This window comes from Amphibalanus amphitrite, unplaced genomic scaffold (genome assembly GCF_019059575.1).
Source record: "Amphibalanus amphitrite isolate SeventyFive unplaced genomic scaffold, NRLGWU_Aamphi_draft 000004F_arrow, whole genome shotgun sequence".
NCBI lineage: Eukaryota > Metazoa > Arthropoda > Thecostraca > Balanomorpha > Balanidae > Amphibalanus > Amphibalanus amphitrite.
In genome coordinates, this window is record NW_024881501.1 from 128,763 (window position 1) to 200,851 (window position 72,089).

The 72,089-nt window shown below is 49.6% G+C and overlaps 1 protein-coding gene across 1 annotated transcript; it reads left to right on the top strand.

Annotated features, from left to right (window-relative positions):
• The first annotated feature begins 33,620 nt into the window (after positions 1-33,620).
• Positions 33,621-56,071, top strand: LOC122373958. The gene is made up of 2 exons (XM_043352462.1): positions 33,621-33,756; positions 54,743-56,071. The coding sequence occupies exon 2, from the start codon at positions 54,755-54,757 to the stop codon at positions 55,457-55,459; it is 705 nt and encodes a 234-aa protein (XP_043208397.1). The 5' UTR covers positions 33,621-33,756; positions 54,743-54,754; the 3' UTR covers positions 55,460-56,071.
• Positions 56,072-72,089: the final 16,018 nt, after the last annotated feature.

Here is a 72,089-nt window from a genome sequence, read left to right on the forward strand (position 1 = left end):
AAGTGCGGCACTCCCGCGCTCGGACGGCCGGGGGAGGAGGGGAGGGCACAGCGCGGACGGCCCAGCCGGCGCGGCGGGCCGTGTGTGGGGGAGGAGGTGGGAGGGGCCGCCGGGGTGTGGACGGCCGCGGGTGGCGCTCAGTCGCGGTAGTCGGCGGCCGGCGCGGCAGGCGGTGCGTGGGGAGGGGAGGGAGGGAGAGGCGCCGAGACGCGCCGCCCAGTCCTGAGAAGTCGCCGGCTCGGCCCGAGTCCCACGATATGACGGCTCGGGTAACTCGGGCGCGCGCATCTCGCTCGCACCATATCTCATTGGATCTCTGCGGTCTCAGATGTCCTCACTGCATTGTGCCACTCGTATCAGCCGATCTCGTACGTCTCGGACTGATCCAGTTCGGATCACATGCTTGGCTCGCGGGCCGCGGCGTACGCGGTGGTGTGGGCATTTGGGGGGAGGGGGAGGGGGGACATCTGAGCTTATACGGACCTGCTCTGAGCGCGGGCAATGTTCTAATGGAGGACGTCAATTGTCAGTTGTAGCATTTGAAATTATCTTTCAAAGTATTTGGAAACATACTGAGAGGAGTTAAGCCGTTTGGATATTTTTCGTTAGAGCAAGAGCTTTTACGCATGTGACGTTGTGGAATGCTCTCTACCGCCGCGCATTATTACCGAGGGCATTAGAGAGCAGCACGAGAGAGAGAGAGAGAGAGAGAGAGAGAGAGAGAGAGAGAGAGAGAGAGAGAGAGAGAGGGAGTGATTCGGACAACACGTCCTCCGCCGACGATGGCGTCAAACAAAGGATAATGTGAATGATCAGCAGTTCAAGTGCATGGATTACCTGCCAGCCAGCCGCTGACAGTGTGCCAAAAATAATACAAACTGCCAGCCGACGCGACGGCCTTGTGCAGAAAACAGTACAGTCAGGAAAAGGAGGCCCCTTGACAGGGTGGCCCACCCACTTTTCATGACGTTCCTACGCCCGTGATTAACTCCATATGGTTCAAGAAAGCTGGCACACTACCTTTAAGTTCCGTAAGAACTCAATAAAACATCATCTGGGACCACCACGATCGCCGCTTTCCGGGAGGGTCACGGCCCCTCGACTCTCCCTCAAACACCGTGCTCCTTCCTCCCTGGCCCTGTCCCACTGTCCGTCCGTCGCGTCGCCATGACTCCAGCGGACATTACCCCGTGTCCCAGCTGGGAGCCCCGCGGCCTGGCGCCGCCATACGACACCGTGCCACCGATACGGCGGCGGGCTGTTGACTTTGTTGGGTCTCCGCTGCCCGGTCCGCCGCGCCGCGGCGCCGGCGGGCCCGTGGACCGCGCGCGGACAAAGGGAGCGCTGTTCCCGGTTTTGGGCGGTATTCACTGGACGCTGCTATCGCAGTTTCCGAGCTGACGTCACACATGCGCCGTCGGTTCGCCGCCACACCACGGATACCCATCGACTGTCGCTGTTCCGGACCACGGGCTCTGACGTCACGTCATTGTGGCAGGATTGGAGATACGGATGTCTCCCACTGGCGGATCTAGGGGGGGGGCGGCAGGGGCTAAAGCCCCCCCCCCCCATTCGAAACTCGACAGGGGCGGCAATGTAAATTAGCCCCCTTCCCCCAAATGCACCGGGATTGGTCATTAAAATGATTGATTGCTGGTAAGTTCCAGCTTCCGATAGTGAAGTTCCTTTAGAAATTTCTTTCCGCTGTTAAGTTGGTAGCGATTTGGCATTTATTCAAATTGGCAGTTATTCAAGAATGGAAATATGGCGCCCTTCAGCGTCGGAGATTTATCCTAGGTAAACTTTTTTGGGACGCCCTGTACCTACAATTGTGACAGATTGCAGGTGTAACACGACCATCGACGCAAATACTTACTGCCAGTAAAATTGGAAGTGGGAAATATCTCTTAAAAAATGGGGATGAGAGTGCAAAATGATTTTCATTTGGATGTCAGTTCGCACCCAAATCGACAATTTTTGGGATACTGCTGTGACCTGGACTGGACGGTCAACCAATGACCAAGAACCCTAAAATCGGGTACCATCGGCTTCCTCTCGGTACTCACGGGCGACACGCCTTTTTTCCGCGAAGCTCTAGCTTGATCAGGGGCCGAACGGCAGGGGTGTCCAACCAAAAATCTTGGTCCAACCGACACTTCCCGGCCCGCGAAGGCTGCGCACCGACCCGGAGTGGGCTAACTGGTCAACAAAAGCAATTTGAAGTGTTTTTAAAGTAATATAAAGGCACGGGTCGGGTGGGCTACCATTTCTATATTTTTTATTATATTTTTAGGTTAAAAAAATATCGTTTCAGGGCTGTGACGAAAAATAAGTGGCCTAAATCCGATGAGAAAACAGGATTTGGGGGTACCCTAGGTTTGGCTCCTGGCATGAGTTGCCCCCCCCCCTCCAAAACGCAGGTCTGGATCCGCCAGTGATGTCTCCATGGAAACCCAAGCACGTGTGATAGCGCACGCTCAAGAAAGAATAGAGGAGCAGCTATACGAAAAATCAGGCTTCTAGCTCTAAAAATGTTGAGTGCAGAGCAGAAAAATTACCTGGGGTGGCAACCACCCCCTCCCCCCCCCCCCATGTGCGGGCGAGGGTTAATGACGCCACCACCGGGGTTCCATCCCCCCGTCCCCGGAATGCGGCGGCGGGCAGTGAGGGAGGGAAGGGACGGGGGGGGCTCAGAGGGATACTACCTGCCGCCGAGCCCCGCAGAGGCGCGCACAGTGTCATCGCGCCCCCGCGCAGGGATTAGTGCTGCGGTGACGGATAGCACCCGGTGATGGATGGGCTCGCGGTGGCGGCGGCGGCGGCGGCGGCGCGCCCACGGTAGTCGGCTCGGCGTCGGTGGAGCCGAGGGCCGGCAGGGAGGGGAACCCCCGCGGTGCGGTGGCGCTCGGCCGCCCGCTGATGACGGCCCGGCGGCACCCAGCCCCGTGCCGCGCCGCGCCGGCCCGTCTGGCCCGGTCCCGCGTGGCCGGAAATTTCCGAGGGCGTCGGCTCCCACCATATCCCGCAGCTGGGCCGGCTCCGTGTCAGGGCTGAGATTGATTTGCAGCGGCCGGTCCGGTGTCCGGTGCCCGCGCGGTGGCTGCCAGGGCTCACTGCCGCGCCGCTCCGTCGCTGGGCGCGGTGGCGTTGGCGGCGTCCGTCGGCGCGGCGGTCCGCCGGCCCCGGCTCGGTCGGCTCCGCGCCGAGCCCCGGCCGGCCACCAGGGACCCCGCCAGTGAGACGGCTCCTTTGATTGTCTCTGGGTCGGTGATGTGAGGTATCTGTCCAGCAGCAGCTTTCTTCGGGTTCTTGCTTTTGACGTGGCGAACAGTGCCAACATACGTGAGGTTTTCTTCGCTTTGCCCTAGAGGGCAGAGCTGCAAAACATGCACATCTTATGTTCTTTATTTAAAACGTTTTTAGATGGGTACTTACTAGTTCCAATGGCTCGACGAACTAAAACACCTAGGAAAGTGGGTGCCAACCCACGGCCACCACCCCACCTACCCCAACCAACCACCGGGCCCATATACAGGAAGCTGTGCAGGCCCGGAAGCCGGTTGGCAAATGACAAATGACAAATGTGGCCATCATCGCATTCATCCAGCCTGTCATGGATACTCAACAAATGCTTTTCCGTGTTTCACAGAGCAATGGTGATGGGCCTGAAACCCCGGTCTGGCTCATTCGAACGACCGTGAGGAGAAGTATAATTGGAAACCATAAATTGGAACTGACGCCAGCTATGAAGGGCTAAAACGATGGGTGGCCGGCGGCCGCTTTGCCCCGGGTGGCCGCTTTGCCCCACTCTCCCCTACCCGCGCATTGCGATATGGGACGGATATCGTGATAAACACGAGTGTGACGCCGCTCGCGGCGGCGCCCGTGTGTCTGCCAGTGTCGGACAGCAGCACTGAACTGGGACCGTCGGCAAAGTGTAAGTGATTTCCTGGTCTACCTATCTATTCTGCCTTCTCCAATTCACCCTCGTCTACCGTTTATCATCGTCTTTCGTACGTAATTTTTCATTTTTCAAATTTCATCGGTTTGCTCCGCTACAAATAAATGTCCCGGTCTCCAGCAGAGGCTCGGCAGGGTCGGCGATACTGTGAACAGCCCTCTGGCGACACTGGTCACCCCCCCCCCCCCATAGCCTCCCTCGAGCCCAGTCAACGCGCCTCTTGCCGCGGGATCGCTCTGAGCCATTCTTATAAAGAAAAGAACGGAGGGACGCTCCGTCATTTCTGAGATTAGACGCAATTTTGTTATCATAAAAGGAGGAAGACGGAAGACGGGACCCGTTCAAAGAACGAAGCCAGATTGACGCTACCCCCACCCAAAAGGACGCGTTTCCGTATCATAAAGAGACAAAGACGACTCTGGTGACGTAAGACTTTGCGTTGTTCGTGAAAAATAACGCATCAGAAATAGCGCTGCTCTTCAGCAGCGCTTTTTTACGGCATTGGTACGACGTTTAGCTGTTTGCGAGAGAAACTTGTGCGGAATGTGTTTTAGGCTACATGTTAATCGATATGTGAACTGTATGACATTGGCCGGGAGTTATTTCACATAAAAATTTGTCAATTTGACATGTAGGCCAACTACCAAGTACCTATAGACCGCCACCTTATCGTTCTGCAGCTATCGTTGTTTATCAGGCATACACATGAACAGGAAGGACTGAACACCTTGAGATGCAATATCCAGTAAGTGGTAGGTGTTTGCAACTGCCTCCCAGGCTCCCAGTCACCTGGCCTGTGTCCTGTGTCCTCTGGCGCCTCGACTGGTATCACGGTTGGAGGTCTGAGTCACGTGGCACTACGCACTTAAAGTTCTTGTTTGCACGCAGAGAAATTCGTATGCACTCCGCCACGCTCAAGCGCTCTCGCTGGACTGTCCTCTGTCGCCACGGTTACAGGACAATTTGCCGAACTGCATTTTGCCGAATGCCTATTCGCCGAATGTCAATATGTCGAATGCATTTTGCCGACGTGTTTTTTTGCCGACGTGTCAGAAGGGCGAAGTGCTAAAAGTCGAAATGCAATTTGCCGACATGCCTTTTTGCCGACATGCAATAAGTCGAAAATGACAATTTGCCGAAATGTCAATTTGCCGAAATGTCAATTTGTCGAAAAGTCAATTAGTCGAAATGTCAATTCGCCGAAATGCTATTTTGCCGAAATGCTAATTAGTCGAAATGTAAATTTGCCGAAATGTCAATTTGCCGAAATGTCAATTTGCCGAAAAGTCAATTAGTCGAAATGTCAATTCGCCGAAATGCTTATTTGCCGAAATGCTAATTAGTCGAAATGTAAATTTGCCGAAGTGCCAATTAGTCGAAATGTCAATTTACCGAAAAGTCAATTAGTCGAAATGTCAATTTGCCGAAATGCCAATTAGCCGAAATTAACCTAACCTAACGTGACCCTTAAGTATTAACTTTAGGACCGACTCACTTTTCAAAGGTAAAGAAACCCACTTTACACTTACAAGTTACATGTCACCAAAGTATAAGAAAAACATAACCAAACCTTACCTAACCTGACATACTGATTTTTGCCGACCCGTGGATAAGGAAGAAGATACTCACATGAATAGATTGCAGAAAATGATAAGTCAATTATTTTTAGGTTAAGTGGTTGTGCATCAGGCTTCAGGCCTTCGGCCTGAAGCCAGATACACAAAAATTTAACCCTCACCGGACCTATTGGTTTTCTACATACGCGCCGGCCGAGGTGGTAATTGCTGAAAGGCGATTTGCCAAATGTCATTTTACCGAATGCATTTCGCCGAATGTCATTTTGCCGATGTGCTTTTTGCCGACGTGTCAAAAAGTCGAAATGCCATTTGCTGACATGCCTTTTTGCCGAAATGCTGATCAGTCGTTTCGCCCCTGGCGGAGCTGGCGCGTCGCGGAAAAAACGAGCCTGTGCGCCGTTACGAGACGCAGAGATTGATACCCGATTTTAAGGTACTACGTCAACCGGTGACCTCTGAGGTCAGGTCAAATGCCCCAAGGTACGGTTCAGTTTTTGGCGAATAACTTCGCCAAAAATGGCCGCAATTTTGGCAGCATCGTGTTTGCCTTGCTTAGGCGCGTCAAATTATATAATTTTTGTTTGGGTCAGGTCAACTTAGGGTGTTGACCTCAGGCCACGGTCAGGTCAGCACCCCCAGGTCATGAAGTTGGTGGAAAGAGGTCATGTCGCATATCATTCGATTCTGCAGGTCTTCCTGAGTCCATTGGTGGCTTTCCCGACTCGCTAGCTCAATTTGATCGGGAGTTATTGACGAAAAACTAATATGACCTTGATGACGTCATGACATCACGCAAGGTCAACATTGCAAAAGTTACGCATCTTACCTTGCAAGGAAGGCGTCAAATCACGATTCTGTGTGCTTGAGATAGTTAGAGGTCGTTCCCGGCGCCAGAATAGCAGTTTTCATTTTTCTTCTTGACTTATAATGGTGAGGTCACGAAAATGACCTGACTTCAAATAACCTTTAGGAAAATCTGAGATATACAAGCTGTGAGACTCGTAATGGATATTAGGTCCTGCATGTTTCATTTCCCTGTGAAAGCTCCTCTGGCTGTGAGGGCGTTGCGAAGTTGCGACATCTGAAGACCGTGCAGAGGTTCACTTATGACGTCATAGGTCGGTGACCTGACCTGACCCGAAAATGCGGTTGGTGTAAAATGATCCGGATTGAATCAAAGGTCAGTTATGCCAAGTTTCAGCTCTCTATCGCCAGCGTGTTCGGAGCTATCGCGAAAAAAAACCTATGGGGGTGCGGCACCCGCACCCCCCTCGGCCGGCGAGGGTTAACCTAAAAATATTTGGCTTACCTTTGCCTGTAATCTCTCCTAAGGCATTGCCTTCGGCACTGCACTGCTTGGCCACGAGCAATTTGATGTTTATTTCCACATGGTATTGGTGCTTTTAAACTTGCCTGTGCCATGAATACCTAATTATTAGTTATGAAATCAGGAGGTCAAAGGATACCTATCATGTGATTTGCTTCTTACTTGGTGTTGGGGATTGCACCAAAATTAAATTGGTGATCGGTCCTAAGTAGATAAACACCACCTAACCTAACCTAACCTAACCTAACCTAACCTAGGTTTGCAGATTGACATTTCGGCGAAGTTATATTTCAACTAATTGACATTTCGGCAAACTGCCAATTCGGCAGATTGACATTTCGGCAAATTGACATTTCGGCAAATTGATATTTCGGCAAATTGACATTTCGGCAAATTGACATTTCGCCAAACTGACATTTCGGCAAATTGACATTTCGGCAAATTGACATTTCGGCAAATTGACATTTCGACTAATTGACATTTCGACTAATTGTCATTTCGACTAATCGACATTTCGGCAAATCGCATTTCGGCAAATTTACATTTCGACTAATAAGCATTTCGGCAAATTGGCATTTCGGCAAAAAGGCCTGTCGGCATATGGCATTTCGACTTTTAGCATTTCGACTTTTTGACACGTCGGCAAAAAGCACATCGGCAACATGGTGTGTCAAAAGTGGAAATAGCCGCCCGGCTTTAGTTCGCCAGCCTTGTCAATAGATGGCAGTACCACAATATGGGCAGCGGATCGTGCAATTGACGTCAAATTTTCGTTATCTGCTAAGAATTGAATGGCGGATCTTTTCATGCAAGAATCAAGTAAATCGGTCTACAACTTTTCTAGCAACAGAGATATGAAGTCAAACACCCTGCCAGAGCGGCGGCGCGGCGGCCGGCGGCGGCCGCTACGCGCCGCCTGGGAGACTGGCGGCGCTGAACGGTTCCGACTTGGCACTGCACTAAAACCTGTTAACTGCTTGGAATAGTTATTATAGCAAAATTTTCATTCAAGTGAGGAATAACCAAGGGCAGGAAGTATGTATGCTTGTGTGCGTACTGTGTAAGCCAAGAAACTGCATTAGCAGATACTCGCTAATATTAGATCCAGCCAAGTCCAAACGCATTCCAGGGGCTGTGTTTCTGATGGGTCAACAATATTTATCGTTCGAGGGCGGATACAGTTTTAACCATACAAAAAATATTTTTGCACAGCTCTATTCCTTGAATAATTCTCTTCAACGCCTCATTCCTAGTTAAGCGAATTAGCCCACCCTGGTTGAATAAATAAGGCGATTTCGCCACAAGGTCGCGGAAAACCGACCGAAAACGGCCGCGCTCAACGTTAATTTGGGCATGCAGACTTCTAAAAACTCGCATTGGGCGGGTAGGGTTTCCCAGGTATTGGCTCCAAAACACCGTATTCGGCTCCCGAATACGTCCAAGTGACCCGCCTTGTTCCTAGTTAAGCTCTAATTAGATCAAGTGACTCATAAGGAGCGAAAAAGCGACAAAAAGCATGACTTTCCCTATGGCGGCGGGCTGCCGGGTTGCCAGACGGCGCACCGGCTATTTCCACTTTTGACACACCATGAAATGACATTCGGCGAAATGCATTCGGCAAAATGACATTCGGTAAATCGCCTTTCGGCAATTTGTCCGGACACCGTCGCCACAGACCATTTGTTTCCCCCGCTCCCCCTCCCCCTCCTTAGCGTCAGTTCCTCAAAACCGTCAAAACAACACCTGCACCACCCGTCTCTCTCTCTCTCTCTCTCTCTCTCTCTCTCTCTCTCTCTCTCTCTCTCTCTCTCTCTCTCTCTACCTACTCCTTCCCTCTCTCCCTCCCTTTCATCCCGAGCCGCCGCGCGCGTTCGCCGCGCGCCGCGTCGTCCCCTAGCTGATAAGATGCCTTATCAGTATCCCCTCCCCTATTATCTCTACCGCCTGTCCCGAGCCGCCACGCTAACTCAGGGTGTCTGCGTTGTTCCCTTACCGCTGATACGACACCCTATCACTGAGTAGGACATAGGTATTACCACATTTATATGTAAAAACAATCTTTGGTGGGTTTCAGCCTCACAGGAAAGACTATAACATATTATACGTACATACCTCGCCTAGCTATATCATCCTTGATCGTAGCGATCGTAGCAGACAACAGCCCCCGGTCGGCCATGAAAATTCAAATATAGGACCCCAAGTCATTGCAGGTTCTCATTTTGTTATACCTATTTAGCGATCACACAATATTTTTCTCAGTCTAATTGCATTCTTTGTGACGAAATTTTTAAAGGGACTATCCCACCTTTAACATGGGGTTTGAGTTGAGATAGCCAAGTTTGCGGCGAGGTTCAGAAACCACTATCTATCTAGGTTGCAACCCCCGCGGCCTCTTGGTGTTGAAGAAATTCGTTCCCTTCATTTGAAAATGGGCCTTGTACAAGGCCCTATCTTCAACATGGAGCGACCGTTAGTGTGACGTCACCTCGTTTAGTCATTCTGATTTAAATGGGTTTGTTCGTTGAAAAATCGCTTAAAACTTGGTCTGAACTTTGTTGTGGTGCCTACAGAGTAAAAAGAATCAGCTTTATGACAGTAATGTGGCCTGGGGAAGGAGGTAATTTTGGGCTGTGACGTCACATATTTGAAAGTTTGTGTTTGGAATATGGGAAGCCTAAGATGTTTAATGAAAAATAAATGCCAGAACCGTGTTCCTGGTCATCCAATCTATAAAGTCGGGCACAATTTAACTGGTTTTAACAACATTTTAGAAGGTGGGATAGTCCCTTTAAGACAATACTGCAGTAAGTAATTCCTATTTCATTTACTAAAGCTCTTGATTACGGAGCGAGCGAAGCGAGCGGAGTCTCATACTGAATTAAGGGAAAATCCTGAGTATGAGCGGCCGGCCGGCCGGCCGTGGGGACGCTCTTCAAAAGCTAATATCTTAGGAACGGGACATCCGATTGACAAGCGGTCTTCTTTACTGAATGTCACTTGGACGTAAAAGTTCTGTGGTGTGATGGCCACCATGCGTTCTTGCCAACCACCGCACGTGGCGCGTGGTAAAGTTGGACATTTTTTAAGAACCCCCAAAATTGCAACCTCAATAACGGCACAACGGTTGGGCCGATTGAATTGAAACTCGGTACACAGGTCTCCATCAGATAATTCATCTGCATGTGTTAAGGTTGGGGTGCTACAGCACGTGCGCACGTGCAGAGGGGCGCTCCCAGATCTCGAGAACGGCTGGGCCGATTGCGCTCAAATTTGGTACACGGTTGGGGACCAGTTAGTAGGGTGCCGTGCAAAAGTCAGTTTGGACCCCGCTTGCACGTGCGCACGTGCAGTGTGCCGCTTCCAGATCTCGAGAACGGCTAGGCCGATTGCGCTGAAATCTGGCACATCGCTAAAGACCGGTTAGTAGGGTGCAGTGCACAAGTTAGTTGGAGGTACCCCCTCGCAATTTCGCACGTGCAAGGCCCATCCTCTCGCTCGCTCCGTTGGTCGCCCAAAAGGCGTTTTACTGGTCATTTAGACGAAAAACGCATCCTAGCAAAACAACGAAGGGGGAGGGGTAGAGGGACGGAACCTTTATAATAACCAATAATAACGGAATCGTTTAATTCATCGAGTTCTTTTTTTCCTTCCGTCCCTCCGTCCTTTTTCTTTATAAGAATGGCTTTGAGCTCACGCCACCCGCCACCCGGCGCCGATGTGCGCCGGTGGCTGTGACGTGACGGAGTCGCGCACCGCCGGCACGGTTCCGACGGCACCACCGCGCCGGCCGGCTGTCAAAGTGAGCGGCCACCTCCAGCGGGCCAGCGGGCTGCCAAGTGAGCCCCTGATCGCCGAGCTGGCTCAGTGGCAGTGCGCCGTTTCGCCGGCGCCCCGACGAGTGACGGCGTATGGTATACAAGACAAGGGCGGTGAACGAATCTGACATGGAAATGGAGACTGCCTGCAGCGACTCGAGAAGCCGCCGCGGACAGAGAGAACAATCAGGTCCTCCCCCCCCCGCGCCGCCGCCGGCCGGCCGGCGGGGGTTCCGTGTGACCAGGAGCCGGCACGGTCCCCCTCCCCTCCCCTCCGCCCCAGCCCATCGTCTCCGGTGTCACTGCGGCTATCACCGGCAGCACGCCCGAACGGGGCCTGGGGACGGAGTGGGGGGGGGGGGAGGGGAGGAGGTCTTTGCTGCCGGCCGCCGGGCCCTCGGCGGCCTTCCCGTACAAACGTCGAGCTGTAATTTCGGGTCGGTTTCTAATTGGCCTTGGTAAAGCGGGTTTCGATGCTGACAGGTATCGGCTGCCGCTATGTTACACCTTTTTGCGCTGTTCGATGGCCAATCGGCAAAACCCATTCCGCTGACCTGCACATAGGTGGCGCCAGTGAGAGGCATTCCGGCAAAACCTTCAGCATATGTATGGGCAATGTGGATCGCTGATCCCACTTCACAGTTCGTCAGTTGGTGAAACATTCGCTATTCGCTATAACTGATTGAATTCCGGCAAAACCTTAGACGGTTTGGATAAATGTTTCGTCATTCAGTAATATCCCTATTCCCTTGGTCGTTCGCCAAAAAATCCCCATGCATATTTCGGGATTCCTCACAACATTTCGTCAACGATAACAACAGGTACGTGAGACATGTATGTACCTCAAATAGGAATACAGATATGCACAGATAACTACAGCATAAGGCTGAGCTAGACACGATAAATCTGAGTAACGCCGCGCATGAGGTATGGAGCCAGGTCTGGGTCCACCAGAGGGTCGCGGCTCAGATCGACACCTTGTAGCCAGACTTGTAAACGATTCAAAAAAATTCAATCAATTCAATCACGACTCACTTGATGAAATGACCGATTCAATCATAACTCAATCAAACAGTCTGATTTTCCAAGCGATTCAATCACGACTCATGGACCTTGTGATTCAACTCAATCACGACTCATCCCATTATCAGTGATTCAGGGAATGACTCAACTCATGATTGAACTCAACGCGATTCAATCAAGATGTTATATAAAATATATACATATGCGATATCAATTTAAGACATTTTTGGAAACTGATACCAAACAGAAACCAACCAAATACACTAGGAAAATACCAAAAAACATAAAAAAGTACTAAATCTATACTGAACTCAACAAAGTTGTAGATATTTATATAAATACGGTGTAAAGATGATAATTTAAGCACAGAAAAGACAAGTTCTGTTACAAATGAAGCTACCAGAGGACTTATAAAATTCATCTGCTTGGCGCTTGCAAAAGGAAACATGCAAAATTGCACAGAACACTACATAGGCGTAGGAACAGGGGGGGCCGGGGGGGCCATGGCCCCCCCACTTTTTAGCCATTTTTTAAAGTAAAATCTTTATTTTTTATTTAAATACAAAACTAAGAGCAGGAAATGATTCAGCAAGGTGAGATGAGCACAAAACTGCAAAGAATTTCTTCATAGGGGTATTGGGGCTCCCACAAAGTGACATTGAAGTTTCGCTGGTCCCCCCACTTTTCGTGAGGTTCCTACGCCCATGGAACACTACCACATATTATCAGCATCATCGAAAAGGACCAAAATTTGCAAATCAATTGTGATACCCAAACTAAAATAGCTGGTGATCAGCCATTCAAAAAATATTGATTGATACTTTATGAAGCAGTGGTAAAGCCGGTAAAGCATTACACAGGACTAGACATTTTCGGCTTGCTACAAGTTTTCTTTACTATCAAGAATACGGAATATCGACACATACGAAGCTATTTAATAGTTACATCATATAAACTGAATGCTCTCATGATAAAACTACCTCAACCACCCATATCTTCAATGACAAAATAACAATTCCAAGCCCGCCCCACGACACCAAACTTCATACGCGGCGCGCGGCGGAGCTGAGTTGCAAGTTGTAAAGGCCTGGCTACCAGGACGCGTTTTCTGCGTGCGTTTTTTGCTTTTGCGAGTTTGCGTGATTTGCATAACACGGTTCTAGAAAGCAACGATATTATGTTTTGTTTTTGTTATATTTTTTTATAAAAAAAATAATTATTAAATTATTATAAAAGGTTTTATTAACGTTTATATAATATACGCAAAACATGCAAGCTCGCAAAAAACGCACGCAGAACACGCATAGTGTAGCCAGGCCTTAAGTACTGAAGTACGCATGCGCTAAGTGGGCAGCCATCTTTAATTTAGCAGCAGAACCATGGATTACTGAACTATATAAAATACATAGTTTCACAGATAACAGTAGTACAGTAGTACTACTGTTATCTGTGATAGTTTATATTTTTAGATTCAATTAAGCATATTTATGCATGCGTGTAAAACAGTTTTTTTATTCTGCCCAATTCATTAAAGAAAAAATATCCAACAGTAAAAATATAAATTGGTTTGGCAATAGACCGGTTTACATAGGGTTTGTTGCAAGCTTATATCTCCGTCCGTGATGTTGCAAAAGATGCCAATGGTGCTTAACAATTTACAAAATGATCCCCTCTAAATATTTGAAGACCACTGCATCGAAATTATCGCCAAATTAACGAGCTAGAGCCTCGTCAAAAATGCTATGTAAACCGGGTTAACATGTATTTAGCCCAGCACTAGGTAGTTGCAGCGTATATTGACGCAGCTGCGACATAAAAGCGTATTTTGCGTGGTTTGCATGTGGCAAATATTGCGAGCAGTCTGGCAAATCTCTAATCCGAATTTAGCATCGAATGCAAAACTGTTAGCGGTCCTCAAAACTAGAAGGTGAAGAACACCAAACGGATGAAGATTGTTTGTTGAGCTATGAAAACAATAGTTTTTGGGTGATGGTGGAGGTGATGGGAAGGTGGTTGTTTTTTAATACCTAGTAGGGTATGTATCTACTTTTTGCCATTGTATCTTTACTTTTGTGTAATTGGGAGCCACCACGGCAATAGGTGACAGATCCATCAATGCTCATAAGCCAAGGTATTCCAATTATTTACGTTGATAGGTAAACGCTGATTCTGCTGGGAAATGTAAAGTGAGGGAGAAGACCATGGCTTAGATCAAGCAATTTATGACCCTTAGCCCAAAATCAAATCAGTAACTAAGGTTACCAAATTATGATGTGAACATGCATTGTGTATTCATCAATATGTTTTGCTTGCTCACAAATGTCCTGATGAAACAGGGTATTGAAAATACAAAGATTAACATGATATCTAAAACATGTGTGTTGAGCAATGTGTGCCTGCTTACTGCTACTGTTAACTTGATTACTATACTGATTTTAGGGCGCTGGAAAGAAACTTTACATTCATTTTTTCATCTTCATGCATTGGCATTTATGTTTAATTTTGTGTTTGCAGTTTGATTAAAAACTTAAAACAAAATTTTTATGTTTTTTTTCAATAATGATAGCTGTGCGCATTTATAATACTGACAAAATACCTAAAAATTTTGCAGTGCATTGTGTGCGACTATGATGCAAATGCCACATATATTTCTACATAATATAGTACTAAATATGGTCATAACTTCAATGTCCAGCACATGGTGATTGAATCATTTTGTTAATTCAATCAACTTGAATCGATGAGTTGCCGATTCAATCACTTGCAGTTGCCATGTGTGACCGATTCAATCAGGATTCATATGGTGACAAAAGGTGATTCAACCGACTCAATCACAGTGAGTCGGCATTTTCAAGCGATTCATGAGAATCGATTCAATCAGAGTTGAATCGCTTACAAGTCTGCTTGTAGCACAAAACTTGCCCTCATTTCCTCATATATCTTTCTATACATTATAAGGCGAGTAGAGATTGAGCTGATGGATTTTGAGGGTGATGATTTAAACATTTGAAACTGCTATATTGGGCGAATCAGAGTATAAGTATTTGTAGTATGCTCATATTTTGTGATCAGAAACGATTCAAGGTATTTTTCAATTCATGAAAGTGATTAAGCCTAAGGCATTTGCGCTTCGTTTACAATTTCACGCTGGTTAGCTCATGGCTTTCATTACAAAAGGAAACACGGTAAAGGAGTGGTGACTGGAGACCCCTTCAAGCAGGAAAGCAAGGAATAAGAAGCGCTTCAACGGAGAAGACAAACAAGCGACAAGCGTGTTTTTCCTGACAAAAAAAAAAAAAAAATACAGACTCCAATCTGATGATAACCCTACCACACAGGGTTTTGTGACCGTTGTGACCTCAAACAGGAGCATTCCGGGGCATCCAAGTTGCATAGCCCGACTTCAAATGTTTGCCCTCTTCTCGTACAACAGATGAGCTGCAGTGACCTCGGCTTCAGTGCTGAAAATCTCGTCTCTTCGGATTTTTGTTTTGTTTGTTTGTTTTGTTGGGTTAGGCCCTTTCGGTCAAATGAGACCATTTCAGAGCCGGGAGGATGATAGGATATAGGGGGAGACATTGGTCTGGGCAGGCACCCTAGTGAGTCGCCGGGGCTGAGCCCGTCCAGAGGACAGGCCACCCATCCCCAAAGTACTCACTGCACCCGGCTACGGGGTGCGCTCCCTCGGGAGCAGCGGTGCCGCTCCAAGGGAGCAGCCCGCATGAGATAAAGTTGCCTGTCCAGCCCGGAGAGGCCGTCAATTTGAGGACGACTTGCTTTGGTAGTAACTATGCTTTCAAACGAATGTTAATCCGCGCCCCAGTGACGGTCTCAGCCAACTTCGCCCTAGTGAGGGGGGGGGGTGGCATATGTTACCCAGGGTATATTGAGTGAAGGGTAGGACGAACTTTGGTAGGAATTTCTAGTATAACTACTAGAAAACCTACTATATGTGGTCGGGACTAGCAAAAAGTTAGTTCAATCTAGAATATTTTTTTTTTAATAAATTTAGTCCGAACCTTTTGATGGGAAGGATTCACAAGGAAAGAGCCACCGCTAAGCGAAGCTTGTTGCGATGACCCTGCCCTCTACCCTCCGATCGCGCAATTCCGATTCTATGGCAGAATTTAGAGTCCAAAGTTTAACGTGCGCACAAAGCCGCACACGGCCGGTCCCCTCGCTGACTTCGCCTGGCTACGGCCTGCCACCAACCGCAGCCATACCTGTCAGGAGGCCCATAAATGTCGAGCGCCCGTCGCGCTTCGAACCCGGACTGTCATAACCGGGAACGCGTGCTCTCACCACGCGGAGTCCAACGCTCTAACCAACTGAGCTACGGGACCGGCTTATGGTAGCGCTTATATGGTAGCGCTTATGGTTGGCAGTCGTGACGCGCACGTGACAATCATTTCTTAAATTTCTTAAATAACAGGTTTTAAGGGCCGATTAGTGGGCAGATACATTCAATTAGCTATTAATAATTGATTATGCAAACATTCAAGAATCTACATCATTTAATTCTAGCCAAAATCACGCGGCGCTCCCAGGATTCGAACTCACGACCCTCGGATCTGTAGCCCGATACGCTACCGACTGCGCTACCGAGGACCGCGAACCGACGATCGGAGAGGCGGATCGCGGGTGCTGGCGTGCAGAGAAATCTTTACCCTGTACGCCGTAGAAGATCGGCTGGGTTTCGTGAAAAATGGTAGAGGAATTGTCGAAAGAAAATTCATCGATCTATCATTTGAGACTAGGAACCATTGCTTCCTTCAAAGGTTGACCGAGATATCGCTCGCGCGAAAACAGGCCATTTAACATGTAAACCCTATGGGCTGGTAGGAAATGTACGCCGTGGAGCAGCAGTGCTACCAACTAACTTCGGCGGGGGCCGTATGTTACCACCCACCTCTAACTCAAAAACTAAGAGGGCTAGAAAGACGCGGTAAAAAGCAGTCGCTAGCTCTCGATGCGTACGTGTTTGAAAGTATTCCAGTTATTTTTCATCTTAGAGCAATATTGGGGTCACCAGAGGCCATCAAAGGTCAAAATTTGCGTGTTGTCATTATATTTTTCAGAAAACATGCCATTATCTCAGGAACTATGATAGCTAGAAAAACGCTTGGAAAAGCAATCGATAGCTTTTGAACTCTTCTTTTGATAAGATTATCAGCAAAAATGACCTCAGGTCAATGGTTTAGCCTCCAGAGGGCAAAAACTCCAAAAAAAGCTGTTTTTACGAAAAGTGTTTTTCGACAATAACTTTTGACTAAAAAAAGCCACGACATTTCTATTGCCAGAATCGTGTTCCTCTCGCCGAGACGCGTCGAATGAACAATAATTTGACCTTAAAAGGTCAACTTGAAAAGTTGACCTCAAATCAAGGTCATGACCTGACCGGAAAAGGTCATGTTGCATATCAGTCGATGCGTCTCGGCATTAAAAACACAATGAGACCATCCCCAGCGTTCTTTCTCTTTCCAATCAAGAGTTATTGGCAAAAATCTGTTTGTAGCCTCAAATGACCTCGGATGACCTCTCTAGAGGCTATCAGCAAAAAAAGACACCCTGGTCGTCACGGGTGGTCCAAATCATTGTGATTCTGAAATATATGGACTGTTCCTATGCGTACACACGGATCTAGAGGCATTTTCGTTTTTTCTCCATTGATTTATAGTGGAAAGGTCACGCCACTGACCTGACCTTAGGTCACAGATATAAAAAATCCGAGAAATACAAATTTTAGGCGCCCATAACATCGTGCAATCCACCAAGTTTAAAACCTTATCTGACAATCACTGCAGGCTGGGCATTATTGCAAACTTTGTTTTAGGCTTGGTCAGTTAAAGTGACCATCCCACCTTAACATAAGTTTTGAGTTGAGATAGCTAAATTGGTTGCCATGGCCTGAAAATACCGGTTTGGGGACTCACAACATCGAAAAATGCTTTAATTCGGAGATATGGAATTTCAAACTTGCAGTTTTCGGATTCTAAGGGGCTAATGCATTGGGATGCCCCCTTAGAATTTGTGACGTCAGCGGAGATCTAACAATTTTTTAATCTTTTACTAAAACATTTCGTAGCACGCGGTGGTATATGTTGCTTTGCGCGCAACAAATGCCGCACTTTCAAATAAAGTCGCTAGGAACAGCGGAGATCCCGAAAAGTAAGCAAAAGTAAAAGTCTAATATCTTGAAAACCGGTGAATATTTTTCAATGAAATTTGGTAGATATTCGTTTTCGCTCTTTCTGAACCGAGCGACATCTCTTTCCTGCCAATCCATTAACTTTTTGAAGGTGGGACTGGGAGGGTCCCTTTAACTTGACCTGGTGACCTGACCTGACATGACCTGGGGTCAAAAATTTCACACATTGTCCAAAATTGATGTACAAAAAGCTACGCCGCGGTTTTTTATTCACACGCAAAAAACGCGACAGGGTGGTAACATATGCCCCCCCCCCCCCCCACTGGGGCGAAGGTTAACAACATTAAGAAAAGTGATGGAATTTTGGCACCGTCGAATTGGATACAGTACGAATCAGCGAGCCGAGGCACTATGGGTCATCACTAGAACTACAAGTTCACCGATACAGCTACAGGGTTCCTGGAACCATAGAAACATCAAGATGCCTTTTGGGACAACACTGAGAAAAATACCCTTCAAATAAAAGCGATTCAATGTAAAACTCTTCGGGTAGTAAAAATAGATCGAAATTAGAGTCACTACTTTTCGGCGAACAAGCCAGTGACACGCTGTAGGGCCGGTGACCATGTAAATAAATAACGATGGTTGCGATCGATTTTTAAGTGTTTTCCAGCCTTCCAGTTTGCAACGACCTCAAAACCTGGCTAGTTTTACTCTTTAATTTTGTTGACATAGATATAAAGACTAGATAGGACAGCCCCGTGTAAAACCCGCTCGCTAGATACGTAGGACGGCCCGGCGGCCAACCACAGTCGACATCATAGACTCGCTAATGCCCTCCCATGTTAAAAAGAGCATTTTTGACGGACTCGTACGTGTTTTTGAATGCGAGTTAGATGTCATAAAGGGTCTCAAATGAAATATCGGACCGTCTTCTTAATAGGATCCAGGGTTTTTAGTGGCTAACATGCCCCTGACAGCTTGTAGGACCCCTCCTAAGAGGACACTGCAGTGTCGGCTTGAAATGTTATGGCAATGTGGCAACTATGCCGGTCCCGTAGCTCAGTTGGTTAGAGCGTTGGACTCCGCGTGGTGAGAGCACGCGTTCCCGGTTATAACAGTCCGGGTTCGAAGCGCGACGGGCGCTCGACATTTATGGGCCTCCTGACAGGTATGGTTGCGGTTGGTGGCAGGCCGTAGCCAGGCGAAGTCAGCGAGGGGGCCGGCCGTGCGCGGCTTTGTGCGCACGTTAAACTTTGGACTCTAAATTCTGCCATAGAATCGGAATTGCGCGATCCGAGGGTAGAGGGCAGGGTCATCGCAACAAGCTTTGCTTAGCGGTGGCTCTGTCCTTGTGAATCCTTCCCATCAAAAGGTTCGGACTAAATTTATATTAAAAAAAAAAAAAATGGGGAAAATGATATTTTAGATGGGTCAGTGGGGATTTTCGCATGGAAGTGAGAAGAACGAACGAACAATTGATATCGTGAGCTGAGGTGACCTCTGTGATCTGACATGACCAATCGTGACCTGAATCGACCTCTGTGACCTTGCATGACCCATCGTGACCTGACCCGACCTATCGTAACCTAAGGGGTCCCAGTGACCTGTCATGACCAATGGTGACCTGAAGTGACCTGACCTGACCTACTGTGACCTGAGGGGGTCCTAGTGACCTGTCATGACCCTTTGTGACCTGACATGACCCAGCGTGACCTAATTTGACCTTTTCAGCTTCTAGACGTCCAATCGACTCGGGAAAAACATCAATCGATTTCAAATTTCATCATCATTTCCATGCGTAGCGATAGCAAGCAAAGACACTAGTGGATACTACTTGGATACTACGGCATAATGCATTTCACATCAAACGTCTCCCGTTCAGTCTCGTCTTCCTGCTGCCGCCCCCCTCCCCATCGACCCCACCAGCAACCGTGTCTCACAGCCTCGAGCATAGTCGACCAAAGTGCCCGTCAGTCTTCTTGTTTCCTAGTACCGTCTCTTCCTAAGTTCTAGCCCACTGACCGTCTCCTGCCGTGCGGCGTCCGGCGTCGACTCACTTTCAACGACTGCATCCTATCGGCACAGGGACAGCCGGCGACCGCACCTACAATCGCCCCTTGGATTGAATGGCTACAATCCTTCGGAAAGGGGATAAGTACACAAATAACCCGCTCAGTTTTCGCCGTCTTATAACGAACCAGCCTTGCGTCAAATCATTTTTTTTACGGAGATTTACATAAAATGCCTACTTTAACATTTTTGGCCTTAAAAGTATTGCGTAGGTCTGTAGTACAGGGTGTTCGGAAATTGATTGCGCACTGTCCATATTCACGTATCTCGCACGTGCTCCCGCCAAACCGGTTAGGGAGGTTCGCGACCCCGACCCCGGGCACCCCAGCGTGTCAGGTGATCACGTGACCCAGCAGGTGACCTGACCCCAGCCGCAGTGAGTGGCCACAGGTCGCTTTCCGAGAGGTAGTCTTCGCGCCCGGACCCCATATCGAGAATGGTGAGGGAGCACACTTTGAGGACGCGCTACCGCGCGGTTGGAATGGTTGAAGCCAGGATGACGGTAGGCGATGTTGCCCGACAAGTGGGCGTATCTCGCCGGACCCTTCATTACTGACTGGTTCTCGACCGCAGCGGTGCAGCACAGGAGAATCGCAAGGACCGTGGGAGAAAAACTGTGCTGAGCAGAGTGGCCAAAATCGTGCTCGCTAAGGCCGTGCTGAAAAAAACGCCAATCGACGCGGAAACTGGCTAAAAAGCTGACTGAGAAGGGTCAAGCGGTGTCGAAGACCACTGTTCACAACTACATGGCCAAGTGCCTGGGTCTCAAAGCGCTCAATCTGCGCCGGCAGCCAAAACTGGCCGAAGCCCAGAAGCGGAAGCGTCTGGTATTTGCCCGGGAGCGGAAGAACTGGACCATCCAGGACTGGCGACGCGTCTTTTTCAGCGATGAGTCGGTGTTCGAGCTCATGCACCCGCCGAATCGCCAGAAAGAGCGCGTCTGAGCGCACAGCAGCGCTGAAGTGCCTGCCATCGACACGGTGAAGCAGCCGCTGAAAATCATGGTCTGAGCCATGATGATTCATTAGGGCCTAACAGAGCTCCACATCGTCCCCTGCGGTCAGACCGTGACGACCCAGTACTACGTGAAGGAGTTCTGAAGAAGTCTGCAGCGTCCGCGATAAGCGGAAGAGGCAGACGGGGGCGCCAACACAGGTCGAGCTGCTCCCAGGGGGATGTCGTCCCGGTTCTCCCCATGTATTATTCGCCAATCAGCTTAACACTACCAGTGACGTCACTGGTGGATCGCCAATCGGGGGCCGTCCGGCCGGCCGGGCCCGTAGAAGGCCAAACGCAGACGTTTTCAGAAAAGCGTAAGCCGTATAGACTATAGATACAGTCGCGGATGGAGTTTTGCTGTGATTCGGCTCTCCAAGAGTGCGCCAGCGGACCAGGACCCGGATACAGGTCATAATGAACCGGCATCTGATAAAATCCGCTCACGGCTTAGCAGCCGACTTCGACCCTTCGCCCTCGTAAAACACAAGAGCTTGCCGGTCATCAATCCACCTGCATCTCCTCATCTGCTTACTGCCTATATCGACCAGTTACTGCAGCCGTTTCGGAGCGGCTCACGGCCGATAACACGCCGGGCGTGCGCTAGCCGCCGGTGCTAAGCGCTAACCATTGAGTGCGCGTTGCCGACTGCCGCCCCGATGGTGCTGGCCCCCGGCACCGACACCGGCGCGGCGCTGCTGACCCATGGGGGGGGGGGCTGCTAATTAGTTGAGCCGGAATTGGGATAGAAGCCGGTATGGGATTGGGATAAAAACTCAGCGAGACTAAGGGATTGTGTTGTGCCTTCGGTTGGCCCCCAAAAATCACCGGTGTAGTGCCCTCAGGGCCGCCGGTTATGAAGCCTTTGGAGGCACTGGTGTGGGCCCTCACAGGTAGGTACCGGTATGAGGCCCTCAGGGGCATTGGTGGGGGCCCCAGAGGTGCCACTGTGGGCCCTCTGAGGTGCTAGTGTGTGGCCCTCAGAGGCGCCGGTGAAGGTCCTCACAGTTGCCATTGTGGGCCCTCAGAGACAGTGGAGTGTGGGGTCATCACAGTCGGGTGTGGGACCCTTAAAGCTGCTGGCTCGAACCCTTTATAAACCGACAGGGGCCCTCAGAGACCGACAAGGGGCCCTCAAGAGGTCTGCGGTGTCTTCAGGAGCCCTGTGGAGTCCTCAGAGACCAGCAAGGTACTCTCAGACGCCGGTGGGGGCCCTCAGAGTTGTCGGTGTGGGGCCCTCAAAAGTCACCGGTGAGTGACCGTCCGATGCGAAGGTCCCGTCTTAGGCCGTCAGAGGCTCCGGCGTTGAGCCCTCAGAGCCGCCGATATATCAGTAGGTGGAACTATGGTCATGAGTACCCAAATATAGGAACGTTCCCATTTTTGGGAACAGAGTTCCCAAATATGGGAACGGGCGTTCCCATTTATGAGAACGGAAGGTAATTTTTCGGCCGTTCGCCCACTAAAACTCATTAGTGCATCACGTCTCAAAAAAGTGCACGCTAATTTAAGTATCTACTAAGTCTCTATAAAATTATCTTTAATATGACCGTTGAACAAGGAAATTGACCGTCGAATGATATTTTTAATGATTTTTTGAAATGACGGAATGGTGAAAACATGGGTTATACTACATTTAACATGCAATTTTAAGGAAAATGAAGCGTTTTTTACATTTTTAGGTCAAGTATAATAATTTTCGCCTGGTTATGAAGTTTCATATTAGCGACACCAGATGCTGACATATGCAAGCGAACACGCGGACAGTCCCGAGGTAATATTGTTGACTTTTGGTGTCGGGGCGCACGACCGCGTGGAACGTCAGTGATTTTACCGAACTACTGTTGTAAACTCAGTTTCAGTGGTTTAAAATTATTCAGCTGTGTTTTATCAGCCCGGAAAGACATTTTATTTGGATGCTAGCTGTTTAGCGTTGTTTTATAAGGAGCGTCATGAGCGTGGTTTTTGTCTTCCGTGTTTCTAAGCATGATCGTTTTGGGGGAATTTCTCTTATATAGGTCGCTCTGTGTGGCTTATTTATAATTTTTATGCTGATTTCGATCATTCCTCGTGCCCATCCTACCAGGCCTTTTGCCACTTACACTCATTAAGAAAGGAAAAAAATAGATTTTCATTGGGACTAGTTGTTTTGAGGGTGTAACATATTCAGCGTTCCCATTTTTGGATACTTTCTTGTGCTCGTCAACTATCGGTGATAAACAGACAGGTGCTTGACATGTCTCCACCCTCGGCGCGGACGGTGGATATAGGTATGGAAGACCTTGTTGAACGTCGCTGAACGTTGTGAATTACGTAATCCTGCAGAGGGGGGCGTGCCCGCTGCGAGATCGACGGGAATAAAAGCGCAGAAGACCGGGCGAAACATGCGACGTTCTTGCCGGAAAGGTCATCTGATGATTGTTGCGTTAACAATAATTTGCGGCGTTGGACGTGATGCTTGTTAATGAAAAGAGCCCCTGAAAGGCGTCGGTGAAATCGTTCCCAATTTTGGGTACGCCGTTCCCATAATAAGGAACGCTTGCAGCGCCAGTGTACGAGAGCGTTCCCAAATTTGGGCTCGCGGCCCGGATGATGGACTGCTTTAGAAATAGGAGAACGATTTGAAACTACGATGGGCCTTACAATATCAAACTCTTTCCCAACAATATTGAGACAAATATCAGGCGGTTCACGATCGTTTTATATTTTTTGGACGTCATTTAACGGTTCTTTTTCTTGTTTTAAATAATGCCTACATGGCGTTCCCATATTTGGGTTTATCGTTCCCAAACATGGGAACGCAAATGCGTTCCCGAAAATGGGTACGCTTGACCATAGTTCCGCCTACTGATATGGCCTTAAGAAGCACTGGTTTGGGGGTGCCGGTTGAACTGAGAGGTGGCAGTGTGGGGCCCTCAGCTGGGCACCGGTTTGGGGCTTTCACAGCCGCCGGTGAGGGCCCTCGCAGGCGCCGTTGTGGGGGCCTTCAACCATTGGGTTAAGGGGCCATCACAGGCGTGTGTGGAACCCTTAGAACTGCTGGTCCCTGATAGGCCGGTAAGGGCCCTGCCCCTCAGAGGCCGGCAAGTAGCCCTCAGAGGTCGCCAATGGGCCCTGAGAGGCCGGCAAGGGGCCCTCAAATGCCTACAAGGAACAATAAAAAGCCGGTGTGTGGCTTTTATGGAGAGAAGTGTGGCTATTCGGAGCACATAAGGTGTTCTTTCGAACCCTGTGGGGCCCTTCTGAGTCGAAAATGCCAGCGTGGACCCTCAGCCGCCAATTGGCGTCTCAGGGCCCCTCGGGCCCGAGAGGCCCCCTGATCCGATGGGGGCACGTGCCCTCTCCCCCCCCCCCTCCGGGTGCAGATAGAGAATGCAATTGGCGGTGCGGGACACAACAATTGCAATCGTTCCTTCTCCCGTCGCGAGATCGCCCATCCGACCCATATCCCAAGATTGTCAGCCCTGGGGCTCGGGTCGGCAATGCATCGGCAAGGAAATCAGCCTTAGGTGGGTAAAAAAGTTATTAAGAGTCATTAGTTGTCGTTACGTTCAGTAATAACAACGATAAAGTGCCAAATGTACCAGACGTACGGCTTGGAGCCGGGCGCCGCGCGGTCTCCACCAGTGACGTCACGCTAATGCTTAGCGACCGGTCCATTGGAAATCGCGGGATGATTCTACCTCTCTTATACGGCCTTGGCTGCTCCCGAAGATGTCCGAGGCGATCTTCCAGCAAGACGGTGCTTCAGCTCATCGCGACGCCAGCACTAAACGGTGGTGCTGGGACAACTTCCCAGGGCTTTGGGACAAGGGTGTATGGCTGGGCAACAGCCCTGACCCGTCTCCTATCGAGAATTATCGGGCTATCGTGCAGAGCGAGCTCGACACTTAATGATTAAGAAAAACTTAAAGTACACTTAAGCAAGCTAAATAGTATAATATTCGACGCGCCTTGACGTGCTGAGTTCACTGGTGGTTTTCTTTTTGCTCTATCTTAATTAGATCAAAAGTTATAAGCGAAAAACTTTTGACCTGTTTTTAGGGAAATTTTTACATTTATATCCCCCAAAACCCCCCTAAATATTGACCTAGAGCAACCAAATTTGCACAGGGGCGAGAACTCCAGGGGGCCCACCAATCTACCAAATTTGGTGTTTCTAGGTGCCATCCCAGCCAGCATTATTACCTTGGCCCCATATGGGGCCAAGTTGGGCCACTTGGTGGGGCCCACATAAATTTGTCCCTGGGAAAATGGTGGGACCCACCTGGGCTGCCCACACGGGCTGCCCACGCAGTGCCCATGTTTACCCCACCATACAGGAACACCGCGTGAATGCTTGCAAAAATATATGTTCACCAAAATTCCTGGGTATGCACTCCTATATGGTGCAGACAATCTCATTTCCAAGCACTATGCATGTCAAAAAATACGTGGGCAGCCCATGTGGGGCCCACATGCAGCCCATCTCTATAGCCCATGGCCCACCTAGCCCACCATGCACATCAACTACCTATGTGGGGCCCATATGGGCATGTTGGCTGGGATAGGAGCCAATCGCGAGTGGGGGTCGCATCGACCCCACCCCACCCCCTGCCAGGCCGTGTTATGAAAAATGCCCTGCCAGGGCGAGGGTTAAGAGGCTAAGAAATAGATAGGCAAAAAGTTGGTATTTTCCTCATGTTTCCAGTGGCGGATCCAGGGGGGGGGCAAAATGGGCATTTGCCCCCCCCAAACGGCATAATTTTAACATTACGCCTATGGACGATGCATGGAAAGAATCGATAAATTGTTATGGTTTGCCCCATAGGCGGCGGAACGGTTTGAGACAAGGGGGGGGGCACCATGGCTCAAGGAGCCAAACCTAAGGTACCCCCAAATCCTGTTTTCTCATCGGATTTAGACCACTTATTTTTCGTCACAGCCCTGACACGATGATTTTTTGATTTTTTTATTTTTTTTTTTACTAAACGAAAATGGCAGTTCACCCCCGTATGCAGGGGTGTAATTTTATATCTCTTTGTGGGGGCATATGCACCCACAATCCTGAATTATGCCCCCACAATGACGAAAATGCACCCACAAGTCTTTTACAAGGCTGCAAGCGTCCTTTCGAGAGCACGATGCCCTTCGCATGCTCTAACGGCGTCCTCCTGACCGTCTCGCGTTCATGGATAATATAGCGTTTTTAATCACTCGGCGCCCTTCTGGGAGAATGGCGCACTTTTGACAGCACCGCGCCATTCTCATGGTCTAACGGCGCCCTCCTGACCATCTCGCGTCCTTAGGTCTCTGTTCACCGTGCATCCCTCGACTGTTCGGCGCCCTTCTGGCCTCTCAGCGCCCCTGAACCACATATCGACACCTTTTTTTAAACCCCATATTTGTTCTCCGGTGAATTTCAGATAAGTTGGTTAGAGACCTTCAAAAAAGGTACAATCACTAGATTTTTCTCAAGTTTGTCTGTCTTGGCAGATAAAGCAATACCAGAACAGGCCTACGAACACACATATTTGATCAGGATCGGACGATTGGACACTTTTAAAAGGAGATCTTTCGTGCCTCCCGGAAATTCACGGGAGAGCAGATGTGGGGTTTAAAAAAAGGTGTCGATATAGCGTTTTCAATCACTCGGCACCCTTTTACGAGAATGGCGCCCTTTTCATGATCTCAAGGCGCCCTCGTAACCATCTGGCGCCCCCACGTCCCCACCAACGTAGCACTACTGACTGTGCGGCGCCCTTCTGGCCTCTTAGCGCCCCTGGACCACATAGCGTTTTCGGCGTTTTCAATCACTCGGCGCCCTCCTAAGAGAATGGCGCCCTTTTCATCGTCTCACGGCGCCCTCGTAAGTCGTAACCGTCTGTTGCCTTCACATTTGGTGCCCCTCCTACTGGATGGCGCCTCTCTACATCTTTTTTACGTCCTTCCGGTCAGTTTCCACTTTTAAGCGTGTATTTGCTTAGTCAGACACGTCACTTGAAGCGCCATTCGGCTAGCAATGTTATCAAATTCGGTGTTAATTTAGGCTCCCACATAAAGAATATCTATCGCGCCCCAAAACGGCCTGGCGCCGGGCGCCCCTACAGCTGGGCACCCACAATCATTTTAGGAAAATTACACCCCTGCCCGTATGTGTGGTTAACATTAAGCTGATCCTCAAGTACCTATGTGTTTGTCTCTTCCTTATTGTCATTTGATAAATTCCATTTCTCCTACATGTATAATTCCCAAGAAGCCATCGCAGTACTAATCAGTGGCGAATCCCAGGGTGGAGGTCACATGGGTCATGACTAGGGCCTGGGTCACCACATGCCTGCCGGGAGCATCACAGGCCTGACAGCCGACAGTGGCACCACAGACCCGCCAGGGATGCCACAGGCCTAGCAGGGGCACAACGGGCCTGTCAGTGGCACCACAGGCCTGTCAGGAGCACCATCGGCCTAGCAAAAGCACTACAGGTCTTCCAGGGGCACCACAGACCTGCCAGGGGCACTATCGGCTTCGCAGGGAACCACCGGCCTCGCAAGGGCACCATGGGCCTGTCAAGGGTATTACAAGCCTGTCGTTGGCAATTTAGGATTGTCAGAGGCACCACAAACCTGTCAAGAGCACCTGCGTTCTAACAGGGGCACCACAAACCTGCCAAGGCCCAGGGACACCACAGGCCTAGCAAGGACACCACAGGCCTGTCAGGGGCACCACGGGCCTGTCAGGGCCCATGGGCACCTAAGTCATGTCAGGGCCCACCGTATAGGCTTGTCAGGGGGCAGGGTAGGTAGGTACCACAGTCTTTCCAGCCTCCAGGGGCACCAGCGGCCTAGCAGGGGCACCAGTCATCACATGACCAGAGGTGGAACTTTTTGTTTTTCATTGGGGTTGTAGTTTGCCGGAGCCCAGGGTATACCCCCACCAAAACCCGAAAAGTCCCCGGATTCGGCCCACTATTTTTCGGGAGGGGCCCACATTTTCATTTACAAAAAAATAAAAAAATAAAATAAAAGTGGTCCATCTCCAGGGAGAGACGGCTGACCCTGTCGTCCCTCCATTGGCTATGTGCCTGGTTGTAGGTACTCGGGTATCGCCAGTCGCCACCATGGTCGTGGCCATAGGCGGCGGAACGGGGAGGGCACCGGGGCACCGTGCCCCCTTTGATTTTGGCATTTTAACATTAGCCCTATGGGCGTTGCATGGAAAGAATGGGACCAAAAGTCGACAGTGCCCCCCTTAATTGAGGGTGTTCCGCCGCTAGGTACTGGTCGTGGCGATTCGGAAACGGTAGGTAAACGCCCAAAGTCACAGTCCCTATGAATACTTGTTTCTTTCCACATTTGACACAAACATTACTCAGTATTGGAGCAGGGCTCTTTCCCTACGAGTAACATTTTAAGCCACTCGTGGCAATTGACAACGAAGACCTAAACAGGAATACGTTATTTTTAGACTAAAAAACTTAAAACGAGTCCATCTTTGTATATTAATGCCACTGTCGTCTGGAATACGTCTATTACGGAAACGGGTGGTAGAAACCGGAATAGTGACTGATCAGACATGAGATATTTTGCAAACGAGGACAACATACCGAACACAATGCCGCAAAGGAACATAACACTGGATCTAAATAATCTCAACCTGAGGAAATTAAATAATAAATGCCACAGCCTTTTCATATCACCGAATACTTCAATTAACTAGATGATCTTCTTTTTTCAACGAGCAAATGTATTATGCATTGTTTGGCGAATCGTAAACAAAACGCATACTCTTCACAGCCACGATGGCTAGGAATACATAACGGCTTGTTTGTCTGCCCCTGAGACACTGAACGTACACCGATTTTCAGCTAAATCGAAAGACCCCGCCGTTTACCGTTAAAATGTTAGTTGGCCGTTAATTCGTTAACGGTGCAAAATACCACCCCAAAGAGGTACATTTTCGGAATAAGCGCATCGAGGAGGCCCTGTACACCGATTTTCAGCCAAATCGAAAGACCCCGTCGTTTCCCGTTAAAATGTTAATTGGCCGTTTACTCGTTAACGGTGCAAACTACCACCCCAAAGAGGTACATTTTCGGAATCAGCGCATCGAGGAGGCCCTGTATACCGATTTTCAGCTAAATCGAAAGACCCCGCCGTTTCCCATTAAAATGTTAATTGGTCGTTAACTCGTTAACGGTGCAAAATACCACCACAAAGAGGTACATTTTCGGAATCAGCGCATCGAGGAGGCCCTGTATACCGATTTTCAGCCAAATCGAAAGACGCCGCCGTTTCCCGTTAAAATGTTAATTGGTCGTTAACTCGTTAACGGTGCAAAATACTACCTCAAAGAAGTACATTTTCAGAATCAGCGCATCAAACAGGCCCTGTATACCAATTTTCAGCTAAATCGAAAGACCCCGCCGTTTCCGGTTAAAGGAAATAGTTCACTTTTAACATGGGGTTTTGAGCTGGAATAGCAGTTTCGTAGCTTGAGCTGAGACTAGCACAAATCAGGAGCTTTTACGGCTCAACGATCACCCTAGACGAAGAAATTCCATTTCTCGTTCCGAAAAGAGTGCCTTGTAGAGGTATGCGTGCCTTGCACAGGAATGCAGCCACGTCATCGTCAGCCAATCAGCGTGCTGCTTACAGCCAATGCAGTATTCGTAGGTTTGAGCTACGCAATATGATTGGTCAATGCGTAATAAGCTTCCGCGTCAAACATTATTTTACATAGAATATAGTTCGCCCTATATTAAAATAAAGAAAATAATTGTTTTTTACAAAAAGGTTTTATTTTATTTCATGATTATTTTGAGTATAAAAAATCATAAATCAATAGCAAAATACTGATTTCAGGAAAGTGGACTGTTTCCTTTAAAATGTTAATTAGCCGTTAACTCGTTAACGGTGCAAAATACTGCCCCAAAGAGGTACATTTCCGGAATCAGCGCATCGAGGAGGCCCTGTATACCGATTTTCAGCTAAATCGAAAGACCCCGCCGTTTCCCATTAAAATGTTAATTGGTCGTTAACTCGGTTACGGTGCAAAATACCACCCCAAAGAGGTACATTTTCGGAATCAGCGCATCGAGGAGGCCCTGTACACCGATTTTCAGCTAAATCGAAAGACCCCACCGTTTCCCCTTTAAAATGTTAATTGGTCATTAACTCGTTAACGGTGCAAAATACCACCCCAAAGAGGCATATTTTCGGAATCAGCGCATCGAGGAGGCCCTGGATACCGATTTTCAGCCAAATCGAAAGACCCCTAATATGCTGCTGTGAGGCTGATATTCGTTGCTGCTGAATTGACAGACGTCGCCAAAACCTTGCATTTGTATCAGATGCGTCATGTTGGCTTACATGTGACTTAGTTTGCATCGTTTGCATTCTGTTCGCGAACCTGTCAGTAAGATTATCAGCACTAATTATCGCACAGGATTGGTTTTTACTTTTTATGGTCGTCAACGTTGGGTTTAAGTGTCGTCATTTTAGCCAAGTATTCGTGCTGATTGGTGGTATTGTGCCAACTGACAAAATTGCGAACAGAGTGATATTTCACTTAAGAAATGTATTTGATATTATGATTATGGTGATTGAATGCTACATAGGGTGGAGGCTTAGGTTAGGTTAATTTATTTCTGAAGCTTACTGTTTTGTGTCAAACTTTTCATCTATGCTTATCTATTTGATAAGCACAGCCCACAGGTATGAAATATTTAGTGAGAAAACCCAAAAGTACAGTGGCGGATCAGGATCCAGGGGGGGGGGGGCAAAATGGGCATTTGCCCCTCCCAAACCGCATAATTTTAATATTACGCCTATGGACGAGGCATGGAAAGAATCGATAAATTGTTATGGTTTGCCCCCCCCCAAACTCTGAGCTGGATCCGCCACTGCAAAAGTATGATGAATGTTATGATTTTTTTTGCTTCACACTTTTATGTTACATGTTAAGATTTTTTGGAACACTTTCAATATGATTCACTTAGTATGCTTAAGAAGTGTGAAGTGATTAACTTTCATATTATGCTCTGCTCACTGTCTCAGTGGAATAACATGTTCTTAACAGAGCACTATCAATGTTTTTAGCATTTGGAATTCAAAAAGATGTCCTAATTTATTGATATCTTCACTTTCTTGATATATCTCAATTATCTGCTTCTGTAGGGATACATATTTTGTTCATTTTCATGTGTTTCAGGCTGATTCTTAATTTTCCAATGTTGGGGTTGTAGTTTTGCCATTGGGGTTGTACTTTTAAAAATTGGGGTTGTAGCTACAACCACCACGGTATATAAAGTTCCGCATGTGCACATGACTAACCAAAAATAAAGAAAAAAAACTAAAAATAGGGCACCACCAAAATTAAGTGGCCGAAATCCGTTGAGGTTTTGATTTTGGGCATAGGTAGGGGCACCACTTCGATTCATGACCCTTCCCTTGGAGTTTTCCCGAATCCGCCCCTGGTACGAATACATCAAATTTAAGGGGGGCACCTTGCTATTGGTGGCCCCCTTGCAGAATTCAAGGGGGCACGGTGCCCCGGTGCCCCCCCCCGTTCCGCCGCCTATGGTTTGCACTTTGCCCCCCCAAAAAACTCTGAGCTGGATCCGCCTCTGCATGTTTCCAAGTTGGTTTGGTTTCGGTATTTCTCCACGGTTTTGGTTGGTATTTGGTTTGGTATCGGTATTCCGATTTTCCGTAATTGACATCACTAACACAGATGTCGCAGTTTAGGTATATGCGGTTTGTATGCATAGATGTCTCAACTATAGCGACACATGCATTAGCGTCGCCACGGGGGGGGGGGGGGGGGCAAGCGGGGCAGCTTGCCCCCCCAACCTCGGACCGGGCACCCCCTGAGATCGATACAGATCCGATGAGATTTAGGAGTCGGGAAAAATGGGGGTACCTTTCTGAGAATGCCTGTGAGGTCAGGCTCGATTGGAGCGTGCAGTTCAAACCAGAGTGGGAGTCGCAGTGGCCAAAATCTTCAAGACTCCGACTCCAGACTCGGAAATATCAATGCTGTGATTCATTCCCTGTTCCTAGTTGGTTCCTTATTACATTTTATAGCTGATTTTCATAAGTTTTGGACTGGAGTGCTGGCACATAATTTTCGTTCAAAGCGTGACACGAAATCTTCGGGACCTTTCTCAACTCTCGTCAAATGTCTGCGACAGGCCCGCAGGGCTCATGAGCTTACTTTTCACACAGGCTCCTAAGGAGCTCTACTGAGCTGTAAAGAGCTCTACTAAGCTCTAAAAAGCTTTCAGAAAGCCCAAACCCGCCTCTGAGAGTCCCACTTGTGTCCATGTTCTCTGAGGGCCCATACAGGGATCTTTGAGGATCTTATACATACGTAGAACTCACGGATACGGGCCACACGGGTATTTGAGGATGCCTTCGAAAATTTCTGAGAACCTTAACTGGTCTCTGATAGTTCAGCCGAACTTTTGAGGCGACAGACTTTGCTAACCCCAAGCCGGCATCTGAGGGGGGTCACAACTCACGTGTCCCTCTGAGGGTCGCAATACATGTTTCTTATGTCCCTACGTAGCGTCCTTAGGGATTCGACACAGACCCCGATGGTCCACTCCACACGTTATCCGAGGGCTCCAGGCTCACCCTGGGCTTAGTCTCTTAGCGCCTGCCGCCCACACTGGCTTCCGAGGGCCCCACCTTGGGCGCTCAGAAAGCCCTAAAGCACCACATACACGTAAATATTTGGGGTGACCCACGCCGATCTCCGGGATCCTAAGCAGGCTTCTGAGAGTCCAAACTGACCGTGAGTGGCCTGAAATGGCTTGGAAGTACCAAGCCTATCTCTAAGGGATCCCTTGCCGCTATGCCGTGCGTAACTTTTGGTTCCGTGAAACATTTTTTGTTCGCGTTTGCAGCGCTTCCCTTCACACGAAAAACGAGAAACTTTTTGTTCACACTCGAGTGAACAAAACACTTCCTCTCACGGGAGCAAAGATGAATTACTTCCGATTCACACTTCCGACATTCACTCTCCGCCGAATGCCCAATTTAGCTACGATCGGCGGCTGGGGATAAGTCCTATGCATTTCACGTAAAACCTCTGCGTGAATGGAGGTTTTAGCAGGCTAATCCAATTAAATGGAGCGTTTTTTCACCTTGTTTTCTGGGTGATGATCATGAGCGACGAGCGTCTGCACAGGGGCCCTCTGCAGTGCGTCGGCAATTGCAGCCACTGTAATTCTACCAGTCGTTTTTGTCCAGAAATTTCAAAATTTCGATTTTTTTTCAGTAAAAAAATATACGTCATAGCTAGAAGGAAAACTTTATCACCATCGGATTTCTCGTACCATTGCGCGTCGAATGATATGTAAAACGAGTGAGTTGACGACTGTGGAAAGGCAAGATTTAACACAAAAGTTGATTTTGCCCCCCCCAACCGAAAATCTCTGGCGACGCCTATGGACACATGCATTGCAAATGGTAGCAGACAGCAGTATAGTTTCCCCTACCAAAGTGGTGGTTTTCTACCACAGATGCTCGTCGAGGTCGGAATTTCCAAATACACTGTTGCCATGCGGTGCGTTTACGCCGCGGAGAGGACGCCATCGCTGATTGGCTGCCGGCCCCGGCCGCCGGCTGTGATTGGTCGGCCCGCGAGTTGCCAGAGCGGCCGGCCGGCTGGCGCGCGCGGACGCCGGACGGTTCCAGACGTGGTCGGAGCGCGGAGGAGGGCGGACTGCGGAGCGTCGGCGCGGGATGTCGGAGCGGTCTGCGGCGCCGCGCTATCTGCAGTGATTGTGCCTGCTGACCGGCCGGCCGGCCCGGGTCCAAGATGTCTGCGCGGCTGCCGGGACGCCAACACGGGTGAGTGCACGTTTGGGGGGGGGGGGTGCACGGGCTGCTCCAGCTCGTGGGGGTGGGGTGGGGTGCGCCTTGCAGAGATTACCGCGTGTTTTACTGTAATGAGTGGACCGAATGTCATACAGAAAGGAACGGGATGGATACCCCTTCGTCGTCTGGTTGCCATGGCAACGGCTGGCCGGAAGCGGCCGCTTCTATCTTCGGCTACCGGTGCACCGTGTTTTAACGCTGGCCAAAAACTGGCCAGGACGTGAAATATCAACTATTTTTAAACGTATTCATTTGGCCACTATCGTGTTCAGAAATGATCAGAGCATCTTTAACGATGGAAACTTTTATTCTCTTTACTTTTGAAAACGTTGAAAATGTACAACAAAGTCGGACAACTTTCAAAAGCTAAACTTCGGCAAACAAACGCAGAAACAGTCACCTTGCTTCACGTCAACATCTTCGAGCTTTGGATTGACAAAACTATATAATTTGGGTACCAAACGATAGCGCGAACTTTTGGCTTTGTAATGAGTCATAATTTATGCAATTATAATGCACATAGGTGTTACATTTATTGATTTCCGTCAGCCCTTACATTGACACACTTTTTTGAAAAAATGTCAATGTTCTTATAGAGCTACAAAAAATTGTACGCTAGTGTACGGTCTCAGACTACCACCACACTGTGGGTCAAGGAGTTGTCTACATGTCCTCAAAATTTCAGCTGCGCCTGAGTGCGCCGGTGTTGGGGGTGAACACTTTTTTGAATGAGTCATGGCTGCTCCTGCTGAGCCATGGGACGGGCCCTAGCGTGCGTTAAGGGAAAATGCTAGTACTCCTCGTTCATTCTCTCGTCTGTTGTGACGAGTTGGTGGCCCATGGAAGGTCACCGACCTGTGTGCGACCTGCCGTACCCTGGGGCGTAATCAGCTGACGGCACGACCCCCACGACACGTGCCAGTTGCATTTCCATGTGTCGCGAGAAGAAAACAAAGGGTCTCCGGAACCAGAGACCGGACAATGTCGGTGAATGACAGTTGTTCATTCAAAAACTGTAGCATTCCTATGAAATATACATTAGACCTCTGTACACCTCTGTACTGTACACCTCTGGTGTACAGAGGTCTATGATACATTTCTTAAATATCAACAGCATTATCGGTGTAATTAATTATGTATAGTACCTGGTCTATAACAGGAAATTTCCACCCCATGGCTATTGCAGCAAATTCATAGTTTTAAACATATTTTAATCCCTGATGGAGCGCAATTAAATATTCATTGTGCCCACTGCCCAGTTTGCGATGGGACTGTGAACTGAAAGGTGACTGTATGAGACATGCCACAGCACGCATCGCTGATCACGATGATCGGCTTTTGATCGTCCATCACCTGTTTGCGTTCGGCAGGGTTATCATCGGCCTCTTCAGTCAGTATTAATACGTTCAATGTAGGTGGTATGGTATCATTAGTGCTGTCCACCTTTATAAAAAGTATCCGTTTGTTGCAGTAAGCGTCAGTTAGTATGGCAATGAAGTGCTTTTACGTGCACGTTGCATGGTAGGTACATAACGCACCATACAGTAGGAATTGGTAAGAAGTTTTAGGATACATTCTACCATTTCACGACATGCATTGGAGGATCCAGTGAAGGGCATAGTGGGTATTTGCCCTCCCCATAGCTGAATCGTGTGGGAAAAACTATCCTTTTGCCGCTCCCAAAGCTTTTGGTGATGATAAATACCTATAATACGGCGTCGATGCCTATCTGGACGAAAAGCGGGTCTTTCCGTCACAACCATTCTAAGGGATGGAGCTGACCGCTCGCTGCTCATTATTTAGGTCGGTATGCTGATAACAGATGGAACTCCCTGAGCTGCACGCATGCATATTGCAGACGTAGTGAAGCGTTGTAAAGTCACCGGCGCGGCGGTGGGTCGGGGTCACCGAATGGGTCGGAAACTTTTGCCCTCTCCAAACGGATTAGCTGGATCCGCTCGTGAGTCATGTGACGTAAAACATACAAGACTCTGGAGGACTTACTTAAGTGGAGACCGGGTTAACATCAAGTTGATATAAAAATATACGTTTAAAAATGTTTTTGAAATAAATATAAAGATTGTAGGTCCTATATGAATAAGTCCTATACCTATAAGAGCATTCAAGGTCACCTGGGATCATCAACGCTAATTAACAAGGTCATGTCCTCAAACTTGACTTGCCTCGTCGATGAGCCTTGCTCAGACTTGCGATTACTCTAAATTTACAGATACCTAAATGTGCGTGCATTCATAGCTAGAACATGACAATATTTTTTATATATTTCGTGACACTTGTGACGTCATAAACAAGTACATAAGCATCTGGTCCGACACATTTTGCACTCTAAATGATCGTTAGTCACCAACGTTTCGTTTGAGCCCAAAAACACGTTTGTATCTCATATAGTTTCTTAGTTACGAGCCCTGGCCAGTTTTGGTCCTGAGTTAAAACATAGTGCGGTGGCAGCGCGGGCTTGGTGCGGGGTGCGCGAGCCGGCCCCTTCCGGTCGCTTGTCGGGCTCTATTTATCTTTAGTTTTTTTTTTTTTTTAATGGTGTCCATCTCAAGAGTTGTGCAGTCTGCGGAACTAATGCAAAGTAGAGTCGATGCGGTTAAGATAGCGGCGCTTAGTAAGGAATGCAATCTAGACTTTTGGGCAAACTAACTAATTGTTGGGCAAACTAGACTTTTGGAATCAAAATATGGAGGCATCAATAATTTGATTCTGGTGGGAGGAGCCATGACCAAATATGGGCATGGAATCAATTTTTTGATTCATTTGTGTACACTTTTGACTTCAAATGCATCGTTACGGTTGTTACGGTATCGTTACGGGTAATTTACCGCCCATGACGGTGAGATTTTTCTTTAAAAAAGTAGAAAAATGTGGTAGGTTTGCAATAAATGTTGCCTCAAAACTAAGAAATTGTGCCTTTGGCCATGTGAATGGGAAAAAGACAGAGCCACTGTCCATTACGTAAAAGCTGTTTTGAGGAAATCACACTGTATGTTATTTTCGTATCATGAATCACATAGGTACTAAACAATCATTATTTGTGTAAAATGGCAAAATTAATTTTTTAAGCCCCTTATTATCATTGTTGTAGTGCTTTTATATTAATTATATGGTTTTACCTGTTGCATCAGTTTTTGTATTCTTGACATTTAAAAATTGTGAATTGTTATCAAATGTAGTGAAGCTTAAGTACAACAATGCTATAGGTAAGTGTTGTGGTGCTGAGGATACCAGTGATACCACTAAATGAGACTAATAGCAAGATAAATGCTGTATTCTTGCAAGTCATTGTTACCTATCTGTTAACATTACCTGTGAATCAAAATAATGATTAGCCAGCTGATGTGGAATAAATATTATGATTATCTGTTTAAAGTGAATCAATTCCTTGATTGCCTTTCACTACATATGGAATTTAAATTGTTATGATAGGAGCAATATTATTTTGCTTAGGAGATAGTTCCAGCATTTCTGTTCAAGATCAGGCATGCTCCTTCTTGAAACACTCTTATTTTTATGTGATTGGTAAGTTAGAAATGGTCTGCATTTATCCCCAAATATGGTCATAAGGAATCAATCTTTTGATGCCTCCATATTTTGATTCCAAAGGTCTAGTTTGCCCAACTGATCTATCACAACTGATAAGACAGGTTTAGGCATACCTAAAACTTTTCCGATGTGTTTTTTTCTTTTCTGCCGGTTTGGCAGGGCTCCAAGTACGTTTTTTGACTAAGCACACGGATTAGCCAGTGAAGCAGGCGCAAACTGAACCTGAGAAAATCGAGCGTCGCCTAATTATACCATGTGAATGACCGGTTCCCGATTAGTTAAAGGGACCTTTAAAAAAGTTATAAATTGGCATGAAAGTGATGCCGCTCGGTTCAGAAAGAGTGAAAACGAATAGGTATCTACCGAATTTCACCGAAAAATATTCACCGGTTTTCAAGACTTTTACTTTTGTTTACTTTTTCGGATCCTGTTCCTAGCGACTTTATGTGGAAGCAATAGTTTGTCAGCTGAAAGAGCGGGACTTGTTTCGCGCGAAGACGTGCATAAAGTTGCATTATATTCACATTCAGACTCGCGTGCACATTCGCGGACCCCTCAGATTTGGCTCAAACCTGCTCAGCTGATAGAATTTGAGCTCCTGATTGCGAAAATCATGTTTTTATTTCACGCCGTCAAGTGGTTCTCAAAATATTCACATTTGTTTTACTGCTAACATATTCTGGACCGTAACCCTTATTGAAAAAATCGGACACCACCAAATTTTTGGAAAACTCCGAATTTAATGTAAACTGATCCCAAAAAAACTAATTTGTATTTAACGCCGTCTCATAGTTTTCTCAGGATGAGCATCTTAATATCGTTCAAGGTCATGCACCCTTTCTCACCTTTTTACGCTATTTGACACGTGACAGCTTTATATTTATGATGGACATTCGCACTACCTCCAACAAAAACAATATACTGAAATCCAAGGGGCGTTGCTGTACCCACGGTATATTGAATTAGGGGGTAGGACCAAGTTTAGTAGGCATGATCTCAGGAATTATCTTGTTTTATATGGCGGTTTTTTATTATCACAATATTATTTTTGATGTCATGAAGTTTGTATATCTCGGTTTTACGAAAAATAGTAGGGCAACAAAGATAATTTTCGCGAAAAAATAATTTTAGTTGGAAACATCCATTCTGGTATGCAAACTTCAGTATAAAGCCCATTATGGTGACCGTCTAGTGTGCTTCCAAGGCTGAGTACCTGATATCAACAGGAGTTGTTTACTATTTTACCTTACGTTGCTAGGTGGTTGCTAGGGAGCTAAGGATACTCTCTTGCGCGATCATTTGCACTTATTTTTCCTCATTATATCGACATGTTGCTGTTTCTGAGATCTAACTCATGGTAAGAAAAAAAACAGTTTTCTTAAAATGTGTTTTTAAGTGCCGTAGTATTAACACAGCTCTGCAATTCTGCTTAAATAGCTGCAAAATCCTGACTTCCCGGGAAATTGTTGGTGGTGATGGGGATCGAGCCCGTCGATGAAAAGTAAGTCAATATTCAAAGGCTTCAAAACGTTATTTCTTGTTGTTCAGTGAAATAGCAATGCAAATACCGATGATAGTGCCAGTGTTGAGCCTTCCAATGAAGCATTGCAATTAGTAGTAAGGTTATTATCACCTAAGATATCTTCCATCAAATATTAGAATTCTGCCATTGTCTTGCTGTAGAACAGGGTTACTTTCAGTCTCTTGGGAACACGATTTGCCGGTCTCAGATCGAAAAACATTTCAAAAAGCGGTAATAGACAATGAAATTTCCCACCTGATAGCATCTCGGGTTTTTATATATCCTATCTAGAATTTTCATAAATTAGACGTAAAAATGGCCAATTTCGTCAGATTCCGAATTTTTGCCATTGGGTCTAATGTAAAGCATGGCTACTTTCAGTCTCTTGGGAACACGATTTCCGTACCTCAGATTGAAAAATACTTCAAAAGTCGCAGATAGTAGACGATTTAATCTTCAAGATAGCATCTCTCTTTTTTCTGTATCTGGTCATGTATATTCATAAAACCCTCTCAAATACAGTCAATTTAGCATTAAAGTCTATGGATTTAGAAGAATTTTCATATCCGACTAGATTTGGGCTACCATGTCTGTTGACCGGGGGCTGGCTGTACCAAAGTGTAAAAAACAGCCTTAAAACCTCTTTCATACAGCTAACAGTTAAAGATAGTGTGCCACCTTCCAATGATTTCCCATTTTATTTTTCCTAGGATAAGAAGCTTCTGTTTTTACCTAATATCGCAAAAAAATCAAAAATGGGCCTGGAATAGTGTTTTTTTTCGCCTAAAAGTTTATCGGTTTTTCGATATGTATAACAACTGTAGTGGGCTGACCTGCAAACAGGCGTCGGCAGCAATCGCGAATGCGGCGCAATGTGACAATAAACAAAGGTCATTATAGAGTTACGACGTACGGGAATGAGTTATCAGCTGTCTAATCGTAGACAAGACAATGTCGAACTTAAACTGTAAGCCTGTATTGGTATTGTTTCTTTAATTTGGCTGTCGAATATTAATTTATGGTTTGAAATATGATTTTATGTAAAATAATTGATATGAAACAGCCGTCTGTTAAGTTATGAACCCATCTCACCACACGAAAGTGGCAGAAATGACAATGATCAGCTGACGCATTTTTCTTGGCCGAAGTCAGAGCGCGCGGCCCGACGCACCACCACCGCACCACAAAGTATGAGCAGAAGCCACCTAACGGGCGTGATCGAAACCGCAGATGATGATGAACGGGTTTATCGAAACTTGATTGGATGAGCCCAAGGCTATATAACCAGGTAGGCTACTCCGGTTTCCAAAACTGGCAATAGGCCCGATCGGCCCGCCACCTACCGGCCGGAGCGTGGAACTACTGTGACGTCACAAAGACCCTAGCGGCCCCCTTGCGCCTGCCGTAAATGCATTACGCCGGGCGGGCGGCAGGCTTTTTAACGTATTTTTGGAAAAAGTAATAGGTTTAGTGAAAAATGGTTCTGAGATGTTTCGAAGAAAAATGTCTCGTCTTTTCGATGATGCATTTGGATTAGGGACAATCAGGCGGACATTATGATACGTTCGGTAAATGGACTCGCCGTCGCACTACATACTAGCGATGTGCAGTGCGTCTGTAGTTAACCCGCGCCCTGGTGGGGTCTGTTTATAACGCGACCTGGTGGGGGGGGGGCTATTTTTTGCCCCCCCTCGTATCTCCGAAACTACTGGACGGATCCGCAAAATTCAAACGGCGTTCAAAAGGCCTGTCAAATTTGTCGACGGAAACCAAATTTCATTGACCTCGGGGTCACCGATGACGTCACAGGTCAGGTCAAAGATGAAATGTTTCACCGTTCACGGGTCTTCTAGGGAATGCGCTATAACACCGAGGAAAACGCATTTTGTCGAGAATCAGCGATAGGGCGTCAGTTGCCTAGTAGATATGTTGCTATTAGAGGTCACTGACAATACCAGGTCACGTCACAGGTCAGGTCACCAAGGGTCACAGGTCAGGTCACATGAGCCAAACTTTACTAAGGTTGTGTGATGCATGTTTTATGGCCAATTTTTCATTTCCAACTCAATGGTGTTGGTTATAAGACTATCAGAAACGGCTTAGGTCACTTTCTGGTGAGGTTCAGGTCAAGGTCAGGTCAAGGTCAGGCCAAAAAAGGTCAAATTTTAAAGTTGATAGTTTTGCATAAAATGGGTATTGATTCGATGCAGCTCGTCATGGGGAGTCTAATGGTGGTCTTTGTTTTGCGCTACGGGGTCTAGAATTGCTAAAAATTGAGTTTGAAAATTTGACGTCATCAATTTTGAACAGTTTTTTCGCTATAACTTAGCCAAAAAAAGAGGTATCAATCTCAATTTTGGTATGTGGATGGAAGGCGGTAAGGACTATCACATATATTCCGGTTTTTGCGAAATTCAAAAAACTTTTTGGATTTTTCGATCATTATATCCAAAAAATCTATTTTTTTATTTTTAGGGGTCAAAATCCAAAAATTTCAAAAATCCGAGATAGCAGTTTTGTAGCCCTGTCAATTCTACAGCTTTTATGTTCTTATCATTTTTCTGTATTTGCAAAGCTATAGGCCTGACAGCTCTTCCCGCGAAACCCTTTTTTGGGTCGAAAACGGCAGAACATGACGTCACTCTGACGTCATTTCAGGCCAACTTATCATAGCCTTTGGAAAATTTTTGGTCACCATGTGTAAAATTGATGTCCGGGAGGGTACTCAATTTTGGTGACGATCGGCGCAGCGGTTCTGGAGATATATCGAAAAGTCTGGAGGGGGGGGGGGGCAAAAAATAGCCCCCCCTCCCACCAGGTCGCGGGTTAAGCTGCAGTGCTCTTTGCCCCTTGTCGTGGTTCTTTTTCCTTGATGACGCTTTTAATAAGGATTTTTTTCAAATGTTTTGAATGGACGGGTGAAGGGTTGAGAATTGAGATGTCATGGGTAGCTTGTCGATAGGGCACTTCCCAATTGAAAAGAAATCCGGACTTCTGAGAGCTTTAAAAGCCAAAATGCCCACACGTTCAGACGAGGCTTGACAACTGGCTAAACCTAGCCTAATGACAGCTGGCTGCGGCTGCCAACACCAGCTGCAGTCAATCCCGTCAGTAATCTATATCGATTCGCTTCAGCTCGCGCTTATTGAAAATTCAGCGCCGTGTCCATCAGCTCGAAGTTCCTCACTGAAGAACAATAACTAGCCGGCCAACTGAGCTAGACGTCTAATACAAAGACCAAAAGAAGATCACTTCAATAGCCCCAAGGGACTTCTCGATTTCTTCACAAGACCCAATAGGCTACCCAACACGTAACAAGAAACATATACCTACAACAATTTCAACTGAAAACAATAAGACAGGGTCGAGCGTGACGGAGAAAATAATTTATTATGTAAAAACGCAGTAATCGAACGATGACAATGATGTACGCATCTGTCCGGACTGGCGCCGGATTGCAGAAGGATATCTGGCGAGACGCAGTCGTAAATGCGCTTGTCATGCCAAGCTCGATTCAGACGCGGTGACTGGTTGTTGTCATGCCACCTTGCCGCTCTTTTGCGCTAGAATGCGTGGACGGGAGTGGGACACTGGCGACTGTCGGGTCCTCTGCGCTGCTCTGAGCGGACGGGACACCGACGTCTGTCAGTTCTTGTGCGCTACACTGCGCGGACTGGACGTCGGCGTCCGTCGGGTTTACTGCGCTGCCCCGGTGGCACATCGTTACATCAGCGTCTGTCGTCTGTCAGTTCTTGAAGCGCGGGCCGGACATCGGCGTCTGCCGGTTCTTCTGCGCTGCGCTGCGCGAACGGGACACCGGTGTCTGTCAGGTCTTCTACACTGCGCGGACTGGGTACTGGTTCTTTTGGATATGTAGGAATTGCAGGATCTGAAAGGGACACAAGCACATATATCACAAACAAGGCAGAAGGAATCAGTGGCGGATCCAAGGGGGGTCATATGGGTCATGCCCCCCCTTGGGGCCCTTGTGGTGCCCCGCGGAGGCACCACAGGCCTGCCAGGGCCACCACCGGCCTATCAATTCCCAGGGGCACCACAGGCCCGCCAGGGGCACCAACGGTCTCGCAGGGGCCAGGGGCACCCCCGGCCTCACAGGGGAACCACCGGCCTCGCAGGGGCACCACCGGCTTCGCAGGGCCCAGGGGCACCTTGGGCTTATCAGGGGCACCACAGTCCTGCCAGGGCCCAGGGGCACCAGCGGCCTAGCAGGGGCACCGCAGACCTGTCAGGGGCACCACAGGCCTAGCAAGGGCACCGCGGGCCTGTCAGGGGCACCACGTGCCTATCAGGGGCACCTCAGGCTTGTCAGGGCCCAGGGGCACCACAGTTCTTTCAAGGGCACCACAGGCCTGTCAGGGGCACCAGAGGCCAGCCAGGGGCACCACCGGCCTCGCAGGGGCACCTTGGGCCCGTCAGGGGCACCATGTGCCTGTCAGGGACACTTCAGGCTTTGCAGGGGCACCACAGTTCTGTCAGGGCCCAGGGGGCAGGGAAAAAAATAAAAAACGAAAAAAACTAAAAATAGGGCCCCACCAAAATTAAGTGGCCAAAATCCATCGAGTTTTTAATTTTGGGTATAGGTAGGGGCCCCACTTTGATTCATGACCCCCCTGGAGTTTTTCTGGATCCGCCCCTGGAAGGAATATGATGGCTTGTTTAGTGGATGGGGCAATATGTGAGTGAAGGGTTGAAATAATACCTACACAAAGTAGGGCGACAGTTCCAAATGCAAAATAAATGTAAACTGTGATTCAAATTTATAACAAAAGAAGCAGGGGAAAAATCAGGTGTCCGCACCGACAGTGGCATTTATATGATTCACGACTTTCAGGTTTAAATCTATTGTTGCATGGGTAAGAAAGACAAAACCAGAGTAAAATAGATATGGTGCATGCTGCATACTTTTATTTTTTCACTGTTCAAGCTTCCTATGGATTTCAATTAAAAATGAGCTAGTTATGAGCAAACATGTGCAGTGTAAATTGGTGCTAAGAAAGTTCACTGATCCTTATGCAAGGTAGCATTACTATTTTCATTATGGTAACTTATAAAGCATAATCAACAAAGTTATTAACAATTTCTTTTTTTTGTACCGCAACAAGCACTCATGCATCAGGAGTCCAGGACAGGCTCAGGAACCAGGGCTGTGGAGAAGTCGCTTAGCACACCAAGCTGATGCTCGGAAAGCATCAGTATCTTTGTTTTAATAGCATCAAAGAAAGTATAAAATTATTCAGCCAATTATTTAAAGGGACCCTCCCACCTTCAAAAAAGTTAATGAATTGGCATGAAAGCATGATGTCCCTTGGTTCAGAAAGAGCGAAAACGAATATCTACCAAATTTCACCGAAACATATTCACTGGTTTTCAAGATATTAGGCTTTTACTTTTGTTTACTTTTTGGGATCTCCCCTGTTACTAGCGACTTTATTTGGAAGCAATAATTTGGCAGCCTTTAAGTGCGGCAGACGTTGCGCGCAAAGCAGCGTATACCACCACGTGTTAACGATGGTTTAAGTCTAAGATTTAAAAATCGTTAGATCTCCGCTGACGTCACAAATTCTAAGGGGGCATTCCAATGCACTAGCCCCTTAGAATCCGAAAACTGCAAGTTTGAAATTCCATATCTTCGAATTAAAGCATTTTTCGATGTTGTGGGTGCCCAAACCGGTATTTGCAGGCCATGGCCACCAATTTGGCTATCTCAACTCAAAACTAATGTTAAGGTGGGAGTGTCCCTTTAAATGGCCTGGCATGAGTTATATTTGTTTTGTTGACATATTCCTTAAAAAAAGAACAGTAAGCTGACACATGCCAATGTGAACTACGAATCAGAATAGTTTTATATCTTGTCTTGAACACCTATCAAGAATAACCAGCAAGCACATTTTCTTTGAGAATATAACAAAATAAACACCCTTCCAGTTAGACACCGCAGTACAGATTGATATGGATGGAATTTTTCTTAAGATATAAGCATAACAAATATAGGTGGACTGATACCCACCTGTTTTACCCAAATTGAAAGGTATAGCAGGACATTTACATGTCAATATTATGGTGATGATCGCCTTGACGATGTCTTCCACAGAAGCCTAGTCAATTTTCAAAAGAACTTCGTAATAACTTCAAATATTTTCAAAATATCACGGTAGGTAATACAACATACAACCCGCAACCAAACCGCAACAACAGCTAAACAAGTTTGCGCCGATATTGTATCATGCGCCATTCAGACCTTTTCTAGGGGGACTGTCTTCTGTGTAAATCAGGGAAACGATAAATGACGTCACCAGGGGTACGGTTATCGTTCATCCCAAAATTTGTAAAACTTTAAGTGAAATATTTAGTTTTGTGCACATGTGTCTCTTGTAAAGAAAATTTAATTTTCATAAAAAGCCCCAAGTTTGCATCAAACTCAAAGATATTTTTCAAACGAGGTCAAAAAGTAACCACGGGCTACTATAGTGGTGTGTGCAGCAGGGGATAGTATGACGTGGCAAGGCTGACAGCCAATCAGCGAGCCAGTTGGCCTATTGCCACTTTTGAATATTCCCTTTAACACAGGAATGAACCCCCCTGGATGAGCCTATCGGTAATAGCGATTTTAGTGTGTGCATTTATTGTTCATTGTGGTGTGAAATGTGGTTGGGGTACGACCGACAACCCGTCGGGCCGAATTTCGCACTGGGGTACTCAAAATTCGAAGAATTTAAGACGTTTCCATGAGTTTTGAAGGTATGGATAAGTTCTAAAAATCCGGTTCTCCTTATCCGGGTCATTAAAGGGACTATCCCACCTTCTAAAATGTTGTTAAAACCAGTTAAATTGTGCCCGACTTTATAGATTGGATGACCAGGAACACGGTTCTGGCATTTATTTTCATTAAACATCTTAGACTTCCCATATTCCAAACACAAACTTTCAAATATGTGACGTCACAGCCCAAAATTACCTCCTTCCCCAGGCCACATTACTGTCATAAAGCTGATTCTTTTTACTCTGTAGGCACCACAACAAAGTTCAGACCAAGTTTTAAGCGATTTTTCAACGAACAAACCCATTTAAATCAGAATGACTAAACGAGGTGACATCACACTAACGGTCGCTCCATGTTGAAGATAGGGCCTTGTACAAGGCCCATTTTCAAATGAAGGGAACGAATTTCTTCAACACCAAGAGGCCGCGGGGGTTGCAACCTAGATAGATAGTGGTTTCTGAACCTCGCCGCAAACTTGGCTATCTCAACTCAAACCCCATGTTAAAGGTGGGATAGTCCCTTTAACTCCATATGGTCCAGGAAAGCTGGCACACTACCTTTAAGTACTATTGGTCTCGAGATAAGGGTCCAGGCGGCCTGTAGGTTTGATGCGGTGAATACCCTCACCCTCGCCACAGCTGGAGTGGGGGTAGGGGAGGGGGTGCGTTCGGCCCGAGTCTGACAGCGGGGTCGCTCGCCGCAGTGTGGTGTCCAGCGGTGCAGTCGGAATCAGGCGGAATTATGCCGGCGGCGGCGGTAACAGTACCATCAGGTAAGTACGGCTCGTGGCCGGCCGGCCATTGTTTGTTTAGTAATTAGCACCGAAATAATATTCCACGAAACATTATAATCTTGCTGTTGCCTTGCTCTAAAGCTCACATTCAGTCTCTTGGGAACACGATTTGCATACCTCAGATTGGAAAACACTCGAAAAGGCGCAGATAGTAGACGTGTAACTCCACAAGATAGCATCGCTTTTTTCATATTTGGCCATGTTTTTTCATAAAACCCTCTCAAATTTTGTCAATTAAACATTAAAGTCTATGGATTTAGTAGAATTTTCAAATCAGACTAGATTTTGGGTACCATTTCTGTTGAATGGGGGCCAGTTTTACACTAAAAATAATTTTAGGTCATAGAACAGATCTAACTATTCCTGATATCTGTCTCTTTGGCACACATATCTTACTATATCCGGATCAGGGCAATAAAGAGTCTGGTACTCCAAAGTTTTTCCTAGTATACACTAGAATTATACTATATCATGTAGAAAAAACAACAACTATAATTGAGAGCTTGCAACTATATACGGAACATTTTCCCAGGATATGGCTGCGCTCAAGCGCGGCGCAGCTGGCGCTCGTGTTTCAATACATTGCGCTTCATATTTAAACACATGGCGGCCTGTGGTTTCACGCGGTTCCATTGTGTTCTGCCTTCATTTAATTAAAGACTTGCAAATTGTGCTGGCTAGTGGCTACGTATTTAGCCTTCGCCCCAGTGGGGGGGGGGGGGGGGCACATGTTACCACCCTGTCGCGTTTTTTTGCGTGTGAATAAAAAACCACGGCGCGTGCGCCGCTTTGAGTAGCTTTCTGTACATCAATTTTGGACAATGTGTGAAATTTTTGACCCCAGTTCATGTCAGGTCAGGTCACCAGGTCAAGTTAACTGACCAAGCCTAAAAAAGTTTGCAATCATGTCCAGCCTGCAGTGTTTGTCAGAGAGGTTTTAACTTGGTGGATTGCATGATGTTATGGACGCCTATAATTTGTATATCTCGGAATTTTTATATTCGTGACCTAAGGCAAGGCCAGGGGGAGTGACCTTTCCATTATAAGTCAATGGGGAAAAATGAAAATGCCCGTGTATACGCATAGGAACAGTCCAAATATTTCAGAATCACAATGTATGTGTGTATGTATGTATGTATTGACGATCAAGAGCAATCCACAATCGCCGTGGCGATTACACGTGGCGCGGCGATTACACTACTCTGGCGATTACACAGGTGGTCCAATGATTTGGACCACCCGCGACGACCAAGTAGTCTTCTTTGCCGATAGCCTCTAGAAAGGTCATTCGAGGTCATTTGAGGCTGCAAACAGATTTTTGCCAATAACTCGATTGGAAATTGATAGAACGCTGGGGATGGCCTCACTGTGTTTGTCTTGTTGAGACGCATCGACTGATATGTAACATGATCTTTTCCGGTCAGGTCAAGGGTCAAATTTTCAAGCTGACCTTTCAACGTCAAATTATAGTTCATTCTACGCGTCTCGGCGAGAGGAACACGATTCTGGCAATAGAAATGTTGTGGCTTTTTTAAGTCGAAAGTTATTGTCGAAAAACGCATTCCGTAAAGCAGCTATTTTTGGAGTTTTTGCCCTCTGGAGGCTAAACTCGGCAAGGGAAAGAGAGGTGACCGACCAGTCGGGCAAGGCGTTCCACTCATTCACGACGCGTTCCGAGAACAAACGTGATCTCTGACGATCAAACGTGTCCAGCTGACAGCGACGGACTGTGATCTGGAGGTGATGACCTCGGGTGCGGCGTTCGGAGGACGATTCCCACAGATCCGACGGATTGATAAGTGTTAAATTTATGTGTTTCCTCCTTTATTTTACCTTACCTCTGAACCTTGACTGCACCCCCTCTCCACCTCTGCCTCCCCACCGCGCTGTCCGCCGGCCGCTCGCCGTGCGCCGCCGGGCGGCGCGCGTAGCTGTGCCCCCACCGGCCGGCGCTCGTTGGCTCCGCCGCGCGGCGGCGGCGGTCGGCCGCGGGTGCACCGAGCGGTGAACCGCGGGTGACCGGCGCCCGGGGCGCCGGCCCGAGCCGACCGTAGCCGCGGCGTCAGAGGGGAGGGCAGTGCGCGTCAAGCACAGGTCAGGTACGGTTCGGGCTGAAGCCTCCCGTGTCCCTTCTGCTGGCGCCGCTCGGCGAGCTTGGGGTGGAAACCCACTCGTCCCCCTCCACCTCACCCTACCCTGGCCGTCCTTTATCAAACTATCCCTATCGCTTCCTAACCTGCTATTCCTTGTTCACCCACGCTAACCTGCCTTTTTTCTCGAGACCATCCCTACCTATTATCACCTGGATTTAACGTTAAGAGAGGGGTTTCTGGATACCGTTTGTATGTAATAAGTCGTACCTGTTGTGTCGTCCAGCGCCTTTGACCAGCAATAAACCTGAGTAAGGTGAACTCCAATTCTTTGTGGGATTCTGACTAAATCTGAGTAGTTTTTTTTTAAAATAACACTTCTTGCGATTTACACTCGAACATCATACAGTCCACTTCGCTATTTTTTTAGCCCCAGACTCCACATTTTGGTCCTCCGGGCCGGATAGCCGATCCTGTGGACTATCCGGATTTTTCCTTTGTTAATTTGATCATTTAAATCTTGTTATCATTGCCTTACCATGCCGGAGGTGGAGAAGACCGAAGACCTGAAACAAGCCCGAACCAGAGAGCGTACCAAGACCACGAAGCTCACCAGTAAACTGAGAGCCATCTACCAAGATCCCAATGCAAATCCAGACGCGGTCGCCTACCTCATCCAGCAAGCTGAGAAACAACTCACCGTCTTAGAAGAGCTGAAGGAGGCGCTGGAAACCTGCGGCATTCCAGATGAAACCAACCACCTGGCTGACCTGGACGAGCTGACATTCATGTCGAAGCGGCTTCTGGGCAGACTCGAGACCAAACCCACCCACGAGACACCAACGGTGAGTGACAAGTTCCGGCTCGACCTCAACCTACCTAAATACAACGGAGATCTCCTCGCATGGACAGAGTTCTGGGAGCTGTACTGCTCTGCAGTCCACCACAACCGGAGCTACTCACCCGTGGAGAAGTTCGTATACCTCCGAGGGCACCTGACTGGAGAGGCCGCTAAGTCAATCCAAGGTCTGGCTACCACCGCTGCAAACTACCAGATCGCTATCGACCTACTCAAGGACAGGTTCGGCAGAGATGACTTCAAACGGGAGACCCTGATGGCCAACCTGCTACATCTCCCAGGGGTCATCAACTCCAGCGACTTGAAGTCCATGAGGCGACTCGTCGACGAGTTCACCATCTGCATCAGGTCTCTCGAGGCTATGAACACGCCGTCTTCCCAGTATGGTCAACTTCTGCTGCCTGTAATGAAGGAGAAGATTCCTGAGGAGTGGCGCCTACAATGGGCGAGGACCCGGTTCCTTGGTGCTGACGCATCAGGAACCGAGTTTGAGTGTTTCATCAAATATCTTCAGGACGAGCTGAGAATCCGAGAAGATGCCTCACACGTGACCTGTGCTAGGGCAAAGCCGAGAAACACAGAAGCCGGTCCCGTGACGTCTCAAAGGTCAGTCTCCAGCATCTTAAGCTCACAACGAGCTAAGACTCAAGCCAAGCCCCAAGAGCCTAAGTGGCTTTGCACGGCGTGCGGCCAAGGGCAACATGGCCTGTCCAGATGTGAGCGGTACCATCAGATGACCGTGCACGATCGCTGGGAGGTGGTAAGGAGGGCTGGACTCTGCTTCCAGTGTCTCGGGCCGCACCTCGTCCGACAGTGTCGCAGTGGAAGCTGTCGCAGCTGCGGCCAGAGCCACCATTCCTCTTTGCATCTTCCAGCAAGAGGCCATCCCCACAGCAAGGCATCTGATATGTCTCCTCACGCCAATCCCTTCGTCCCGAAGGAGCCTTCCATGGACCAATCGAAGTCCGACAACGGCCCGTCCCAGCCAAGGGAAAATGTGGCGAACCGGAACGACACAGCATCCAGGCACCGCTACAGCGCCACCTCGCAGCGAAGCACCAGCTTCTACCAAACCGCCTTGGCTGAAGCCGAGGGCCGGTCCGGCTGGCGTCAGGTGCGAATACTACTAGACGGAGGTTCCGATACTTCCTACATTCGGACCAATCTAGCCCAGGAGCTGGGACTACCGGCTATTCGAACCGATATATTCGCATGTGTCGGTTTTCAGGAGAAGCTGGAGGAAGCACGAGAATACAGTCAAGTGGAGATCAACCTGCGCAGCCGATTCGACGGAGGGTCTCGAAGAATCAAGGCCTACAGCACTGACAAGCTGTGTGCAGAGCTTCCGGCGAACGACAGGACCCCAGACCGGTCTCAGCTTCCGGAAAACATGGCCGACGACTTCCAAGGTGGACCGGTTGACATCTTAATCGGTGTCGACCACCTCTACGATATCGTCCTGTGGGAACAGATGGAGATCGACGACCGTCTGCGCGCTGTGGAAACAGTGTTCGGATACGTTCTGCATGGGCGCCACGACAGCAACTCCGGTGAACCAGCTCTGCGCTGCAGCTATCACTCTCACAGCGTAGTGAGAATGTGGGACCTGGACACCGTAGGCATTGTTCCTGAAGCAGAAGAAAAGAGGTCTGACACCAAGTTCCCTCTTCCGGAATGGAATGAAAAAGAGAACCGATATGAGATGGGTCTCGCTTGGGTATCAGACCAAAGGCCCGTGTCCAACTATCAATCTGCTAAAGCTCGAACCCAACGCATGGAAAGAGCGTTGACAGAAGAAAAAGCCGAGAAGTATGGAGCAAAATTATCCGAGATGAAAGAGAATGCTGTGATAGAATCGGCCGCTGACCAAGGGAAGACAAGCCTCAGTGAGGAGACGACTTATCCGCAAGGTGGGGAGCCATCATCTCGCGCCTCACCGAGACCGGACCTGGGTGGAGTCAAGCAGGACGGTGACGGCTGTGGGTTGAAACCCCCGACCTCATCGAACTGTTCCTCCCTCCCGTCTGATGGCAAACCAGGACCAACACCTCATCAGCGACCGGAGACGGATGCCTTCTACCTACCCCACAGAGGACTCTTTCGCGATGAGAAGCTCCGCATCGTTTTTGATGGTTCCGCTAAAGATGGCGCTGGGCGGAGCCTGAATGACTATCTCCATGCAGGAGATAACCTCCTCAAGAAGTTACCGGCGGTCGTGTTAAACTTCCGTAGAGACGCCATTGGGTGCCAGACGGACATAAAGGCTGCTTTTCACCAAGTGGCTGTGAAACCAAGCGACCGCAAGTACCTGCAGTTCCTCTGGAGAGAACAGATACTGAGATTTGCGAGGGTCCCCTTCGGAATCTCATGCTCACCGTACATGCTACTCAAGACCATCGAAATACATTTGGACGGATATACCGCCACTGATCGAGAACTGTGTCAGAAGATTCGATCCGGTATCTACATGGACGACATATGCACCTCGTTCCCCACACGAGATGAAGCCAAGGCAGCCATGGAGCGATTGTCCGAGGTTTTTGCCGAGGCGAACATGCAGCTACACAAGTCTCGACAAACGGGAGACGCCGCGCCCGCTGAAAAGGTCCTCGGGATGATCTGGCGGACCGAAGAAGACCAACTCGCTGTCTGCATACCAAAAACTGATTGTCCGACATCGAAGCGAGAGCTGCTGTCCAACATATCCAAGACCTTCGATCCGCTTGGCGTCCTATCGCCGTGGCTGATAGGAGGTAAGGTGCAGTTCCAGAGAACATGGAAGATCCCCGAGCTCGGTTGGGATGACACCCTACCTGACGACCTGCAAAGAGAAGTGAGAATCTGGTGGGAAGACGCCCACCTCCACAGCAGGTGGTTTCCGCGATCTCTCGCAGTCAGTGAGAGTGCTGAAGGCGATGAGTGCACATTCCACGTGTTCTGTGACGCATCGCAGCTGGCTTACTGCGCTGCAGTGTACCTGTTGAAGAGAGGTGAGTCACGACTCGTCATGGCCAAGAGCAGGTTAGCTCCCATGGAAGCGAATCTCACCATTCCAAGAATGGAGCTGATGGCCGCCCTCATCGGAACCCGCCTGATGAAATTCATTCAGGATGCCCTGCAGCTCCAACAGCCGCGAGTCGTCTTCTGGACCGACTCTATGGATGTGTTGTACTGGTTGTGGAACAACAAACCTCGGAAAACGTTCGTTGACAATCGCGTCTCCTCCATCCTGGAGTCGACGAACCGAGATCAGTGGCGTCACGTGAGAGGGACGGACAACCCCGCCGACCTGGGAACACGTGGTCTGACTATCGCCGCGCTCTCCAGCTGTGACAAGTGGTGGGAAGGACCCACTCACCTCATGATCCAATCGCACGGGCTGCAGCCCAGCGAGATCGACGAGCCATCAGACGAAGCCAAGAAGGAGACTCGAGCCGAGAACAGGGTACGAGTCACTACAGTTACTACTACTGCTCCAACAGCTGAACAGAAAACCCAAGTTCTCTTCGACTTCAAAAGCTGTTCACGCCTGAAGCAGTTGGTCGAAAGAACAGCCTGGGTGAAACGTTTCGTGCACAACATTCGAAACAAGGACCACCGGATAAGCGGTATGCTAACCGCAGAAGAACGCCGGGAGGCTCTCAACTTCTGGATCCGAGACGCTCAAGAGCAATTCCACGCCGTGGAACTGCAATGTGTGAAAAGAGGCGACATGGTCCCCGCTGGTTCACCTCTGACAAAGCTGCGACCACAACTGAGCGAGGATGGCCTCCTGTGCGCCATTCCCAGGACCAACGAGCCGCCTCTGACCATTCTGCCCGGAGCCTCTCACATTACCAACTTGATAGTGACAGAGGCTCATCAGCGATGCTTCCATCAGGGCACGAGAGCTACGCTGGCCCAGGTCTCTGCGGACTACATGATCCGCCGGAGAAGTGTCAAGCAAATCGTCAACTCCTGCAGGAGGTGTCGACGGTACACAGGCACCCGGTACCACTCTGTGGACGGAAAGCTGCCAGCCTTCCGCACCGAACCCAGTCGGCCGTTCTCTAAAGTCGGAATCGACTTTTTCGGTCCCCTGTATGCAGTGTGGCCAAATTGGTGATGTTGCGGGGAAAGTCACCCCCAATGAAAAGTATAATGACATCCTCAGAAATTTTAAAATTACATCATCACGACGTTTTTGTCGTGAAAGCATACATAGTGTAGGAAAAAAGACTAAAAATGTTGCAATGTACGATTCGCACCGTCATACTCGTACTGTCGCGCTTACAATGCCGTGTTTTTACATCTTTAATTACAATATTTGGAGTTTTTTTATTACTTTCCACCAGAACTTGACGTCAGGTATAGTTTTTTTCCACATTATCTGTAAAAACTGCACCTAAAATGAGGCTGAAGACTAGTTTTTGGAAAATAGTGACATCCTCGTACGACTTTTTTATACATCCTCCCCCTAACGCTAAACCAATTTGGTTACACTGCCTGTATGTCGATGGCAGTCAGAAGGTCTGGGTACTCCTGATCACTGCGCCACCAGCAGAGCCGTACATCTGGAGCTGGTCAAATCGCAAGGCGTGGATGATGTGAAACGGGCCTTGAGGAGATTCTTCGCCCTGAGATCTACGCCAGAGCTGATATACAGCGACAACGCCCGCACTTTCCATGCCTTGGTTCCTCACCTTCCACCCAGCGTGAAGTGGAAGTTCATCCCCGAAGCCGCGCCCTGGTGGGGAGGGTTTTGGGAACGACTGGTGGGGATCACCAAACGCTGCCTGAAGATTACCTTACACCAATGTCACCTCTCCTTTGACGAGTTAGCCGTAACCTTGTATGAGCTGGGTTTCTATCTCAACCTTCGCCCACTCACCTCCAGTGACGAGGAGCCTCTGACACCCGCCCATCTCCTGTTCGGCGTGACCTCTGTCCGGGGTGTAGTATCCTATTCAGGGGACCACATAGACCCGATCGACAGAGCATGGCGGCACCGCCGCCGCGTGGGTGATCATCTGATCCGGAGATGGATACGAGAGTACGTGGCAGCTTTAAGAGGCTGGTCCGTATCACCCCGCGGACGTCCTACCAGAATCCCTGCGGTAGGTGATGTCGTTCTTGTCCACGGTGAGGGACCACGCAGCCGGTGGCCTATGGCCCGAGTGGACGAGCTCATCGCCGGCTCAGACGGGCACTGTCGAGCTGCAGTCGTATACATGCGCGGGAAGCGTACTCGTCGACCCATCAACAAGCTCTTCCAGCTGGAAGCTGCTCAATGATGGAAAGTGTGTGCCCCTCCGTCCCCCTGCACGCCCACGCCACATTCCGACGTGTCTTGTCTGTATGTTTGCAGATCATCACCATCATGGAGATCGACCTTGCTCTGGATGAGGCAGTGGACTGGTTCGCGGAACACGGGCCCAGAGGTCGGTCTGAAGACCGCCAGCACCCGGACCCGGACCAGCTGCCAAAGCTCCATCTACTATTGGGTGATTCCATAGCAAAGGCCTCGAGACTCACCCCTCGCGACCCCGGAGATCGGATCCTCAACCGAGCACGCGGAGGCGAGACGTGGCGGTCTCTGAGCCGCTATATGGAGGAGGACGTGCGGGTATGGCAAGACACCATGGAGGCGGAGGAGCGGGCGCCGGGACACATCATCATCTGGTGCTCCGGCAACGATGTATACCACCGGCAAAGCCCTCTGGTGATCACCAGCCACCTGCTCGACCGGGTGGCTGCACTCGCGACGTCAGTGGTTGGCAGACTGGAGCCGCATGCCGAGAAGGTGTACGTCCTCGGACCACTACCTCGACTGCTGGGCGCGGACCGCGGAGCAAAGTGGGAGCGGACTGCTGCGTTTCACCTGGAAAGAAGGCTGATAAACACCCGACTTGGCGACTCCTGTGAGATGATCCGTCTGAGACGTTCCCTCACTAAGAAGATGACGAAGAACACGCGCACGGTAGCGGATGCGGGCTACCACCGCACCGACGGGGTGCACCTGTCGCCAGCCGGGTATGAGAGGATCGGAGCATGTGGAGCATTCCCCGGGTGGCTGCGCATCTAAGCTGTGATTGTGTTATTGTTAAAAAAGTGCCCCATGGGCACTTTTTGGTGGGGAGAAATGTTAAATTTATGTGTTTCCTCCTTTATTTTACCTTACCTCTGAACCTTGACTGCACCCCCTCTCCACCTCTGCCTCCCCACCGCGCTGTCCGCCGGCCGCTCGCCGTGCGCCGCCGGGCGGCGCGCGTAGCTGTGCCCCCACCGGCCGGCGCTCGTTGGCTCCGCCGCGCGGCGGCGGCGGTCGGCCGCGGGTGCACCGAGCGGTGAACCGCGGGTGACCGGCGCCCGGGGCGCCGGCCCGAGCCGACCGTAGCCGCGGCGTCAGAGGGGAGGGCAGTGCGCGTCAAGCACAGGTCAGGTACGGTTCGGGCTGAAGCCTCCCGTGTCCCTTCTGCTGGCGCCGCTCGGCGAGCTTGGGGTGGAAACCCACTCGTCCCCCTCCACCTCACCCTACCCTGGCCGTCCTTTATCAAACTATCCCTATCGCTTCCTAACCTGCTATTCCTTGTTTACCCACGCTAACCTGCCTTTTTTCTCGAGACCATCCCTACCTATTATCACCTGGATTTAACGTTAAGAGAGGGGTTTCTGGATACCGTTTGTATGTAATAAGTCGTACCTGTTGTGTCGTCCAGCGCCTTTGACCAGCAATAAACCTGAGTAAGGTGAACTCCAATTCTTTGTGGGATTCTGACTAAATCTGAGTAGTTTTTTTTTTTAAATAACACTTCTTGCGATTTACACTCGAACATCATACAGTCCACTTCGCTATTTTTTTAGCCCCAGACTCCACAATAAGGGTGATTAAGGGTGGCCAATAAGTGTGTTTTTAAACAAAAAATTTGAAAACAACTGAGCAGCCGCCTGACAGAAGGTTCTGCCATTGCCAGATGTCGGAAGACGGTCAGGCGTTCTCCTGGTTCACCATGGCCAACAAGACCCTGGGCACGTACGGGGCGGCGTTGGTCGTGGTGACCAAGACTGTCCAGGAGGCGCTGACCTACTTTGTCCAGCACCTCCGGCATCTCATTGTCACTGAGCTGCCCAAAAAACGGTAAGCTATTTGTGTAGTTTCTGTATGTATTTCCACACGGTCGCTCACCCACCACGGGCTATCGCCGACCTCACACTGCCGCGGCCCGCGGCTCCCGTCCACTGCGTGTCGCACCGCGTGTCGCCGCCGGGGAGACATATGGCCGGCACATGGGCCCGCGTCGGCCGAGTCCGACCCCAGCCCCGTCCACCCGGCCCGTGTCCGGGCCAGACCGATACAGTTACACACCCCCCTGATCTACAAGATCACAAATCCATAATCAGTACAAAAATGCACATAACATGACACAACATAACAAGGCGAATACCTAATAATACACCGGTGTTTCATAGCGCTGTGCCGGGCGACTCTCCCGCTCGGTGCGCCGCAGGGTTCGTGGTGCAACGACTCCTGTTACATCGTCATTGGAAGCATCATTAGCACGAGTGCATTCAGTGCGAGGCGTGACATCAGACATGACACTCACTACGGGGCCAGGACCAGAATCAGCATTATGTGGCTGCGCGGATACTAAAAGTGGCAGCTCATTTTCGGCACCCTCTGTGTCGTCAACCGAACAGTTATCGCTCACGTTGACGGTGCGGTGTCGCACGTTTCTAACATGATGAGGGGTGCCATCAACTACTACTATCTGTGGAGAAACTACTGAGGACACAACACCAGGGTCAGACACGTCCGTGCATCGCGTGCCACGGCGCCTGACCCACACAGCGTCACCAGGGGCGAACTCGCCCGTCCCGCGCGGCGCCGCCGGCTCCGAGCCGTCCGATCCCTCGCGGCCATTCACACGGCCGTCCGTTCCCTGGCTGCGCCCTTGACCGTCACTGTCACCGACCGGCAGCTGGCGACCAGCTGACCCGACACAGTCGCGCACTGTGTAGCGATAAATCCGACCGATGGGGGCATCACTGGCGCTGTCGCTGTCGCGGGGCGACACATTGTATAGGTGCACGGCCTCTGTGATTGAGCATTGCTTTCGAGCGGCAATAACCTTAACTGTCCGGTGATGCCGTTCAACTTTACCGTTACCGCCCGGCTCGTACGCTGCCCGGAACCGCAAAACCACGCCCCATTTCGCCGCGAACGCCGCAAAATGTCGTCCACGAAACACAGTGTCATTATCACAAAGAATCTCGCATGGCGCTCCACGTTCGCATAATATCGCTTCCAGATGCGACACAACATTTTCCGCGTCCGGCCGACGCAACTGCCGCCACAAACCGAACCGAGACGGACCGCAATCGATCACTGTCGGGTACGACTGGTGCTGGTAGTGGGTGACGTCGATGGCCAGCCGCTGCCACGTCTCCGTTACCTCCAGCGATCCGTGACGCCAGGTGACCGGTGCCGGATCGATTGAGCGGCAGACGTCACAGTGATGCACAACAGCACGCACCTGAGACCGAGTAATGGTAGGAGCGATGTCACGACGGGCGAAATACCAGGTGCGGCGAATCCCTGGGTGACCGGCGCGCTCGTGCAGCTCAGCAATAGAGGCGTCCACTGTTGCCCCGGTCGCCACCGCCCCTTCTGTGCCGGCGGCCACCGCCGCGCCGACCACCGCGGTCGCACCCGTGTCGGCGGCCACAGCCGTGCCGACTGCCGCTTCCGTGTCGGCGGCCACCGCCGTGCCGACTGCCGCTCCCGTGTCGGCGGCCACCGCCGTGCCGACTGCCGCTCCCGTGTCGGCGGCCACCGCCGTGCCGACTGCCGCGGGCCCTGATGTGTCATGCCTCAGCCACTCTTTCGGAACCCGTGTCAGGGCGTCTGCGCGATTTTCGTCTGACCTGACCAGGGTCACTGTCAGCACGAGACCCATTTCGTCTACCAGCTGGCGAATAAGGTCGACACGCCGCCGGATTAACCCTCGCACGACCAGGCCATTTCTCATAACACGAACGACCAGGGGGGGGTTGTTACGACCCCCCCCCCTGGCGTTTCGAAACGGAAGGTCGTAGAGCTTAGCGGAAAAAACCAACGGATTGCTCTCAACGAGATCTCGCGATTGGTGGTATATTTTTTGGTCCTAGGTCAACATTTGACCTACTTATGACCGGTCAAAGGTCAAATTTTCGGAAAAATAGACTTTTTTCAACTTTCCGCGGCGATTGCGGCAAAACGGTGGGAGATATCGACTTGACACCTTCACTATCGTGTTCCTTGATCAATTCTCTATCGTTTGGTATGTATTTCGTTTCCCTAGCTCTAAAAATGCCGCGTTGGGAGCGCCGAAAGTCGGCAAGGTCACAGTCGGCGGCAGAAATTCGAAAAATCAAAATTCAAATTTTTGAAATCTGATTGTATTTTTGGATTTGTGAGGTCCATTTGCTCCCTATAGAAGCTAATATTGCTGCATATTCCCATTGAGGTGACAAGAATTAGCAAAATAGTGGTTCGGGCGCTTTTCAAAAATAGTACCGGACGCTGTTCCTCTTGTGACGTCATAGCTCCGTGACCTGACCTGACCCGGTCAATTTTTCTTGCACGACACGATAGCCAATGCTTGCCCCAACATGCATGGGAAGTTTCATCATGATCCATCAAACAATGTGGGTATCACCGGCAGAAAACCTAGGGATTCGGCGCACACGTTTGGTAACTGTCGGCCGGAGGCTGTACCTCTTATGACGTCATAACTCCGTGACCTGACATGACCCGATCAATTTTTTTTCGGCAAAAGATGCGCAAAGGTTGCCCCAGAGGGTATTGAAAATTTCAGCCCGCTACGACAAGCCGTTTAGCGTGCACTTCGAAAAAACCTCAGGGGGGGGTTGATACAACCCCCCCCCCCCTAGGCGTTCTAGGGTTAACATCTCGCCGTGTGCCTTAGTGCGGAGCCGGGCTCGCCCACTCAGAGCGTCGTCAATCCAGCGGTGGACGGTGGCGGAGTCAGTCCTCAGCTCGATGGTTTGCATTCCCCAAGCGATGGCAAGATTTATGCCCTTCACAGCGGCATCCAGTTCAGCCATGTTTATGTGCGTAGAAGCAGCAGCTTCACGCCTCAGCCAGCAGGCATCCTCCACAGGGCCACCGTCTGCGGTCTCCAAAACAACGCCTGCGGCCAGCGAGCTGGCATCCGTCCACACCACGGCCGCGTCACCTGAGACACACCACACGCCGTGCGCCGGATCGTCACCGTTCACCCGTTCAGCCACATGATCGACCTGCGCCTGCAGCGTACGGTCCCCTGTCATGTCGTCCCAGCCGCGTGTCACAGCATTAGCACGGCGTTTAAGCCAGGCTATAGCGGGACGCAGCCACCCACAGACCGGGAGGGGGGCCACCAGGCGACCGCACCACGCAAACACACTGCGGCGGGTCAGCGGGCTGGGCGGGGGGCCGACAGGGTTGTCTCGCACCCAGTGCAGCTCGTCACGCAGTGGGCGAACTCGCAGTCCGAGCAGCCGCGCACCATCAGACACACGCTCAGGGGCCTTGCACTCGAGTCCATACCTGGCGAAATGACTGACAACCCGCTCCGCGCTCGCAATGTCCTCATCTACCAGCAAGTCATCCACATATGAGAGCACTGCACGCTGGATTTCAGGGTCCTGTGCCAGCACAGCACTGACGACCGCCTTCATGACTAGCGGCCCTAGGCTGAGTCCAAAACCTAGCCTCCCCAGATAGAAACGCTGCCCACGAATCTCAACCGTTTGATACGGCCATAGACTTTCGTCGAGATGGATCTGAAGGTACGCCTTTTTGAGGTCAACGACCGCCACGTTTCTGCCGTGACGCCGCCACTTCCTCAGCTGATCGGCGCAGACATCTGCATCAGCGGTGTGGGCGTTTAGGTGGCTGTTTAACTCCCGATAGTCCAGCACTGGCCTCACTTTCTCCTTATTCTTCTGTTGTACAGCCATCAGCGGCACGAGCCCTCGCGGTGGGCCGAGCCGCTGCTCGTCGTATGGCAGCAGCCAGCCGTTGCTGATCCATGTGTCCAGCTCCGTGTCAAATTCGTAGCGGGCGGACCGTGGCACGGAGTACTGGGGCACAGAGTTTTCCAGGCACTCAGGGCCAGAGTTGTCCGCCCACTTCCAAGCCACAGTCCACTTTCGCTCTGCCGAGTCGAACCGTACACTAAAGTCCGGCGCGTCAACTTCGAGTGGTGCACGGGCAGCGGCTCCGCAGAAGCGGACTTGAGACGGTGACTGCACACTGACACCCCCCAGGCTAGAGATGCCAGACATGCCGATAATTAGTTCCACTCCCAGGGGCCGCTCGCTCACCACCAGCACACTCACTCGGGCCCGCTGCCCGGTCACAGTCACCACGCCAGCACTGCCCGAGCCAGTGCATTGAAACTCGTCACCGCTCATCGTCGTCACCGAGACAGGTCCACACTGCCATTGTTCGCAGAACGGTGCATAAATGATGTTTTCGGTGCAGCCGGTGTCGATTAGCGCTCGACAGTCTCGCCCGTTGACTCGCAGTTGCACGACTGGCAGAGCGCCGCTCAGTGCTGCACGCGAGAGGACGCCGGCGCTGACTCGTCCTCTCCTCCGTCGTTTCCCGCAGCTTGGCGGGGGCATGAGAAGGACATATGGCCTATATCACCGCATGCCCAGCAGCGCCGCGGCCGGCTGGCCCGGCGAGACGGTCCCTCCTGCGCTGACAGCCGCTGACGGGAGGGGGCGGGGGCGAGGGGTGCCGGCCCGGCCGCCGTCGTCGTCGCCGCCGCCGCCGCCGCCGCCGCCGCCGCCACGCGCTCGTCACTGAGCACAGCTCTGGCGCGCGCCAGCACACTGGCAAAGTCGAGCCCTTCCGCTCTAGACCCAGCCCGCACCATCTGCCGAACCGACTCGGGCAGACCTGCCACAAAAGCGCAGGTCAGCGCACGCTCCGGTACGCCACCAAACAGCTGTGCCAGCCGCTGAAGGTCCGCCAGAAACACATCGGCTGACTCTCCACTGCGGAGTCTTCGGGTGGTGAAGGCCTCGTATGCTGCATGCTGATCAAGCGCAAAAGCCTGGTACAGGCCTGCGCGTATGGCCGCCAAACTGCCACGGCTTTCGTCCGGCAGCTGCGCCCACACGGCGAAGGCTCCGCCGGTCAACCGGAGTGGGATGATCGCTGCTGCATCCACTCCGCGGTGCTGGCAGAGCAGCTCCGCTCTGCCCAGCCATTCGACCACATCGCCGGTCCCATCGAATTCGGCGATCACACGCGCGTCGAATGCGACACTGGGCGCCACCACCACGGTCTGTCCACTCGAGTCCACTCCTTTCACGTCTACAGTCCCACTGCCGGCCTTGTTGGCCATTTTTCGCAAGGCCGAAATAGCTTGTAGTTTCTGTATGTATTTCCACACGGTCGCTCACCCACCACGGGCTATCGCCGACCTCACTCTGCCGCGGCCCGCGGCTCCCGTCCACTGCGTGTCGCACCGCGTGTCGCCGCCGGGGAGACATATGGCCGGCACATGGGCCCGCGTCGGCCGAGTCCGACCCCAGCCCCGTCCACCCGGCCCGGGTCCGGGCCAGACCGATACAGTTACAATTTGATATTTAAAAACAATATTTATCGTCAATATCCACTATATGAATGACGTTTAGGAGTGTTCAATGACGCTGCGATAGTATCTTGGTTTCCACTGCACCGACCTGCGTGGGGGGAGCTGCTGGCTGCAGGTATCTTATCGACAGGCCCACTCAGAGCCCAGTCATGATATGTTGCTGCTGTTTGGTTTGCGACAGCCGACTCCCAGCGGCTGCTGGTGGCTGCTCAGACCAGCACCACTGCCTGGACCGGGCGCTGAAATCGGCCGCCGATGTCGTTGGCGGCGTGGCGCCGCGTTGGCGGCGTGGCGCCGCACCTGGTCGCCCGGTTCAAGAACAGCATGAACCGGGCGTTCCACAACATCCAGGCAAGTGATGATTATTACGCCGTGTCTCTCTCGAATGTTTCATAACTGATATGTACGCCAATCTCTATTGTTCGTAGGGTGACAGTTTTAGTTGCGACTTTTGCTCACTTGTATGTTGGCGAGTGCCTATTTACATGCATCCCATCGATATGCAGCAGCGCCCTGCAATGTCCTGATCCGTTGCCTCGACCCTCAGGACCGGGAGATGCGGGAGTCTGGCGCGCTTACCCAGAGCGCCGAGACGGCGTCCGAGGTGCGGAACCATTCCGTGCACACGGCCGCGCGGGATTACTCCGCCCACGGTCGCCGCCAACGAATTATCAATTACGCGACAGAGTACCGCCAGGTGGTAATGGTAAGCAACGCAGGCTGCTCCTTGTAGCACCACTTAATCCTTAACCATGAATACCAGATGTGCTTGGATCCGGAAACATGGATCTGAGATTCGATCCCATGTATCCCGATCCGAGATCCATTCAGATAACAGATCCAACCCCTCAATTTTGTCGAGAGATCTACTGGGATCATAGATCTGACCCTTCAATTTTGTCGCTAGATCCACTCGGATCATATATCTGGCTCCCCAATTTTGTCGTGAGATCCATTGGGATCATAGCTCATAGGTGCTCAAAATTTTAACAACTTTCTTTCATAAGAAGTTATGAATACCATAGTATGGTTAGAAACAAACAATCTTATACAAAGGCCATATTAGTAAAGGCATCCAGTTACATTATACAGAATACAAAATAAAGGAGGCTCATGACGGTCACAACTTGAGAGAGTTGAGTGATATGAAGATTGTTCACATACCAACAGAAAAGTTTGCATTAACCCGCGCACCGACGGGGGTCTGCGCCAACTTCGCACCGACGGGGGGGCGGATGACCGCCCCCCCTGAGATCTCGAGAATGAAGCAAGATAGCGACAAGCGGTAAACGGCATCGGATACGCACGGTCAAGATCTACAATTTTTACAAAGGTCATTTTCAGGTCAGGTCAAAGATGACGTCACAGGGGTCGAAAAATTCAAAATGGCGGCGCTAGATATGGAGAGAGTTTTTCTCGAATAACTTTCGAATAAGTCAAGATAGGAGCAAACTAAGGGCATCATCGTGATCCTCTCGTCAATCCGCATCGAATAAAATATATGTTGCCCTCGAAAGGTCAAGGTCAAAGGTTGACCTCAGGTCACGTGACCTCGAGGTCATCATGTATATCATTCGATGCGTCTTGACGAGCTGAACACAATGAGACCATCCACGCGGCGGCTGTATTTTGTTCCTGTACGGAGTTATTGGCCAAAAACCTTTGGTGACCTTTGATGACGTCACATGACCTCACAGCTGCCCAACAGCAAAACAGACCTCAAAGTAGTGAAGGTTGATCGTATATGAAGTCATGTATGGTATATGGGGCCATTCCGACCCGTTTTAGTGGTAAAAATAGGGAGTTGATTTTTCCCCCATTGACTTATAATGGGGAGGTCGCGAAATTGACCTGACCTTAGGTCACCGATATCGAAATTCCGAGATATACAAATTGTAGCTACTAATGCCCTTATAACATCCTGCGACTTTCAAAGGCCTCCGACATCTACTGTAGCTCTGGCACGGTGACAAAGTTGCAAAAAAGTGACTTGAGGTTGGGTCATTCAAAGTGACCTGGTGACCTGACCTTAAAAGGTAGGAGGTTCAAACTGGCACACCATGTGTAAAATTGATGAGGGAATAGTCGTACCAAATTTCGCGGCGCTACGCGCCGCGGTTTTCCCGCTATTCGCGAAAAACCTCAGGGGGGGGCGGATATCCGCCCCCCCCCGTCGGTGCGCGGGTTAACAATTAACATAGAGGTAAGTCAAAGTAATGACTAATGAACAATACATTACTAGGTGAATACTGAATACATTACTAGGTACCTACCACATCACAATTCATGTTAGAATCTACATAATGATATTGATAAGACAATCTTACATTAGACAACCATGAGGCTTTCCAGTTTCCAGCTAACACAATTGATTGATAAACAATAAAAGATGATACTGACACATGTGGCTTGGTTAGGTAAAGGTATTTCAATCTATTGAAAGAAATATTTGATGAAATAAACTGAGATATAAACAAAAGTATAAAAATATTCTACAGCCTGCGGAAGAGATGGGAAGCGAAATATCAATTGTAATGGCCTTGGATATTTACCGTAAAATGATTATTCAGTATCTACCAGTATGTTCAATAAGTAAGTTCCGTTTTGATATAACTCTTTTTTTGGCACATCTCAACCAAACATGGCTCACGGCTCGACGAACTCGCCCTGCAGGCAAACGCATCGTTCCCATCGCTTGGCCAGGTCCCGGAGAGCCGCACGGAAGCTTTGAGTGAGGGTCTTTTCGCCATACTGGTAAAAAGCAGACCCGAGTGCAGACCGCGAGCCGAACCTCCGGCCCCGGAGATTTTTCTTCATGTCTGCGACCATCCAATAGTCACTGCGTGCAACGTCTGGAGAGTAGGGATGGTGTTAGAGCACCTCGATGCCCTCTGCCTGCAGGGCATCCCTCGCCACGAGGGCACGGTGAGGAGGCGCGCAATCCTGGTGGAGGATGAACCGACCACGGGGCTTTTCGGGGCGGCGACTGGCGATTACTGACAGGAGATGGTCTCTAATGATGCTGGCGTAGGCTTATGTTTAGGCTTTCTGTTATCGCCTGGACAGTAATCTTTCTGTTGGCCATCACCATCTCCTCCACTTTGGCGACGTCAGTGGCTGTGACCATCGTCCTCAGCCTGCCTGCACGTGCCAGGTCGCGCATGCTCTCCCTCCCCTCCCCAAACTTTTTCTTCCGCTTCCGAACTGCGGAATCACTTAAGAGCATGGCTCCCGTACACATTCACGAACTTGGCGTGGATGTCAGGCGCCGGCTCGCCCTGGATAGCTAGGAATCGTATCACTGAACGTTGATCCTCTCGGGTGGCCCAAGGCCGTATAAGAGAGGTAGAATCATCCCGCAATTTCCAATGGACCGGTCGCTAAGCATTAGCGTGACGTCACTGGTGGATACCGCGCGGCGCCCGGCTCCAAGCCGTACGTCGGGTACATTTGGCACTTTATCGTTGCTTTTACTGAACGTAACGACAACTAATGACCCTTAATAACTTTTTTACCCACCTAAAGCTGATTTCCTTGCCGATACATGCCGACCCGAGCCCCAGGATTGACAATCTTGGGATATATGGGTCGGATGGGCGACCTCGCGACGGGAGAAGGAACGATTGCAATTGTTGTGTCCCGCACCGCCGATTGCATTCTCTATCTGCACCCGGAGGGGGGGGGGCAGGGGGCACGTGTCCCCGTCGGATCAGGGGGCCTCTCGGGCCCGAGGGGCCCTGCGATGCCAATTGGCGGCTGAGGGTCCACGCTGGCATTTTCGACTCAGAAGGGCCCCACAGGGCTCGAAAGAACAACTTATGTGCTCCGAATAGCCACACAATAGCCACACTTCTCTCCATAAGAGCCACACACCGGCTTTTTATTGTTCCTTGTCGGCATTTGAGGGCCCCTTGCCGGCCTCTCAGGGCCCATTGGCGACCTCTGAGGGCTAATTGCCGGCCTCTGAGGGCCCTTACCGGCCTATCGGGGACCAGCAGCTCTAAGGGTTCCACACACGCCTGTGATGACCCCCTAAACCAATAGTTGAAGGCCCCCACAACGGCGCCTGCGAGGGCCCTCACCGGCGGCTGTGAAAGCCCCAAAGCGGTGCCCAGCTGAGGGCCCCACACTGCCACCTCTGGGTTCAACCGACACCCCTGAATGAAGTTCCAAAGGCCCAAACCAGTGCTTCTTAAGGCCATATATCGGCGGCTCTGAGGGCTCAACACCGGAGCCTCTGACGGCCTAAGACGGGACCTTCGCATCGGACGGCCACTCACCGGTGACTTTTGAGGGCCCCGCACCGACGACTCTGAGGGCCCCCACCGGCGTCTGAGAGTACATTGCTGGTCTCTGAGGACTCCACAGGGCTCCTGAAGACACCGCAGACCTCTTAAGGGCCAATTGTCGGTCTCTGAGAACCCCTGTCGGCTTATAAAGGGTTTCTTGCCAGCAGCTCTAAGGGTCCCACACCCGACCATGATGACCCCACACTGCAGTGTCTCTGAGGGCCCACAATGGCAACTGTGAGGACCCTCACCGGCGCCTCTGAGGGCCACACACTAGCACCTCAGAGGGCCCACAGCGGCACCTCCGGGGCCCCGCACCAATGCCTCTGAGGGCCCACACCAGTGCCTCCAAAGGCTTCACAACCGGCGGCCAGTGAGGGCACTACACCGGTGATTTTTGGGCCGGCCTACCGAAGGCACAACACAATCCCTTAGTCTCGCTGAGTTTCCATCCCAATCCCATACCGGCTTCTATCCCAATTCCGGATCTAGCAATCCCCCCCCGCGCCGGTGTCGGTGCCGGGGGCCAGCGCCATCGGGGCGGCACTCAGTCGGCCACACGCACTCAATGGTTAGCGCTTAGCACCGGCGGCTAGCGCACGCCCGGCGTGTTATCGGCCGTGAGCCGCTGTATTGTATTGTATTGTATTGTATTTACGATCATGGGCGATCCACACATGGCGTGGCGATTACTGCCCAGAGTCTGAGTCGGGTATAAGCATGCAGGAACAGAGACCAGTCGAACAACAACACACACACACACACACGCACACACAGGAAGACTCTATATGCTACGATTTCTAACGTACCGTGTACTTATATACAAGACGAGTGCCTAATTCAGGTCATCACGAAGGTCTATCGTTTTTCCACAGAGACTTGACAGCGCGTGCGAATTTAGAGGGTGGCAGCTGTGAAAGTTCGGGAGGTAGGTCGTTTAGGAGCGCGGCGGCACGGTAACTGAAACGCCGCTTACCGGTTTCTAGTCTGGGACGCTGGAGCTGGAGAAGGTTATCCTGACGTGTATTTCTATTCCTGGTTGAGGAGTCCCGGTTTTTGGCAAACATAGAGGCAAGTGCTACCGGTTCGCCGTAGTGTATCGCCTTACGTGCAGTGGCCATGGTTTGAAGTTTGTACATAAATTCGGGCGGCATCCAGTTGAGTTTCTCGCGCAGGTCAGTGACGTGGTCGAATTTGCGGCGACCAAAAATAACTCGAGTAGCGAAGTTCAAGATCTTTTGGAGTCGATTCAGGTTCTTTTTTGTACCATTTCCGTAAACTGAGAGGCAGTAATTTACTCGGGAGATGACTAGAGATGTGACAATGGTTTTGATGACCCCATCGGGAAGACAGTGCCGCACATGGGAGAGGCCGATGAGCAGAGAGGCCGCTCCAAAACGGATGCAGTAACTGGTCGATATAGGCAGTAAGCAGATGAGGAGATGCAGGTGGATTGATAACCGGCAAGCTTTTGTATTTTACGAGGGCGAAGGGTCGAAGTCGGCTGCTAAGCCGTGAGCGGATTTTATCAGATGCCGGTTCACTATGACCTTTATCCTGGTCCTGGTCCGCTGACGCACTCTTGGAGAGCCGAATCACAGCAAAACTCCATCCACGACTGTATCTATACGGCTTACGCTTTTCTGAAAACGTCTGCGTTTGGCCTACGGGCCCGGCCGGCCGGCCGGCCCCGATTGGTGATCCACCAGTGACGTCACTGGTAGTGTTAAGCTGATTGGCGAATAATACATGGGGAGAACCGGGACGACATCCCCCTGGGGTGGCCGATGCCATTTCTAAAGCAGTCTAAAAAATGGTGTTATTTGATCTGCTCCATATCGTCACAGAAATGGAATAAGAAGCTGAAAATGCGGTCACTTCGACATAAAGGTCTGAATTCTAATCCCTGAGAAAAAAAATCACGTGCGTAGACCGCGTGAATTTTATGTAATTGCTCTCCGGAACTTACTTATTGAACGCACCTAGTAAGTAGAACTCGTGACGTCATTTCAAATAACAAATGAGCTAAGCGTTCTACCTTCGAGTATAATGAAAATAAATAAAAAATCAAACTGGAAATTCAAAAGTCTGGAGTTTAAAAAAAATGTTCGTTTTTTTCTGCCTCACATAATTTTACGATGCGATTGTTTGTGAATATCATCTTTGTAGCGTTGAATTTAATGACGTAAACGTAAGCTGAAACGGTATTACATGGCCCTGAGCCGGGTGTGCGCCTTGCATCTTTATTTTATTCACTTTTCAAAAGAATTACAATATCTTACGTCATTAGTTTGAAGGGCCTATTACGGGGAATCTTTTGGAATCATTACGGTTTTAGTCGAATTAAGATTTTTCATTGGTCAAACGATAATGACGTAATAAAACAATATTACCAAAACGTGAGCTGTGAATTTCGTTTGTCTTTTTTTTGGAGGCTCTCAAACGAAAGCACAGCATGGCACCACACGTGGCACGATGCCAAAAGTAGGTAATCTGAAGAAGTTGATGCCATTTTTGAACTTGTAATTTTATTAGGAAAGTATTAGAGCTTGGTTGCTATTCTTACTAAATCGAAATTGTGTTGCACGTACTAATAGCTCATACGAACATTCTGGATTGGGATTTCATACCTGGCAGAAGTGGATTGCTGGATTATTTTTAACAAAACTGACCTATTTGGCTTCCAGGTTTGATTTCCTAACATCTGTCCATAGGCGGCGGAACAGGGGGGGGGGGGAGGGGCACCAGGGTACAGTGCCCCCCATAGATTTTGGCATTTTAACATTAGCCCTACTGGCGTTGCATGGAAAGAATGGGACCAAAATGAAAATATGCAGTGCCCCGCTGCCACTGCATCTCATTGAATTAAAGTGGCTGTAGCTTGTTGATAAGATTGTCATCAGTGCTGTCATGAAAAAGTTACAATTGGTCACAAAAAGTAGCAATGTGCATGTTCTTGGTTTATTTTAAATGTAGTACAAATGTTGTTGATTTAAATTCAAATTTAATGGTGATACCTGATGATTACAACTGGTCTTAACCATGTCCACAAGTGACAATTCTCAATTGTATTGCACTGTAAGGTGTACAATTTGTAGGATAAGGGTTTCATTGGCTACATGTTGTCGTGAGATCCATACAGATCATAGGTCCTCCACAAATTTTTGCCCGCTAGATCCACAGAGGTCATAGATCCTACCCATAAATTTTATCGAGAGATCCATTCGGATCATAGATCCAACCCCTGAATTTTGTCGAGAGATCCACTCGGATCATAGATCCAACCCCTCTATTTTGTCGAGAGATTCACTGAGACCATAGATCCAGCTCTCGGATCCATGCACATGTCTGATCAATACCAACCTTTAGTACAACTACGAGCAGACTACCTGAATAATTATATTTGAACTCCAATAGTTTTGCGCTTACTGTGCAATATTCAATCTTAACCCTCGCCGCCCGAGGGGGAGGGGGTGGGTGCCGCTCCCCATAGTGTTTTTTTTTTAAGGACATGTGATATGACCTTAGCATGCAATATCAATCTCTTTGTCTCGTAACGGCGCACACGCTTGTTTTTATCCGTGACGCGCTAGCTCCACCAGGGGCGAAACGGGGAGGGTGTCGTACCCGCCCCTCTCGGGCGGCGCGAATGTAGAAAACCAATAGGTCCGGCGAGGGTTAAAAATTCAATTGCCGTTGAATAGCACGTTGCCTGCTGACTGCGTTTCACCAGTGGCCGTGTGTTGATGTTTGTGTCTGTTGCACCACTGCAGGGCGAGGCGGCGGAGACGGCCAGAGGGCCGGGCGAGCCGCTGCCGGAGGACGGCCAGTGTGCTGGCGCGGCACGGCCGTCCCCCGACTGTGCCAGCTCACCCCCGCTGGCCAGCCTTCTTGTCGAGTCGCTCCAGCCCATGAGCTCACAGCCCAGGTGAGCTCATGGGCTGTGAGCCAGTTTTTATGGCCAGTTTTTCATTACCAACTCAATGGTTTTGGTTATAAGACCATCAGGTACGGTTTAGGTCACTTTCTGGTGGAGGTCAGGTCAAGGTCAGGTCAAAAAAGGTCAAATTTCAAAGTTGATATTTTTGCATAAAATGGGTATCGATTCGATGCAGCTCGTCACAGGGAGTCTAATGGTGGTCTGTGTTTTGCGCTACGCGGTCTAGAATTGCTAAAAATTGAGTTTGAAAATTTGACGTCATCAATTTTGAACAGTTTTTTCGCTATAACTTGGCCAAAAAAAGAGGTATTGATCTCAAATTTGGTATGTAGATAGAAGGTGGTAGGGACTATCACATATATTCCGGTTTTTACGAAATTAAAAAAAAAACTTTTTGGATTTTTCGGCTATTATGTTCAAAAAACAATTTTTTTATTTTTGGGGGTCAAAATCCCAAAAATTCGAAAAACCGAAATAGCAGTTTTGTAGCCCTTTTGATTCCACACCTTTTATGTCGGAACATTTTTCTGTATCTCTAAAGCTGTAGGCCTGACAGCTCTTCCCGCGAAACCTTTTTTTGGGTCGAAAATGGCAAAAAATGACGTCACTCTGACGTCATTAGCGGCCAACCTATCATAGCCTTTGGAAAATTTTTGGTCACAATGTGCAATAGCTGTTCACGGGAGGGTACTGAAAGTTTGGTGACGATCGGCGCAGCGGTTCTCGAGATATATCGAAAAAAAAAACTAAGGGGGGGGGGGGGCAAAAAAATGCCCCCCATTGCCTGGAAGGTTAAAAACGCTCAATGTCGCTGACAGCTCTGCTAACGCAGCGTCAACGTAGTTCTATGGTCTGGGTCAAAACCTTCGGTAATGTATCCAAATCGGTGTGTTTCAGCGCCACTGGGCGTGCGGACGGTAGCGCGGCTGCGGCTGCCGCCAGGCCGGGGAAGGGAGGGGCTGGCCAGCAGACGGCCGCCCACCGCCCACCGCCCACCGCCCACTGGCCGGCCGGGGGCTCGGCGCCGCCCCAAAGGTGAGTCCGGGGCGGGACAACTCGGAACGCGGCCGCTCAGTGGCTGATGGCGCCGCGCCGCTCACACGGCCACGGCTGCTGCCACGCGCGAGGGCTCTGGCGCCACCACCGCCGCGCCGTGCCGTGCACACGGGAGGGCTCTGGCGCCATACTGCCACCCCACGGCCGCTCATTGTGTTGTGCAACGGCAGCCAAGTCTGTGAAAGAGACAATTGTATACTCCTATACAACTGTAATACTCCTTTATACTCCTTAACACGCACAGTGGAAGGGTTGCGAGTACTACGCCAAGTGGAGGGGGGGGGCGGATGTATCCCCCCCTAAGATCTCGCCTTCCATTGGAGCTATAAAGACGAAATTTTGAGGGTAGGTGGGGGCCCTGGGGAACTCTGTTGTTGGGAGTTTCATGATCCTAGGCCAAGTTTGAAGTATGACGTCACTGCTATCAGCTGACGACCGGCGAGACAATATTTCCGGCCAGAGTCGGCTGGTATTTTTTTTTTTTTTGGTGAAACTTGTGGCTGTGTGGCGACTATTTTTTCGGCTGGATATTTTATTTCGGCGGCCGGCTGGTATTTTTTTTTGGGGGGGGGGGGGGAGAACTGGCCTCAGCTCTAAAAGTGCACTCTGACTAGTCTACTTAACACGCGCAGTGGAAGGGTTGCGAGTACTACGCCCAGTGGAAGGGGGGGGGGCGGATGTCGCCCCCCCCTAAGATCTCAGCTCCCACTGGAGCTAGAACGACGAAATTTGGAGGGTAGGTGGGGGCTATGGGGAACTTTGTTGTGTGTGAAT

Excerpts from the sequence above, each read along its gene's own strand:
- LOC122373958 (XM_043352462.1), top strand. The coding sequence starts at position 54,755 with ATGGAGATCGACCTTGCTCTGGATGAGGCAGTGGACTGGTTCGCGGAA.